At 44.1% G+C, this 71831-nt stretch overlaps 2 protein-coding genes across 2 annotated transcripts; one reads left to right on the top strand and one right to left on the bottom strand.

Annotated features, from left to right (window-relative positions):
• The first annotated feature begins 30010 nt into the window (after positions 1–30010).
• Positions 30011–34866, top strand: OTX2 (orthodenticle homeobox 2). Its single transcript, XM_007089030.3, has 3 exons — positions 30011–30230; positions 31220–31371; positions 33284–34866. The coding sequence occupies exons 1-3, from the start codon at positions 30134–30136 to the stop codon at positions 33902–33904; spliced, it is 870 nt and encodes a 289-aa protein (XP_007089092.1). The 5' UTR covers positions 30011–30133; the 3' UTR covers positions 33905–34866.
• A 19317-nt stretch (positions 34867–54183) lies between these two features.
• Positions 54184–54546, bottom strand: LOC122239515 (60S acidic ribosomal protein P2-like). Its single transcript, XM_042989262.1, has one exon. The coding sequence runs from the start codon at positions 54544–54546 to the stop codon at positions 54184–54186; it is 363 nt and encodes a 120-aa protein (XP_042845196.1).
• Between the last annotated feature and the right edge of the window lie 17285 nt (positions 54547–71831).

Genomic DNA, 71831 nt, shown 5'->3' with positions numbered 1-71831 from the left:
ATCATAATTAATAAGCCAGTGGGGTTAAAACTAGCCTGGGGCGGGGAGAGGGGGGTGGCGTAAAAGCCACACTCCTTGTTGACTATGTGAGGCATGGGGGGAAGGTGCCTACCCCGATACCCTCTTCTCTAAAACATATGCCACTTCGATTACAAATAAAATAATAACCTATTCCACACAGGTAGATAATTTTTCTCGCGGCTGTACCTCTTATTTGGTGTTTATGGGAAGCACTTCAGAATGATTTAATATGATTTTAATGGCAGTAGGAAAAGAAGTTAGAGCTCTCAAAGGAAGGAACGATGGTAAAAGTACAAGTGGCATTGAGGCCAACCACAGGTATGCACACCTGGGCCCTGGCCAGAGACAGAAGCCCTGCATCCTCACGTGTTGCCCTCATGTGTTGCCTTTCAAAGGTGAAGCAGGACATGATTTTCTCCCTTTATATTCAGAGCTATTGAAACAACGGCACATCTGGAACTCGCAAGGAATTAAAGTGAGGAAAAGTTAAAAATGCATTTTCAAGAAGTACTCATTAACAATCTGAAGGAGTACTTAATGTGCTGTAATGGTAACTGCATCCCCCTAAGGATGCCCCCAAGGGACGCCACCACCCAAAGCGACCTCGCTGTAAAAATACTTGCTTCAAGAATGCATTCGTTTATTAATTTATCCCCACATTTATTCACTAGATATAGTCTGTGCTCCAGCTCCAGCTCCGTGCTGGGCTCCATGCTAGGAGCTGGGATCATTCCAGTAAACAAGACAGGCCAGGTCTCTGCCTTCATAGTGGGTCCGCGTTGTGATTAGATTTTGGACATCAGTATAAATGCCTAGTGTATGTGTTGTTTCAAAATATCATAGAAATTTATAACACTTCTTCATTATAATTACTTATTCACATGGTCAATGAATATTTAGTGAGCACCTATCGTGGATTTATTATGGTTTACTTTGGAGAAGTGTATTTCATTTCATTCTTGTCTAAATTAGATGAGGTTTGGTCTGAGCCAAACTCTCAGTTGTTGGCTGTTGGATCCAGATCAACCCAAGGGGCTGTGTCTTCAATGGCAGTGCCTGGCACATCCTGGTTGCTTCAAAAATGTTGGTTGGATGGATTTTTTTAAACGAATGAACACACATCAGGAATTACACATTCTGGACCCCACTTTTGAACCCCAAGTAACATTCACTTTGGTATTTTGTCTTTGTATGGTTAACCGGTTCACTGTTTCACGTGAATGTAGGTGAAAGTCAAAGGTCTCGGGGCCAGATCGCCTACCTTTGATGTCCTCTTTTGCCCAAAAGCTTTGTAGAGTACAAGGCGTACAGCAGGCATTCAGTAGAACTAAAAAGATTTTCATAAATGGAAGTGGTTCACCATTCTCACAGAAAGTCCCTGGCATTTTTATTATGGCTTCTACATACTCCATGCTTCAGCCAATTGAATATAATCTCAGTTATGTCATATTTATTTTTACTTCCATGCCTTTCTTCCCTTTATTCTATTCCAGCTAGACTATCCTCCACATTCCTCTGTGCTCACCTAATCCCAAATCATTCTTTTTTTTAAAATTTTATTTTTATATTTTTTAATGTTTATTTTTGAGAGACAGAGTGACTGAGTGTGAGCGGGGGAGGAGCAGAGAGAGGGAGACACAGAATCCGAAGCAGGCTCCAGGCTCCGAGCTGTCAGCACACAGCCAGATGCGGGGCTCGAACACACGGCCCGCGAGATCATGACCTGAGCCGAAGTCAGACGCCCAACCGACTGAGCCACCCAGGCGCTCCCCAAATCATTCTTAAAGGCTCAATCACAGAAGTGTTCCTTTTATTTCTAGGAGTCTTCCCTGAGTTACACCACACACCTTACCCAGGACCTACTGTCTATACCAGGTATCCTTTATCTTGGGATATCTTTTGTATTGTTTCCTTCTTTTGAGGTTAACTTTCTTTGTATGGATATCTCAAGATCACTGTGCTAGGTATGCTGCCTGCCCCTCTAGAACCATCATCCTCTACCCTTTTCCACTCTCTTCTATAAACCAGGATGCTGGCCTTTGTGGCTTTTGTCAATGGACTCTCTTGTTCACTGGTTTGGGGTTGAATTTAAGCAGTAACAATCACCAGAAGGAAATAAGAGGGTGGGAGGAGACAGTATGTGGTATCTGTTGCCCAATCCCCTCCCTATTGGGACACATGTATCAGCATTCTTCTCCTGAAGGCCACAGTTCCTACCGGGTGGCTCTCTCTACAGCTACAGCCTGCCCTGGGTTCCAGTAACTGCTTTCTCCTTACCCCTTCAGGTGGAGAGGTGGAGATGGCTCCCCAATATTCCTACTCCCATGGCACTTCACCATCTCTTGTGGGTTCCTTTACCCCTGCCCGACACTTTTGTAAATAGTCCCTCCATTAAACTCTCGTCAATTACTGTCTATTCTTTGCCCAAACCCCAACTGATAGGACAGCACTGTGGCTTTACTTTAGCCTCTATGAATTCCCATGGGTTACACCTCTATATAGCCCCCAACAGCTACTAGCTCACTGTGGGTACTTGGTAAGCATCTGCTAAAGGAAGAAAGAAAACAAAGCAAGAACTACCAGACTTAAATTAACATTTTATGACTTGCAGAAGAGAAAACAACTCTATGAACTATGGCTCTTCAATCAATAAGAAGATTCACCTTCAGCAAGTACTTATACCTAACTAAATATAGTGCTTGCTATTTCTTTTGTTCTTATAGTGTTTCAGGCTTCTATTGGATTTGTGTTTATAATATTAATCTTTATTAAATATAGTTCATATATTTAAGCCCACTTGTTCTTCTGGAGGAAAAATTAGTTGGGTTAATGAACTGAAATTTCTATTTTTTCCTTCCTTTTGTCTTTTTTACTTTTTTTTATTTTTAAAATTTTTTTAACGTTTATTTATTTTTGAGACAGAGAGAGACAGAGCATGAACGGGGGAGGGTCAGAGAGAGAGGGAGACACAGAATCTGAAACAGGCTCCAGGCTCTGAGCCATCAGCACAGAGCCTGACGTGGGGCTTGAACTCACGAACCGCGAGATCATGACCTGAGCCGAAGTCGGATGCTTAACCGACTGAGCCACCCAGGCGCCCCTACCTTTTTTTTTTAATTAGGACCCCCATTAGTGATGCCCCAGTCATACCAGACTCTACCCCTATCCACTCCCAGGCCTTTTTTTTTTTTTTTTTTTTAGAGAGAGAGAGAGCTTGAGCAGTGGAAAAGGGCACAGAGAGAAAGAGAGAGAGAGAGAGAGAGAGAGAGAGAGAGAATCTTAAGTGGGCTCCTTACTCAGCCCTGAGCCCAATATGGAGCTCGATCCCATGACCCTGGGATCATGCCCTGGGCCAAAATCAAGAGTTGGACGCTCAACCGACTAAGCCACCCAGGTGCCCCTTGAGGGATTTTTTAAAAAGGCAAAATCATGTCAGCCAAATGATTTACCATTTCAGTCACTGTAGAATCAAATGTATGGGGGAGATTTTGAGATCTGTGGTTTACATACCTAAAAATTCAGAGAGGAAGAAAAAAGAAATCACAAACTAACTCCAAATATTTATTTTATGAGAAGAAATGACTCATGATTAGTTAGCGACAAAGAACCACATACCTACTCTCTTCTGACAATGTATCCAATATCATTTCTACTTTTTCCCAGGATGAAATTGTGGGGTGAAGCTGGATGGGTTTTTGAAAGGTAAATATAACAATCACTATAAAATGTAGAGGGGTTAATCCTCTCTAGCTTCTGGCCTTTATTGCATTTTGAGTGTATTTAGAGTTCAGATAGTACTAGCTTACCCAGCCTCTGGAGATAATAAGTAAATAATCAAATGACCCAAATATGATTTACCCCAGAAATAAGGGAGTGGGAGGCGGAGATCAGTAAGAAGCAGTGGCATGGGTAGTACAGAGTCTGAACTTTAACATCATGGCTTTCTTCACGGGTACAGACGCCGACATTTCTCCCACAAGATGCTCATTTCTTCTCTATACTTAGACAAATGACAACCACTTATAATCCCCATGGTCACTCTTAAGGATTAAAAAAAAAAAATCTAAAACCATTTCTTCAGGACAAGTAAAATGGTTCTAAAAGATAAGCAAAATAGATAATGAAAACACTTTACAACCCAAGGAACCACAAACAGCTCAGGTTAACATCAGAAATGGGGAAGTACCAGGACAATTTTGCAGCTTTGAAGGCAGTCTTTGAGTTGAATAATTGAATTAGAGACAGCTAGCATAGCTTTATGAAAGTGATACTTCGTGTACCTTACTAGTTGGAGTGCTTTAGAAGGCATTTACTGACATAGAAAGAAAATGGAACACAATGGATGTCATGTAATTGTTAAAAAGCCATTGGATGTTGTTAACAATGAAGATTATTGGCTAAGACCACATCTATTGTGTAAGGTAAAATAGCTTGTTGGATTAAAAAATTGTTCAAAACCTGCAAAAAGTAGTGAATGTTAATGGTAATTTTTTTTTAACTGAAGAGAGGTTATCAGTAAGGGTGAAATAATAGCTTTGAAAGGAAATGACAAATTGGAAGAATATACGCAATCCAACCTCATTACATTTGACTATTGTATCTTCTCTGATACCACGTGCTAAATTTCCAGGTATTTTTAACCCCATTATGTTTACTGTCTCATAATAACCTTTTTTCTGAAGAGGAGATGGGAAGAAAGAGGCATGTTTAACAGCATTCTATTCAATGTGTTGACTGCTATTAGTGGAGTACAAATCCTTGAGTTTTTCAACTAAGCTATTTAAAAAAATTACAAACACATATTTTCATCAATCTACAGAAACAACATATCCAAAAATCAATGCTATGTTTATCCATATTATCATTTCTCTATTTATATAAAAACTGGGCTTATGACAAATTATTATCATGCTGTACATCTACAAACGGATAAGCAAATTTGGCATTGCTAACAGATCTGACTCATCATGCCTATCAGAAAGACTCAGGTTGGGGCGCCTGGGTGGCCCAGTCAGGTGGGCATCTGACTTCGGCTCAGATCATGATCTCATGGCTCGTGGGTTCGAGCCCTGTGTTGGGCTCTGTGCTGACAGCTTGGAGCCTGCTTCAGATTCTGTGTCTCCATCTCTCTCTCTGCCCCTCCCCTGCTCACGCTCTGTCTCTCTGTCTCCTTCAAAAATAAATAAACATCAAAAAAAATTAAAAAAAAAAAAAAGATTCTGGGGTTGCCTGGCTCACTCAGTCCATAGAGTGTGTGTGTGACTCTTGATCTCAGAATGGTGAGTTTGAGCCCTATGTGTGATGTAGAGTGTACTTAAAATAAAAATAAAATAAAACACTCTGCATGTAGTATTAATTCCTCTTAGGTAGTTTACACAAGTCAGAATGACCAAAAATTTTTGTTGTATCCAATTCAACCATAAAAATATGGGTAGAATCTTCAAATGAATTTCTTTTCATACTGAGGATAGTATTTTTAGTATCTATAAATCTGGCATGGTAAGGAGTTTGTTTGGTTTTGATGTCTTATGGTAAAAGTCACATGTTCTGCAATCTCTTCTAAGCAACTTTTATAAAAAGAATAAATTAGGGGCGCCCGGGGTGGCTCAGTCGGTTAAGCGGCCAACTTCGGCTCAGGTCATGATTTCGCGGTCCGTGAGTTCGAGCCCCGCGTCGGGCTCTGTGCTGACAGCTCGGAGCCTGGAGCCTGTTTCGGATTCTGTGTCTCCCTCTCTCTGACCCTCCCCTGTTCATGCTCTGTCTCTCTCTGTCTCAAAAATAAATAAACATTAAAAAAAAAGAATAAGTTAAAATATAATCAAGATAGATTCTATAGCAGGCAAATGATTGAAAATATTCTAAGTTATAATCTGATTGTAAGTTCATGTCATAGTTTAAGTTAGATTAAAAAAAAAAAACTAAAAACCTTGTGAGATACAATTAAGGCCTCAAAATTATGGAATATTGATATTATATTGACATGTATTATTTCTGTTAATGATGATAGCTATTGTGACAATAAGGAATTGTATAAAATGAATTTGGACACAATGAGTTGAATTCAGAAACTTGGATTTTTTAAAAGAGTATCTTGAGTAGGGGCACCTGGGTGGCTCAGTTTGTTGAATATCTGACTCTAGATTTGAGCTCAGGTCATGATCCCAGGATTGCAGGATCAAGCCCTACATCAGGCTCTGCGCTGAGCATGGAGCCTGCTTAAGAGTCTGTCTCTCTTTAAAAAAAAAAAAAAAAAAAAAAAAAGAGTATCTTGAGTAAAGCACTTTCTTGTGGATAAACATTTACCCCTTTACAATTTTAGTACTATATTCTACTAAGTGTTTGCTGGATATAAACTCATGCAGCAATTTCATTAGAAAACTGATTTCAGTGGCAAAATTATTAAAAGATGGAGGATGTCTGATGTTAAAAGAGTTCAGGGTATCCCAATTAGGATGGTGGTTACATGAATCTATATAAAGGTTTAAAAATTTACAGAACTATATACCAAAAAAGGTCAGATTTACTGTATGATAATTCAAACAAAATTAACTAAAAAAATTGTATAGTTGTTTAAAATTTTTAAAGCATTTTATAAACCATAAGACAAGTGGTTTATATATATATATTTTTAAGTTTGTGCTGGCCTCTGAAGGATAAAACATAACCTATGGCAAGGAATAAAAATTTATAAATAAATAGTAATAGTGCTAAGACTATATGGAAAAAAGCAAAAAAAAAAAAATTATTTTTTTTAGCAATTTCTGCATCCACTGTGGGGCTTGATCTCATGACCCTGAGATCAAGAGTCACACGTTCTTCCAACTGAGCCAGCCAGGTGCCTCACAAGGAAAAATGCTTTAAAGCACATACCCAAAAATATGAAAGAACTATGCAATCTGGGATATGAGCTTTCTTAAGAGAGAATTTCAAAGCTACTAAAACTTTTCCAAGCATAAACTTTTTATAGCCTCAAAACACAAGAAGACCCTCCTAGGATGTACTAGTTGGAAATAAATATTTTTCTCAGCTATTAATAAAAATAATTTTAAAATTATGTTTGTATCAAAGAATAAGAACTAGAAAGAAATTTAAGACTGATTATCTCAGGCTATTTAACCAAAACTTTCAAATCTTTTCTCAGAGATCTCCAAACATAGAGATTCCACAATGGCCAACAGTAAACATATTCCTGTGTTTTACTATTGGGCTGGGTAAGTTGGGGATATCAGTCTGTATGTTTAGATGAAATACCTCCTACATTAAATTTTTTCATCATCTCGAATGGATAAAGAAGATGCAGTGTATATATACAATGGAGTATTACTCGGTGACCAAAAAGAATGAAATCTTGCCATTTGCAACATGTGGATGGAACTAGAGGATATCATGCTAAGCGAAATTAGTCAGATAAAGACAAATATCATATGACTTCACTCATACGAGGACTTTAAGATACAAAACAGATGAACATAAGGGAAGGGAAGCAAAAATAATATAAAAACAGGGAGAGGACAAAACACAAAAGACTCTTAAATACAGAGAAGAAACTGAGGGTTGTTGGAGAGGTTGTGGGTGGGGGGATGGGATAAAGGGGCAAGGGTCATTAAGGAGGGCACTTGTTGGGATGAGCACTGGGTGTTATATGTAGGGATATAAATCACTGGATTCTACTCCTGAAATCATTATTGCACTATACACTAACTAACTTGGATGTAAATTTAAAAAATTAAAAATTAAAAATAAACATTCGAAAACAATTCTTTTCATCATCTCTGATCTCAGAAAGAAGACATAGAGAATGTCCTTCAAAATTCCTCCTCTAATCTCTATAGATGCTCTTCATGATATTAATTGGGTCATCACTTTAGCCATTCTCAGTCAAGTTCAACAAACCTAACCCTTTAACTATGTGCTATGCTCATAGAGGTACCCATAAGATACTTCTTTTTTTTTTAATTTTTAATGTTTATTTATTTTTGAGGGAGAGATGGAGGCAGAGCATGAGCAGGGGAGAGGCAGAGAGAGAGGGAGACACAGAATCTGAAACAGGCTCCAGGCTTTGAACTGTCAACGTGGGGCTCAAACTCACGAACTGTGAGATCATGACCTGAGCCCAAGTCGGACGCTTAACCAACTGAGCCACCCAGGTGCCCCAAGATACTTCTATCATAACATATTCACTAGGGGTTCAACACGTCCAGTGTATTTTATTTTATTTTAAAAGTTCTTTTTACTGTTTTTGAGCGAGAGAAAGAGCAGGGGAGGGGCAGAGAGAGAGGGAGACAGAATCTGAAGCAGGCTCCAGGCTCCGAGCTGTCAGCAAAGAACCCGATGTGGGGCTCGAGCCCATGAACAGTGACATCATGACCTGAGCCAAAGTCAGATGTCTAACCGAAGTCGGATGCTTAACCCACTCAGCCACCCAGGCACTCCCGACACACCCTGTGTATTTTAAAGAACAGTGACTAAAGTAGGGGTTGTATTCTTGTTAATGATACTCAGCCGCTGTCCTGAGGGTTGAGTGCTTCCCAGGCCATGCATGCTCTGTTCCATTTTTTTCTCTGTTCTTTTTTAAAACAGTCTGGGAAGAAGTTAGGTGTTGTGTATACAAACCACATACAAATGGGCATCACGTAAGTGCAAAAGCCTAATAAAGAATCTGCACCTGGTTCTTTAGTTTGTTTTTTGGGTTTTTTTTAGTTGTTTTTTTTTTTAATGTTTATTTATTTATTTTCAGAGACAGAGACAGAGCACAAGCAGGGGAGGAGCAGAGAGAGAGGAAGACACAGAATCCGAAACAGGCTCCAGGCTCTGAGCTCTCAGCACACAACTCACAAACCGTGAGATCATGACCTGAGCCGAAGCCAGACGCTTAACCAACTGAGCCACCCAGGCGCCCCTGTTTTTTAGTTAATGATGAAAGTGCAGCGAGAATATGCAACATAGCCTTAAGCCAAGGACATGTAAGTGGTAAAGAAGGAAACTTCTAGTTGGGCCCAGAGGAGTTAACATTCTCTTCCCATCAACATTGGGGTGGATGTATAAGGCCCCATTCTCTATAGCAGCAGAACAAAATAAAATGAGTTTTATAATTAACAGCCAAAAAATTTTAAGACATAATTAAATGAGTAGGCTATTCTGGCATTTGCACATATAAATAGGGACAGAAATAACTAGAGGTGTACAAATAAAGTTCACAAAGACACTCCACATTGGATTTCAAATTTCAAGTTTGAAACACCCAGAGACTGAAATTTCTCTGTAATTCATAGAAATGGCGAGGCTAGCATGGGCCAACTTTCAATGTGGCCAGGACAGCACCCACAGGAGGCCCAACAGACACCTACTATCATTTGATGAGAAAGGAGACCCCAGAGGGAACCAGAACAAGTCACTCCACCGTCTTAGTGGCAAAAGGGTTCATCCATTCCTTACTGTAGAAAGGATCCCTACTTTAGTTATATGTTTATATTATTTTCTTACTAACTGAAATATTATTCATTCCATAGTATGTTTTATTCCTCCTGAAATAATTCTTTTGCAACCTTTTGAAAGTCCTGTATTATGTTTCTTTTCATGTGCCTTAACTTGGTGGACACAAGAGACCGGACTTATTCTAAACCCTGTTGTTCAGAGTCTGTCAAAAAAATAACAAACACACCCTAGACAGGCCTGTTACTGTTGAGTATGATACCTGTTACCCAGGAACAGGAATGAGACCTACTCTATGAAGAAGAAAAGTGGTTCTACTCTAGAAACTATTCAGGGACACCTGACTGGCTCAGTCACTAGAGCATGTGACTCTTGATCTTGGGGTTGTAAGTTCAGGCCCCACGTTGGGTAGAGAGATTACTTTTAAGTGAATGAATGAATGAAAAGAAAGAAATAAACTATTCACTGAAATTCTTGTGTTGTATTGAGGGGGCTCCATAAAATTGCCATTATCAACTGCGTAAGACAAAACTGGTGGTAGCTGAGGGAACTGTCCCTATTTTATTAAAAAAAAATTTTTTTTAACGTTTACTTATTTTTGAGACAGAGGGAGACAGAGCATGAACGGGGGGAGGGCCAGAGAGAGAGGGAGACACAGAATCTGAAGCAGGGTCCAGGCTCTGAGCCCAAGGCGGGGCTCGAGCTCTCAGAGCGTGAGATCATGACCTGAGCCGAAGTCGGACGCTTAACCGACTGAGCCACCCAGTCCCCCCCCCCCATTTTAAAATCCTAGAAAAGATAAACCCTGGAAATTAAGGGCCATTTGCACTCTCCCCTCTGCTTTCCTGACAAGAAGTAATTGGGTCTGAGGAGGAAACCAAGTATCAATGGCTTAAATAAAGAAGTCCTGTTAAGGATTTAATTGCCTAAATGATAATACAAACTCATTGCTGTTCAGTTTGTTATTTAAAAGCTGTGCTGGGGACACCTGGGTGGCTCAGTCGGTTGAGCGGTTGAGCGTCCGACTTCGGCTCAGGTCATGATCTCACAGTTTGTGAGCTCGAGCCCCGCATCAGGCTCTGTGCTGACTGCTTACTCAGAGTCTGGAGACTGCTTCAGATTCTGTGCCTCCTTCTCTCTCTGCCCCTCCTCTGCTCATGCTTTGTCTCACTCGGTTTCTCAAAAATAAATAAAGGTAAAAAAAATAAAAGCTGTGCTTTATTCCATTAACTTCGATTTGTCCTCTTTGCTTCTGTCATTTTTCTACACCAGGCCAGTCCGCCATTCCGGCAATCTTCCCTACGCTACTGTCTAGGTTTCATCCCCTGACAAGAACCCTGTGCCTGTGTCTCCCTACCAGGACCCTTAATACCCATTAGTAACTAACTACCTACCACCTGAATCTTGGTGGTATCTTCACCCATAGATCTCACTGAGACAAAAGTATTAACCTATGAACAGCAGTTCAAAGTTGAAAAACAACTTTAGCATAAACATCTGAGTCAAGAAAAAATTATTAGAAGACAAATCATATATAAGGTTACATAAAAACAGATAAGGCAGGGGGCGCCTGGGTGGCTCAGTCGGCTAAGCGTCCGACTTCGGCTCAGGTTGTGATCTCGCGGTCCGTGAGTTTGAGCCCCGCATCGGGCTCTGTGCTGACTGCTCAGAGCCTGGAGCCTGTTTCAGATTCTGTGTCTCCCTCTCTCTCTGGCCCTCCCCCATTCATTCTCTGTCTCTCTCTGTCTCAAAAATAAATAAACATTAAAAAAAAAGTAAAAAAAAAAAAAAAAACTTAAAAAAATTCATGCTCCAAAGCAGGGAGATAAACTAGTATTGACAACAATTACGAAAATGACTAAAAATTTCACTTTCCATCTCCCTTATTAACAGGGGAGTTCATATCATGAAATATTTAACCATAGTGAAATATTTGTCAAACAATTATGAAAATGACTAAAAATTTCACTTTTCATCTCCCCTGTTAACAGGGGAGTTAGTATCATGAAAATTTAACCACGGTGAAATACTGGTCAAACGATATTTGTTGCTGTAGTGAAAAATCAATGACCATAGGCATACCTTTGAGTTTACAGAAACTAAAAACCTAAAGTAGTAAAATTAAAGATTCTTTCCATTTTCCTCTTGATAGTTTTATGTGTTTTCCAAATTTTTTGGAAAGAAATTTTAGAAAGAGAAAAAAGAGTAAAAACTAAAAACTCTTTAATATATTTCTTCCTGCTGAATATATTCTATTCAAGAAGCAGAGCTTAATAACGCAAAGTCACTAATTGATTCAATCAACATGTGGCTAGTTTGCGCTTTAATAATAACTGAAGTGAGGGCGAGAAATACATTTTACAGAAAGTAAGAATAATATTATGTCTGTATGCCTTGTCTATATAACCCCAAACCTAAAGGTATTTGAAAATATTTGAGTGACTAAGACTTTTTGTTGTTGTTTTGTGTTTTTGTTTTGTTTTGTTTTGTTCAGTTTTTTTACTTTTCATCTGGGTTAGTGATACTATATCGCTACCCAAATTTTTAAATGCCAACATTATTATACATGTTATCTATTTCTCTACATCAGAATTTCTCAACCTTGGTACCTTTTGACATGTTAGGCCAGATAGCTTGTTGTGGGAGTGGGAAGGGCTGCTCTTTGCATCGCAGGATGTTTAGCAGTATTTGTGGTCTCTATCCACTAGATAACAGTTGTGACAACCAAAAATGTCTGAAGAACATTGCCAAATGTCCCCTGGGGGGAGAAGCCATCCCTGGTTAAGAACCACTGCTCTACAGTAAGTTATTACTCTCCAAATATTTTGATTATCTTTTTAACCATTACCTATTACCATGGCTGCATTAATCATGCCATGATTCGCATTGATCACAATGATTAAAGAAATTACAGATTTACTCTGGCACTCCAGCACTTACTATCAGGCTATTAGACAAAGCCTGGTAATATTAAAGGGAAAAAATTCCTATAATTACAAAAATAAGAGATTACACAAAAAGAGCAAAGATTTTGGTTGTACTCTGGAATCAAATTACATTCATTTGTTGAAGTGGTCTGAATGACTCCAAAGACATACAGCAGCTGTTATTCACTCAGCTACAACACAGCAGATATTAACACATATTTTGAAAAGGAGAGATGTTGCTTCATGTGACAATACTGCTGACATTTAAGAAGAGATGTTAGTGCCTCATCAGAAACTCAGGCATAATTTTTTCCCTTAGATGTCACCTATCACTTTTTTATTGCCCTTTTAAGCACGTGTTCAGTGGCACCCACAATCAAAATTCTGTTGCAAAACTAACACTAAAATTGAGTATCTTATTTCACGCAAATAAATATTGTAAGTGACCATCGTTAATAACATAAATAGTTAAAATTCTCTGCATCACCACTCATCTATATTATAGTGATTTTTATTTCATCACTGTGAATAGTAGATGGTCTTTTGTCTTTTCTAAATGTCCCGATCCTCAAGGGATAATTAAATATGACTTATAAGCAAAATAAAGTTTAAGAGGATTTTTTTTTCAAATATACAGCCTTGATTTGTACTACTGTCCTCCTCCAATTTCCTTTTTACATTAAAAAAAAAAAATAACATGTGGGTTTTAAAACTTATTTAATTTAAAATGACTCTTTTTAAAAAGAAAGCACTGTAGTGGGATGCCGGGATTGCATTCATCCCAGCATGCCCCACCACTGTTCTTTGGATGGCAATCACAGGACCCAGACATCAAGCTGTGGAGGAGATTCTTCCAAGCAACAGCATCTGGCTCTTTGGCAAACTGAACAGGCAGTTGCCCTGGTGGCTTTGGAGTTGCCTCTGGGTCTGTCACAGGGTAAGGCTGCTGATAGAGTGTCTGGATCCTCATCTCCTTTCATTTCACCATCTTTCTCATATACCTTGCCGGCATCAAGAGACCTACTTTCTTCTGTAAAGGAAATACTGCCCTCCTTAAGTCTTGTGGATGTCTACATAAACCCTGTTGTACTTCAGTAAGTATCTGTTTCCATTGCCCACATCCTTGACAAAAGTATAAAAACAGGCAAGCATTCTGGCAGCAGCAACACTAGCATTCTATTTCATACCCCACCTGCAGAGAGAATCAGAAATTAAATGTTCTATTTTCAGTCCTGGATATTTTAAGCCCGTGTTTTCACTTTCTTTACTTGCAATAGATCACTTTGCCAGTTAAATTTAATAAAGCCATATTTATAATCTGAATAGCTACCTAATCTCATGGAAACTTTTTTTCATTCTCAAGATCACACAGTCGAAGCTCGTAAGGTGTTATAAAAAGTAGAGGGGCTTAGTTTGAAGAATTTATGGCACTTTAAAATCATAAGTGCAGTCCCTGGAACAAACACCTTGAACACTAGAATCGGCAGTTCCAGAACAAAGGGGCTCTCATACCATCTTAGCTGTGAAGGAAATTAAAAAGATCAAATTGGGAAAGTAAAGAATTAGTGTTTGGATGTTTTTAGGATAAAACAACAACAACAACAATAACCTTCTGAATAATTTGCACCAAAGGCATTAATCAATATGGCCTCTCTACAGACCCCAGGCTATGCACGGGTGCCATGACCCACAAATCATATTCAAAAGGTAAAATAACTACTAGCAAAGTGAGGACTCAAAGACTAGTGGGCCCAAACAGACATAGATCAGTAAGATTGCTTTATAAGAGGTAGCATCTAATTCCTCCTGGTAGAGTTCACCAGCAAAAAAAGGGGCTTTCTATACTGGCCACCTCTATGAAGACTCAGTTCTAATCTATCATTTCATCACCGCATCCAATAACTCCATCAAGGATCTATGGAAAAACTCATGGTCATGTTTCTTTGATGAATGAGAAACAAATTTAAAAACAGGAGGAGAGAATCTTTATAGAAAAGACTATATTTGAGTATAAGTTGTTACTTTGTAAATCCTAAATTCAAAAAGAAAGAAAACCTGTCAACTTTGAGGACCGGCAAGGAGTTGAAGCTAAAAAGGCCAACAAACAAACAAACTATAACAACTATTTCTAGCCCAGGAAAAGGGATTCAAAAAATAAGTAGTATTAGACTTACAAATACTTCTTTTTGCATTCTCTCCCTTTTCAAAATTAATTAATTTTTAAATTTTAACTAAATACGACGCACATGGGGCTGAAACTCAAGACCCCGAGATCAAGCAAGAGTCGTATGCTCTGTTGACTGAGCCAGCCAGGCATCCGACTCTTTGCATTCTCTTAAAAATAAGGTAAGAATGTAATGACGGTATACACACCATCTCTACGTCTTTTAGATATTGGCTAAAAGAAGGTTAAATATCAAATTTGTTTTTATTCCTATGAAAAAGTTATCTGTTACTGAAGAGCACATAATTTATCTAAACATGCAATAAATTATACACTCAGTTGCCTTCTGATTTTATTTTTTAGAAACAAACCAAATTTGAACATTAAAGTCATCTACTTGTGTCTGTTAATACAAACAACTCCTACAGCTTTCTCTAGGAGCACTGCTGTGAATGACCAACAAGGTCTTACAACTTTGAGCAACTCACAAATCTCTCCAGGCTTAATTTTTGTCTCCAATAATCTATACTCTGGAAAACAGAAAAATCAAGACGACTTCTGTCCTCAGATTTGGGATGGTGAATTTCCCAGAAGAGAGTAGATAATGTATACCTTTAGACCAAACGTTTACTATATAACCATCTGCCTTCTGCTTTAAGTGAGAAAAAACAACAACTTAGCTCCTGGTCCTGAGCATAATCGATGCCTGACAATCGCATAGTATACAGTGGGATCCCAAATATGTTTGCTAAGTGAAGAAATGAAGGAAGGAAGCAATGCGAGTTCATGTTACAGTCCACTTAAAAAAAAATACATGTCCTCTGGAGACTTCTTACATCGCAAATCACAAACCTTTAGAGAAATCAGAGACTTCAATGAAAAATTCTGCACATGAAAAAGAAATAGATTTATCCATCCTGCCATGTATGAATAAATTGGTTAATCAACCAAATTGATCCAAATGTGCAATCAGATTTAAGACGCTATAGCAGTCTCCCCTTAACTGCAGGGGGATATGTTCCAAGACCCCCACAGGATGCCTGAAACCACAGCCAGAACCGAACCCTATATACACTATGTTTTTTCCTATACCTACATACCTATGAAAAATTCGTAAGCTAGGCACAGCATGAGATTAACAATAATTAATAATAAAAGAACAATTATGACAATATACTGTAATAAAAATTACACAAATGTGGTCTCTCTCAAAATATCTTATTGTACTGTATTCATTCTTCCTCTCCTTGTGATGATGCAAGATGATAAAATGCCTTGGAATTGAGATGAATTGAGGTGAATGACATAAGCATTGTGACGTAGCTTTAGGCTACTGTTGACTCTCTGATGATGGGCCAGCAGGAAGATCATCTGCTTCCACATCGCAGTTGACCTTGGGTAACTGAAACCGTGTAAAGTGAAACCACAGATAAGGGGCTACTATTGTGTGGTCTAGGGTAATTTTTTTTTTTCTTTTACTGGAATATCTTCATTAGGATTCTAGAATTGACTGGGATTGTATCCACCCAAAGTCAACAACAAGGACATTTAAAAATATTTCTTAAAAATAATGGAATTGTTTAATTTCCTTCCAGGTGTTTTGACACAGACACAGGCTGACTCGAGGTGACCTACTCCTTGGTGAATACATAGTGTCTACAGAATGTTTCTGTTAGAAAAAGTCTTCACCAAGGTCTTTGCGACTTCTGCTTTTTCCCAAAACAGCAGGGAAAGGTCAGGATACACTTGGGGCCATGATTCTGTTGATACCCAATATCTATAAACCATGCCTGGTTCTTCTGTTTCTTTGACATAATTTTGTGCATTATATACAAGAGAGCACAATCAGAAAGAAACTGCTTTTCCAATAATAACTTAGACCACACCATCTACTTTGGTGTGGTCTGTGTGTCCCTTAAGTGGTGACTGTTACATTCAGAAGTTAAGTATTGGAAGCGATTATATCTTTCGTTTTTTGCTTGTTTGCTCATTGAATAAGCTGTCAGAAACCTGCCATTTAGGCTAAGAGCTACGGTCTTTTGCTGAACTAGCTTAAATAATTTTCAATAAATGATTAGGAATGTCATTATTGGTTGGCTATCCAAAGTCCATACATGCTAATAAAGATGTCTCCAGCATCCGGAGCACCTGGGTGGCTCAGTCGGTTAAGAGTCCAACTCTTTCTTAGTTTCAGCTCAGGTCATGATCTCACGGTGTATGAGTTCGAGCCCCGTATTGTACTCTGTGCCGACAGTGCAGAGCCTGCTTGGGATTCTCTCTCTCCCTCTCTCTCTGCCCCTCCCCCACTCCGTCTGTCTCTCAAAAATAAATAAATAAAACTTAAGAAAAAAAAAAAGATGTCTCCAGCATCCATAGGTCATATGTCAAGAAACAGATCCATAAATACAAGTTAGTTTGTTGTTGCTCTTATGTTCTTGGGCAAGTATGACATCTAAGGTTCATGCTCTCCCAAGAAGAAAATCACTTCTCTCTGGTCTAAGAGACCTGGTCTCCCCCTTGATACTCAGCTGACACATTTAGCCTCAGCACCAGCAGAAGCTGAGACTTGCTGATAAATAATAACTGGAGTACTTCAACCTTTGCAATGTGAAAAAGGTAGTCGAAAGGAACAGGAAAAGCTCTAGATACATCATAGAGATGTAGGGCAGACCATGCCAAGTAGCCCATGGCTGGCTTTCACCAAAGGGAGGTTTCAATGTCCCAGAGATCACCTATCCTGAGGGAGGGAGCGGAGGAGCCTGGGCTTCAGGGAAACTCCCGGTCCTCTTGTCTTCAGGTTTGAGAGGATCCCTGACCAGTGGGCAGAAACAAAAAAATGGCAAATCTGCAGGACGTCTGTAGATGAAAAGGTGGAAACCAGAGGGAAAGTGGGGTAGGACAAGGTGGGCCCAGGGACTCTGAGGGCTGTGGAGGGAAGTGTGGCATTTGTGGAAGGAACTTCCCTGTGAAGCTATCCCTCAAGGGGAAGAGATGTAGCCTGTCGGGACTTAGAGAATGGGGTCCCTCACTCTTCTTCTGCAGGATGCGTGTGTGTAGTTCCCACCCAGCACACTCTCTCTCCCAGTCGCTGCACATGGCTGGCCAATGCGAGAAGCCTCCAGAATTTCCCGAAGGAGCATGCCCTCCCCACCCCCCACCAGCCCTTTGGTGAAGGCAGGCGACCACCTCGCGTGAAAGCTCCTGTTAGCCTGCAGCCTGGCCCTGGTTCACACTGGAAGAAGGGAGTAATACCGATTGAGGGGCGCTCCCTCCCCCCCGCTGCTCTGAGCCTATTTGGGGAAACTGAGCTGGGGAATGGCCAGGGGCAGAGCTGGTTCGGAGGGCTGCAGTACGCCACGCAGCAGGCGCCTAGCCCTCCTCGGGCACCAAAGCCCCTCGTAGAGACCCAAATTGAGATCTGCCCCATCCTCAACCTGCACGCCTCCCTGGGGCCTGGCGGCTGCAGGGCCGACCAAGGGCAGATCGCACCCTCGAGTCCTCGAGCCCAGGAGCGCCGCGCCGGGCCGCGCCGCGCCTGGCACAAGGCGCCGCCGCTACCACCAGCGCCAAGGCCTGGGAGCCCCGGGTCCCCCCACCCCCCTTCCCGCGCTGTCTCCTGCAGCTCGCCGGCCCGGGTTCGAGGCAGCCGGCTGGAGGCCTGAATTGGCCGCGCCTCGCAGAAGAAAGAAAAAGCAGAGAGGTGGCTGCCGCCTCCTCCCTATCTCCCAGCCTGGAGCAGCCTGGCGTGCTCGAACCCAGGAAAGGTCGGGATCTCCCCTTCAACGCACACGCACGCGCAAGCACACACGCGCACACACACACACACACGGAGACACAGGAGCGCGCGCACACGCACACACGCACGCTCTGCTCTCCGGGCCCGAGTTGGAGAGGGGGCGCTTTGGAAACTTGATGGATCCGCCGGATGACCACTTGCGCCCAGACGTCCCCACCACACTCTCAATTTTAAAAGATTTCCCCCCCCCCCCACGACCTTTCCGTAAGCGAATCAAAGCAGAACCCAGACTCCGAGGCCGCCCGGTCCCTTTTGGTAAACTTCTTAACATGTACCAGGTAGCCCTGGGTCTCCAAACCCTCCGGCGCGCGGGGGCCGCGGCTGCCCTGGCCAGGCTCCGCGCACAGGCGGGAGGGCGCGAGATGTGCGCGGAGCCTCCCGCAGCCGGGCGGCCTCCCGCAGCCGGGAAGCCTCCGGCCGGGCGGCGCTGTCCCGGACCGCGCGACCCGCGGGAAGAAGGGGCGCCTGGCCCCGCGCCGCATTTGCATGACACTAGCCCGCCGGATCACAGCCGGTCCAGGCGCTTGCTTAAGAAACCCAAATTAAGGAGTGGGTGAATTGGGGAAGGAGGGAGCCGGGGGAGTTTGCACCATGTATCTCAGGTATGAGCACTTCTCACTGACATTGATGCAACTGCATTAGAGTTAATGGCAGCAGCCTGCTTCTCATCATTAATTGTCTTTGTGTTTGGATAAAGTATGTAATCTTCTTCTCAACCACACCATTAAAATAGGTTGCCTTTTCAATTAAGAACTGTCGTGAGCACAGCAGTCAATTTTCCTAATGAAGATGCATTATTTTTTCACATTTTTTTAATAATGGAAAATCCCAGGTTTTCATTAGACGCGATTACAGAGAAATGCAAGAGAGTTTCTCTAAAATTTATGCGGTCATGTAGTGCATTAAACGCCAAGCTTTTAAATAAATTGAAATTTCTGCAGATAAAAGAAAAGCATGAGCAGCAACTATGTTCAAACCGCTCCATTCAGATTTTAAAAAGCAAATACCATGAGTTCTTTTTTTGAAATGCACTTAACAGATATAACAATAAAAACAAGTCAGTGAATGTCTGAAAATGCGCCTATAAACTTTAGGGGGGAATCTCCTCTAGTTTAGAGATGATTTGCAGATCTTACAGAATAGTGGTGTGTTTGCAGAAAATGCACTGTGCCCATTTAGATAATGAGCAGTTTTTGAACAAATGCCTCAGCTTGATCATTAAAAAGCAAAAAAATGTCTGGGCTGTGCACCTACAATTAGTTTTTGTTTATTTACTTCCTTCCTTGCTATCATTTTTCTTCCTTAAAAAAAAAAAAAGACAAATTCAAAGCTAGTGAATCTGGTACAACTGTTTACAATTCTATGCTTTTGTGATAGGCAACTTTTCAATTGTAAGAAAATTAAAATTGCAAAATTCTAATGTAGAAGTTTAAAAATCTGTTGGAAATATTCATTCCTAGATGTGAAAGTGGAAAGTTTGCATCCATTGAACAAAAATGAAAAATGTGTGTTATTCATTTTCTAATCTTGGGAATTTTTGAGGTTGTAGTGAAAAAGATCTATCAAAATCTATGTTTTCTTTGTTAATAAAAAATTTAAGTTACTGTCTTTTGCATATGAAATACTGTTTTAGACAAACAATTCCTCTTTTTTTTCTCTCCCCATTCAATGTGAATACCCTCATAGGAGCCACAGTAGAGAGTAGTGTTTGAGCGAAAAATAAGTCAAATTCTTCTAAATAGAAAAAAAAAAAAGTTCCCAACAACAGCCAGACTTTTTTTCTTTGTAAGAAAACATCAGTTGCTTTTTCTGCAGACATGATCTTTCCAGGTTTTAGGTGTTATGTCTTTTAAAAATTGAACTCTTTTTTAATCAACCAGCCCCTCAAAATGATCTGCAAAGAGTGGGAAATTAGATTTTCGATTAAAACCTTATCCCATCTCGAAGGATTACTTTATATTGATTCTTAAATATGGCTACAATTGATGGGCTCTAATTAAAAATCCAAAGGAAAAGTCTGTCGTGCCCATATAAAAGAAGCTTTTCATATACGGGAAATAAAGCTTGTAAAAGGTTACAAATAAAAGATTAGAGATTTATCCAAACTAGTTTAAAGCTTCACTGCGGTTTTCTTTTCTTCTTTTTTCCCTTTCTTACAAAACCATTCCTGGGTCTTTTTTCCCCCAGTTTTAAATGAAGTTTGCAAACAGGCAAGATATTGGACTGTAATGGTTGTTTTATATCAGCTCTGTAAGCTCAAGGCTACTGCCTGCAGTAGGATTGATTTCAAGGAAAGTTCGGGACCAGAAGATGAAAATTATATAAACTGACAGCTACCACCCCTCATCAATCCATCCACATTCCCGTCCACACCCTCCTAACGCACACCCACACCCACACTCACACCCTCATATTGCACTCTGTCTCTCACACACCAACCCTTCCTATCCCCCACCCTAACCTTGCTCTGCACACACCCTGGGTCCCCACATGCTCAGGGACAGACGCACAGCTCCCAGCTCACACTCAGCTCATAAATGTCTCCCAGCCCCACATCTCGCACTTGTCACACAATCTTAATCCGTTTCATTCCGGAACAACATGGTCCTCTTTTCCTCTTTTCTGCATTTGGAATTTGCCTCCTACTCTTTTATCAAGACAGCACAATCCTATCTTTGAAGTTGTTTCTTTCTCCCTTACCCTCTTTTCTGAGGCAATCGTAAATGCAGGGAATAAGCAACTCAAGCTTAATTCACAAGTGATCTACTGCTTTCTATTTCCCTCCAAATTCTGCCTGCATTGCCAATCTTTAACCCTCGTTAAAAAATTAATTAAAGTTAATCTTGTCAAAGTTTTTAATAAAGACATATCTAAAAACCTAATGAAAAATGACTTCTTTCTAAATATCGTGGCAGTTCTAAGGCAAGATGTGGTCCCCTACTGTCCACTGAATCGCTGAAAAGATTGGAAATTAATCTTCATATTTCTGAAGTAAGTGTTCAGGGAGTCTAACTGGCTCCTTTCCCCCTGAGAGGCGGTGTTCTCACGAAATATGGGTTTTGTTCTTCTTCTTTTTTAATTAGCCTGGAAGAATCCTGAAATCTTTCTCCTTTCTCTTCCCACTCCTCTACTCCTCCCCACCCCCCCCCACCCCCCCACACAGCACCATAGTTAATAAACTTGGAGGAAAGTTTGGAATATTTTAAACTGGCCTGGCAAGTGGGGTGGAGAAAGTAAATCCAGCTAGCGTGAGACATTAATCTAGATTTCAAAATATGAATATCAGCCATATTTTGGAAATTGTATGCAAGCTCTGACAAACAATTTGATTTCCTATCTACTGGTTTTCTTAATTTCACTTCTGAATACTGATATCTCATATTGATAGCAAGATAGTTGTACTCATGGCAATTAAAAACCATCCACTTGTTAATGAAAATTACTTAACAAACACAAAGCATGCTACCTACCACAAATCAGATTCATAGAAAAAGAAATCTAAAGACAGAAGATGTAGGGGGAAAAAAAAGTTAAACATGAACAGAGAAAATACAATGACCACATAGTAAGTATATTGGAAGTTCAAGGACTTACTGGAAATCAAGAGTTAGACTTTTCATCCAAGGAGTCTTTTTCTCCCACCAAGCCTCTGCGGTTTTCAGTACAACAGCCCAACCCCCCCTGCCACCAAAGCCAGTGGCTTTTGTCCTGACCTACAGTATGGTTTGTGGGGACTGTACCTGAGCCGGGCTGTCTGCAATTTCCAAATTGACAAGAAGAGACTGGAAGATAAAGAGCATGTTCTTACAGGTGAAGAGCAATTTTGCAACTTTTCCAGGAGACACCCAGGAGAAAGCTTTCTTGCTACCAACTGCTGCAGAGTCTGGGCAGAATTCCTCTAGAAAGAAAAAGAAAGTCTTTTTTCCCCCCGTCTGCCTGTGTCTCTAGTTCTCTTTCTCTTCTCTGTCTCTCTCTGTCTCTCTCTCTCTGTCTCTCTCTCAGATCCAATCTTTTAAGAGCTTCAGCACATTGCTAAGCTAAAGGGAAATTCTCTTTGATAAAGCGGCGTTTCCAGCTTCTGGGTTTTAAAACCTAAATCTATATTCAAATCTGGCTGAAGGTGTGTTCTGGGATTTATGAAAGCCTCTTAAAGGGGTAAATTTACCAAACCGTGACAAAATCATCACAATCTTACTTTAGACATCTGAAGTGGATGGGAATTTTAAAGAGACCCTTGTTTATTTAACACTGTCCATTTCCAACTCGTGGTTTATTGGTCCTGCATTTCTGCGAAGTTATTAGACTAAAGGGCAAAGGAGAAGCGAGAGCTGTCTGCTCCCAGCCGCAGTAAAGGGAAAAGCCCTCCCACGCCCCACCGCTCAGAAATGTGCCCTTGTCCAACAGAACCCGGGAATTTTCAGGGAGATTTAGCTGCCCCCGCCAACTGAGAGGACACCGCAAACCTCTCCGTAGGGTTCGACGGGTTTCCCACACCAATGGACCCCCCACGGCACATAGATCTGTGGGCCTAAAACGCTCCCCGTACTTCGTGGAGAACACAAGCGCATATTCTGGTATTTCCCCACACACACACCCCCCTCCACTGTCCCCAAGGCCTCCCTTCGGCCCTTCCCCTCCGCCAGACGCACAACGTCCATTTTTCTTTTTCGTTCTTTGATGCTTTACACATCATTGCGATCAAACTGGGAGAATCCCTGTCTTTTCTCGGGGTAGGAAGGAGGCTCTGGCTCAGGGGAGCTGGGTGGATTTGCCCTTCCTTCACCGAAAGTATCCCGACTCTGGCTAAGTGCTCCCAACCAATGGGCCAGACCGCCTGGGGCATTTGTGGCTCTTCTCTCCCCCCCCCCCCCCCCATTAAAGGCCCGGGGTGGGGGAGCAGTCGCCAGGTGTTTTAGTACAGTGGGGGCGGGGTGAGAAAAAAAAGGTCCGTACTCACCCTCCCCCCTCAGCCCGGGACCCCACAATGTCGCGACTCCTGGGAACGCAACAGCCAGCGGGTCTCTTCGGACTGGAGCTGCTGGGCAGACCCCGGGCCGCTCGGGGGCTCGCTGGTACGCCGGGGCCCAAAGCTCTAGAGACACCTGCGAGGCTGGCCGCGGCCGCCGAATGCCCAGCCCCAGGCCGAGCCGCAGCCGGAGCCGGAGCCGGAGTCCAGCCGGGCTGCCGTGCGCTTGCTGCCTCGTGCGCACTCCCGTAATTCGTTAATTGCTGTAAATCCCAAGGACGGCCACATTTGATTACACATACAGTATAAGAACCGACAACAAAGCGACGAATTAATTACCAACTTCATTAACATAGGTCCCCAAATTAAAGGCAGCGAGCTGTTTCTTTGGGCCCACTTGCCGTGGTGGTGGTGGTGGTGGTTGAAGGGGGAGGGTGTTTAGAAAGAGATTTTATTTTTCTTTTCCGGCACTGGGAGTTGTGAGGGAAGAAATGTCTTCTGCTCCCCCCACCTACCACTCACACCCTCAGCCGGTCCCCTTGTTCACCCCCCCCCCCCCCGCGACTCCTCCGCCCAATCTGTTTCTGCTTTTCTAGGGACTCAGACCGGTTTGAAGGCTGTCAGGTCCCGCTCTCTGTGCCAGCATTAAAGTTAGGCTGGGGTGCGCTCTCTGGCTCGGGTCCCCTGGTGCTGCCGCTCTCCCGCCTCCGGGCTCTCAGCCCCCGGCTCGGGCCGCGCGGGCTGTTTGCTCCAGGCCGCGCCGGCGGGCATTGAGTAGCGTTTGTATTAACGTGGAAACTCTTGTTTCCAGCGTGGGCCTCCTGCGTTCGCTCCCTCCCCCGGTGTCCGGCCGACCCCTCTTCCATCCCCGAGTCCTGACCTGGCTCCCGTTGTCTCCCCAAACCGGCCCTGGGCTTGGATTCCCCGGTTGGTGTTCTTTGCAGCCTGCCTTGGGTTTCTTTCAAACTCTAAAAGCCCTGCGCGGATCCCACGAGTCCAGTCTCTCCTCCGGGGACCGTGGAGTATTTAGAAGGGCGCAACGAGTGGGAGAGACACGAGTTTTTGAAAATAGTTTGTTCTTGGACTTGTGTATCTGTCTCTCTCTTGCCTACACGCCCACACTTCACTCCCAGGCCTCCTTCTTTTACCCTTTCTGGCCCTCAGCTTGGTCTGATCCTGGTTAAGACAGCACAGTGGTGGCTTTAGGCTTCAGCCTGACTTGCTTTCTGCGTTTGATCTACACCCTTACTGCTGGCGTTGAATGCGATAACCCACCCCCACCCTCACTCTTCTCCAGCATTTACCTAAATATTTTTATCTTTCCATCGTGTTGTATGGGTTTCCTTTCTGCCCTTCCCTAAAATCAAAACAAAACAAAAAGGGGGGGGGGAGGAAGGGAGGAAAAGAAGGAAAAGAAGAAAAGGAGAAGGAAGGTAAGGGAGGCCTCCCTGTCCATCATTTTAATTATACAATTAGTTCACATGCTCCAGCCCATAATGTATATTTTAAGCGGAGCCCAGTGTCTTTCAAGAACATTCTGGTAATGTCGGAGGCCTGGATTTGTTGCCTGCTCGTCCCCCCGTGCAGCAGCGGCCTGTTTTCCTCCCCCTGTTGTGTGTTTTTATTATTTTCCCTCTGGCTTAGATGTGTCAATCATTCTCTCCCTGCCATTGGTTGGAGAGTTTGCGTCAAAAAGTTGCCAGAGAGGCGCTTTCTCAGCAAATCTCCCTGAGAGCGGGACCGACCTCAGCTCCAACTCAGCCTCCACTGTTATTAAAAATAAAAATCGCTAGAGCAGCCCTCACCACGTCTACTTTGTATGTATCACAGAGGGACCCACGCGTGTTTCCAACTCGAGCTACTTTCCTCATTTTCGATTCTTAAAAATATTTTTTTCCCGTTGTTTGACTTTTTACGGAGGGGTGAAGACAGCAAGATTTCTAACTCAATACTCTTGATTTCTTTTAGGATAGCTGGCTATTTGGAATTTTGAAGGATAATTTAATTTTTTTTCTAACTTCCCATGCGGCTGTAAGGTAAGTGTCCGTCTGTCTTGCCTGCCTATGTCCATGTGTCCTTCTGTCTACCATCGCCCCGATACCTCCAATAGACCGACTGATGCACACTTCTGCGAACGTGGAGTTCTTCTGAAGCATGCCGTGTTTTTCTCCCTTGTAAATTTTTTAGGTGTAGTAACGAGCATTGCGAAAAATTTCTGATCTGGAGGTGAGGGCGGGAGTGGGAGGAGGGGAGACAGCGCGCTCCTGGGGTCGCCGCTTCCGCCCAACGTCGTGGAAACCCTGTGAGGGTAATGTGGGGTGTTTTGGAGGGCTTCTGTTTCTGGTTTTGTTTTATGTCAACGCCCATTCTGGGCTTCTCCCTGCTAGTTTGCGTTTTGGCCCTCAGCTGTGGTTGGGTCATTTGGACTGATCTCAAGGACATCTTCAGAGTCCGAGACAAAAAGATACAGATGTAGCTAGATGGATGGATAATGATGATGACGATGATGATGATGATGATGATGATGATAAGATAGGCGTCTTCTAGGGCCAGCGTGCCCGAAGCCCGGCTCGCTCGCGGATCAGCGGGTGAGGATGGTCGCAGCTCGAGCCACCCCCCCCCCCCCCCGCCCTTAACGAACGTGAGAGGAAACCCGAGCGAATAACCTAGGAGGCGTGGAGCGCCGGCAGCTCGTCCGCCCCGCGCTCGCCGCTCCCTCTGTCCCGTCCCTTTTCCCGAGAGCCAAGAGCAGCTCACCAAGATTCGCCCTCCGTTCTCAGCCTCTTTCAAAGGCCTCCAGGTCCCCTTTTCCTTTTTGATCGCCACATTCCTCCCCTCAAAATAACCTGGGAGTGCAGTAAACCCCCCATCCCCATCCCCGGTTGTCTCGGTCCCAGACCAGGGTCTCCAGACCGAGCGAGAGCGGGAGAGTCGTTTTGCTACGTGACTTTGTCCGGAACGGCTCCGGGCCCGCCCGGTGCAGCCCTCCGCACGCACCTGGGGCTGGCAGAAGTGTTGGTGAGTGGCCCCGGCTCTGCCTGAGGCCGCGGCGGGGCCGGGGACGGAAACCTTACACTGGGGAAGGCGGCCCTCCGCCGTTCCGGACCTGGGGCAGCGCCGGGGCCTGCGTGCGCGCTCGCGCGCTCCCCTCCCAGGCTCGGGGACACCAGGGTGTCGTGGGCAGGGGCCGGGCCGGGATCGAGGGGTGCCCTGAGGCCCAGCCTCCGCTCTGGGTCCACGCAGGTTGAACCATCAGGTTCCGCGGGCAGCCGGCCTCGGCGACGTGTCACGCCGCCAACTCCAAAGAAGTCTTCGTGTTGATGTGTTCAAGTGGCTCTTGAAATCACAGTCCGATTTCAGAACACATTTTTTGAGATCAAGTCCCTCGTCAGAACTCCCCCGAGTTGGCTTTTTCCTCCTTCACAGACAGAAGTGGGATGCGGGGACAGAAGGCCGAGCTGCGTTGACCCTGGAGCGGTGGATGACTTGGGGAGGGGGTGGGGAAGTCGTTCCTGGAAATGCTCTCTTCCGTCCGAGAGCCTGGGGGGGGGTCAGGATTTTTCCCGCTCAGTTCGGGACTTTTTCCAGGCACCGAAAGTTATTAGCACAGGAGACCAGTTGGAGAGGAAACTCCTCCCCCCAAAGGAAGGTAGACACCAGACCTCTCCTCACTCCCCGAGCTAACACTGGAGCTTTCTCCTCACCATAATTAATAGTCAAGGCCAACCCTTTTGGCACGTTTCTTCCTCCCTCCCTTGCGGGTGGCAGCGTTGTTTGATTCCCTGAGGCCAGAAACTTTCACTCGAGTTCGCCGGAGAGGGAGGCCCGCGCCGGCTGGTTCCGCGGTGCCCACTTCTCTCCTCTTTCTTTCTCTCCTCTTGCTCTTCGCGGTCCTCCGAGCCACAGGCCAGTCGCCAGTCCGCGTAGTTTTGTTTCTTTTCCATCATGCAGAAAATTAATCAGCCCGGACGAGAAGCGGAGCTGAGCACGGCGGCCTGTAATTAAGGGACGTGTGCCCCTCGGATTATCTCGTTAGTTTATCAAGAAAACATTTATTATAATTAATTCTTGCACGAGGTAATTATTATTGAGCGAGGACACACAGCAACTGGTAGATGGGCTCCTTGGAAGAAACACACACACACACACACACACACACACACACACACACACACAACAACGGGGGGAGATGTGGGGGAGGGAGGGAAGAGCGACAGATTGCACGAATTGACCGTTAGATATAAGGCGGCGCGGGCCCGGGCGGGCAGTGGAGCCGGACCCGGGGCGCCAGGACTGCGGGGCTGCCGGGCAGGGACGCCGGACCGAGGCACTCGCGCCCGGACGTGCGGGCGCCCAGCGGCTGCGGAGACTCGCCCAGCGACCGTCGCCCGCTCCCGTGGGTAGGACTTCTCCAGTGGCTACCTCACGAGCAGTCATATTGACGCTTATATTTTTGAAAGGGTATTTCAGTTTCCCCTTCTGGGCTCGCTTTAGAGAGGAAGGGAGAAAGGCGTCCTTGCAGGGCTTTGAAAGTTAATGGAAGAGCCAATGGCCTCTTCTTTGGAGAGTGCATGGCTCTTTCATAGCCTAGGCCGGCTGCTCAAAGTATTGAGTAGTTTTATTTGGGGGTGCTTTTCTTTTTCTTTTAAAGATGCATAGAGTAGCTAAAGCGAAAACAGTTTATCCCTAGAATTTTAGTGATTTTGCGATGGCAAGGGCAAAGCTGTTCCGAGAAGCATCTTTGCCTAGTGCTTTCCGTCTGTTACTGCTTTTTATGTTGGAATGTGCATTTCTAATTGGGTGAGAGCTCTACATGTAAGAACAATTCCGTATTTCTCATGTGTACATCTGCTAGGATTTTGTTTTTTTCTGTGGTAGTTCAGAACTGTACAACATAGTAAGACTGCATTAAACAAGAAAGAACTCCAGCTTAGAAGCTACATAAACAAATAAATGACTGTATTTTAAAGCAACATTGTTTTCACAGGCTCTAAATAACTGTCTTGGAAAGAGAGTAGAAAATATCAAGGCTTTGTTATAGGGGGCAACTAAATTAATTTTATTGATGAGATTTTTCAAACTCCTCCAAGAAGGGTATTTATAAAATTACATTAAATTAGACCCGAGGGTAGAAAAGCATGATTTTTGTGCTATGACTTTAAATCGGGAAGAAGTTGCAGTAACTGACTTCCATTTGTAGAATTTTGTGCCTTGATCTCTAAAGCAATGGAAATATGAAAATCCAGTCCTAAAAACTCAGTAGGACCTTTGTCAAAGTAAGAGGGAACTTCTCCTAATCTTGTATCCGCCATTTTGAAGCAATCTCTCATAGTGTCAAAGTTGCAAAGTAGAGGTCTTTGCAGGATAAGTGCCAATTTTTAGTCAAATAAAAGCTAGACTTGAAAACTGTCAGCCCGTATTAACATCCATTTGGGATCCCTTTGCTTGGGGCAGTGAGAGACACACAGCTGAAGAAAGTAAATAACTTTTCTTTTTCTGCCTGCCTTTTCCCTCCCTGAGCTTTTTCTTATAGGATTGTAGAAAACTTGAAAGGTAGGGAGAAATTCTACTAGTTTCACAACTTTGGGTGTTTGTGGATCTACTTTCTTCAAAACTAAAATGTGCAAAAGGCAGGCAGCTAGAATTAACAGGAAGCTCTGCTGTAGCTGCTGAGGACCCCAATGTCTGAAAATTTGCCTCCCGCAGGATCTGCTGCCTCTACAACACCAAAACCAACATGGAAGCGGCTTGCACTACAAATGCTCACCCTTTCTGCTTGCAAATGTGGGGGCCTGTCATTATCTGATTGGTGGGATTCTAACTTCAGGATTTCTAGCAAACCTCATGCCAATCTCTAAGACTTTTTTTTTTTTTTTGCAGTGTGTTTAAATATTTGATGGGTGTCGATTAAAAGTTAAATACTTGTTTGTTTAGCTTTAGTTCTTTAGACACATAATCAAGGTCCTCCAAAACCTTAATAAATCTGTTACTTACCTCAAAATCTAATTACCCAGACTACTAATTAGGTGAAAATGATTACTGGAAATGACTTCAAATGTGGAGTCATAGCAGTTGAGCAGTTTTCTCAACTTTGTCGATTAGCAAGTTCGTATTTTAGATGTTAAATGCACTGACATTTTAGGTTCACAGCAGTTAAAAGTGGTAAAAAAGCGAAGATAATTAAAATTTGCCTTGGAAAGGCAACAGTCTGGGGAGAGGTAGATTTCTTGAATTGTTTCTTTGTTTCTCACCAATGGGCTTTGTTATCAGCATTATTTATTTAGCCAAAGAGTTCTTTGTCTCTGCAAATGGCCCCAATCAAGTTTTGTTTGAGACAATTAGCTAGTGCCAGCCAATGAGTCCTATGCAAATGTAGGGATAGGAATGCAATGTGTGCATTTGAAGGCGCGGGGTTTTGTTCTTGGGGGGGGGGGGGAGGCAGATTGTAATTGCTTTCTTCTGGTACTTTTTTTTTTTTTTCTTTAAGTTTAGTGTGGGGGTGGGGAAGACAGGTTTATCTGGTCTCTCTCCATCCCCTCTAGTTCCACAGCAGCTGGGGGCGGGGGTGAGGGGTGGGTTGCAAGTCCTTTAAAAGCCTCTACCTTGCACAGCCCAGGCTCTTTCTAAGTTAGTGGTGGAACGTGGGAGAGCTGCCGCCTGCGAAGCAGTAAACCAGCACCTCTGTTTGTTTGTTTGCTTTGCCCATAGTTCAACCGCTCCCAACCCACACACTAAGGACCCTGAATCTGTCCACCCCCAGCGAAGCGAGACCTTCTGGCTGGGTCCCCCCGATTTGGGCCGATTTTGCGCCTCCAAACAACCTTAGCATGATGTCTTATCTTAAGCAACCGCCTTACGCAGTCAATGGACTGAGTCTGACCACTTCGGGCATGGACTTGCTGCACCCCTCGGTGGGCTACCCGGGTAAGTGAGCCTCGCGGCACTCCTGCCTCACCTTTCTCCAGGCCCGCCCCTCGGATTGTGACGCCCTTTCCCCCCGGAGCCCTGGGGCCGGCGGTCGCGCTGCCCCCACCCCAGCTCCAGGCGAGGTCCCCACTGGGTTTTCCTTCGAAAAAGCAGCTCAGGGCCACAGGGCGTTTACCAGCCGGAGGGGAGGATAGGGGCTGGAGGGAGTAGGTGGATCCTGCAACACTGGAGGAAACCCACACCGCTTTATTCTTAATTGGAGTGATTGGGGGACACACTTCGGAGCCGGGTGAGGAAGGTTCCTGCCTCCGCCCGTATCTCGAATCCCAGTTCCTCGAAGGACCCTCTTCGAGAAGCTGGGTTTCTCCTCGTAAATTCTCCGGGCCAATCCTGGGGCCTCCCCTGTGACCTCCAGGCCCCATGCCTCTAAACCCTAAAGGTGTTACTTACCCTGGGTATGGGTGCTTTCCTTTCCGGTCAGATCTGTTTTTTAAAATCCTCGTAGAAGTAGGAAATATGCCCCCATTTTAAAGATGGAGGAACAAAGGCCCTCAAAACCAGAGTCTCGAGCAGGATCGAGATTTCACCCCATCAATCCGAACTGCGGGTCCTCGGGGATCCCTTGACTTCACGGAATGGATTTTTTGTTTGTGTTGTGGCTTAGGGGTTGCTTCTGTGGGAGTTTAGGATTTTGGGCTTCCTTTTATTTCATTTGTTACCTATGGAAGGGTCGCTCTGGCTGGAGCGATCTCCGACGTCAAAAGTGGGGGCTCCCTGGAAAGGACAGTGCTTGTCTGGGGACCGAGTGTCGGCTCCGGGTCCGGGGAGGGGGTGGGGAGAACACTGGTAGGCTCTGGGTTGAAGGGCTGGGAGGACAAGGGAAGTGCCGGGAGTGGGGGTCGGGGGAGTCGGAGCGCCCTCAGAGACCCCTATGACTGAGAAACTGCTCCCCCACCCTAAAGGGCCCTGGGCTTCTTGTCCCGCAGCCACTCCCCGGAAGCAACGCCGGGAGAGGACGACGTTCACACGGGCGCAGCTAGACGTGCTGGAAGCTCTATTTGCTAAGACCCGGTACCCAGACATCTTCATGCGGGAGGAGGTGGCGCTGAAAATCAACTTGCCCGAGTCCAGGGTGCAGGTAGGGCAGATGTAGATAGAACCGTCCTTCCTGACCGTGCCACTCCTCCCCTGAGCTCGGTGTATGTTGAGGACCCGGCAGAGTCCCAGGTCTTAGAAAGTGTGAAAGGAAGGCTGGAAATTCAGCCCTCCATTGGAGGCCAGTACAGTCTTCTTCTAAGGCTCCTTGGGCCTGATTACTCCTCTTGCCCCTTTCTGCACCCCCACCCCACACTAGGGGTGAGTCTCTGCATGAGTCTCCCGACCTAGGTTGTAAGGGAAGACTGGAGATTTTGCTGCAGTGATAAAGCACAGTCCTAGAGCTTTCGGGTCCCCAGCCAACAGAGGCCTAGTCTTGGCAGATTTCAAGGGCAGTCACTTAATATTTTAATACTTCCCTTTCCCCGTGTGGAAACCCTACCCCATTCTCATCTACTTTTAGAGGTGAAAGGAGCTTAGCTCCTGTATAGCCCCAATATTTTTACAGGTGAAGAAATGGAGTAAATGACTTGCTCAAGGTCACATGTCAGTTTGGCGATAGAGCCAAGCCGCAGAAGCACTGGTGCTCTTAACAAAGAAATTACACAGTAATAGTGTTTTCTTTAACTTCTTAGGGTGTAGACAGAATTTGCTAGCTCTGAGCCATCTCGCAGATAAAATATGAAGGCAACATCCTCAGTGACATCCCCCCCTCCCCTTAACTTGACCTTAAGCTGGAGAGGGAAAGTAAACTCCAAATTTCCTCAAACGCAAGCCCCATATAGAGTTCTCTGGAAATAATGTTTAGCACCTAAACACACACACACACACACACACACACACACACACACACACACCCCTGGGACTCCCCTTTAGCCAGGACATATCAATGTGACCTGCAGATCAGACAAGAGACTTTCCAAAGTAGGACGGAGGAATTTAGCACTTGGGGGGCTTGAACTCAAGTCTTCACTGCAAGAAAGTAAGTGGCTCTGAGTGGTTGGTGGTGATATGCTCAGCTTTGGTGGCACAGTTAACACACCCATATGTAGAGCTCATTCGAGAAAACCACGGAGGACGTGTTGCTCAGAAAATGCCTGTAGTTTTCTCTCAAAGGGTGGTAATTTCTTTGATAGGCCCCCTCCCACAGCAAATACTGTTCCTTCATTGCAGAACATGAACAGGGCTGGTAAAGACAGTCTTCACAGTTGCAGGCAGACCCTTAAATTGACAAGCCAGTGAACATAGCCCAGGACACTGAATCTGTGTGCTGAGTGGCACCACCCTGAAGGTAAAGACTCCAGTATCAGACCTGAGACTAGCAGAGAAGTCTGTGCTTAAGCTCAAAGCTGAGTACGTACAAAACATTCCACTTACCATAAAGACAGTTTCAGCAAACAGTGGCTTTCAGACCTCCTTCAACAGGAACGCTTCTCCTTGGAGTTCTCTTTTGTAAGTGAGCCTTTTTAGGAGAGAAGGAAAAAAAAATAGAGTGATGGAACCACCTCCATATTAAAAGTTATTCCCCCAGAAGATGGACTGTAAACTTTGAATTTAGGCTGTTCTTGTTGTTAAGTAACAACAGAATTGTTATCCCTCGCTTTGCTTGTGTTTTGCTCCAAAAGACATAGAAACATGGAATTCCACTGTAAGAGTGTTCCACAATACTGCTGGGTCTATGTGCATGTGTGTATTTAAGGTGAAATACGAGATAGGAAAATGAGAGGGAGAATTTTTAGCCATATGATTTATGATTCTGGGCTGAGAGTCCAGGCTTTAAGACAGCCTCCCCACTTTCTTAATTCCAGGGGTATATATGAAAGCACCACAAAATGGGTTTTCAGTGGCAGGAGAGATTGTCTGCTTAGCTCATCTGTCCATGGAGAGCATATTTATAATCTGGAAGCCACTCTTGTCCTTGAAACCACGTTAAAGAAATTTCTTTCCCTTTCAAGGTATGGTTTAAGAATCGAAGAGCTAAGTGCCGCCAACAGCAGCAGCAGCAACAGAATGGAGGTCAAAACAAAGTGAGACCTGCCAAAAAGAAGACCTCTCCAGCCCGGGAAGTGAGTTCAGAGAGTGGAACGAGTGGCCAATTCACTCCCCCCTCTAGCACCTCAGTCCCGGCCATTTCCAGCAGCAGTGCTCCCGTGTCTATCTGGAGCCCAGCTTCCATCTCCCCACTGTCAGATCCCTTGTCCACCTCCTCTTCCTGCATGCAGAGGTCCTATCCCATGACCTATACTCAGGCTTCAGGTTATAGTCAAGGATATGCTGGCTCAACTTCCTACTTTGGGGGCATGGACTGTGGATCTTATTTGACCCCTATGCATCACCAGCTTCCTGGACCAGGGGCCACACTCAGCCCCATGGGTACCAATGCAGTCACCAGCCATCTCAATCAGTCCCCAGCTTCTCTTTCCACCCAGGGATATGGAGCTTCAAGCTTGGGTTTTAACTCAACCACTGATTGTTTGGATTATAAGGACCAAACTGCCTCCTGGAAGCTTAACTTCAATGCTGACTGCTTGGATTATAAAGATCAGACATCCTCGTGGAAATTCCAGGTTTTGTGAAGATCCGTAGAACCTTTTTGTGGGTGATTTTTAAATATACTGGGCTGGACATTCCAGTTTTAGCCAGGCATTGGTTAAAAGAGTTAGATGGGATGATGCTCAGACTCATCTTCTGATCAATGATCCGAGAGGCATAGAAGGAAAAATGAAGGGCCTTACAGGGGCCCACCAACCAGCAACCTGAAATGGACAGACCAGTCTACTTAAGATCCTGTCATAGTTTTAGGTCATTGGTTTTCCTGATCTGCAAAGTGATCAAAAGCATTCTAGCCATGTGCAACCAAACACCACCAAAAATAAAACTAAATTGTGAGGGAAAGGAGGGAAGGACATAGCCTTCTTAAGCAGAGGTGTTCCAATGTTTTAGCCAATCCGTGGTTGAATCTTAGGAATGGACAGTGTCTCAAGCTCACTCACGTTTCATGACCAACTGGTAGTTGGCACTGAAAAACTTTTCAGGGCTGTGTGAATTGTGCGACTGATTGTCCTAGATGCACTACTTTATTTAAAAAATAATGTTCATAAGGAGTCAATATGTAGTTTAAGAGACAATCAGTGTGTGTCTTATATAAATGGTACATCTGTGGTTTTTAATCTGTGCTAGACTTCAAAACTGTGATCTCCTGTTATTGTATGCAACCTTGAACTCCACCTCTGCAGGGGTTCTTCTGTGATTAAATAGGTTATAATTATAAGCAAATTCAGAGCAACTGAGTACTTATCTAAAAAGATTACCTTTGGCTGGAGGTGAGCTGCACTGAAACTTTACAACAAAATGTCTCTGGACAAGGAGAGTGAGAGAAGAGAAACAGAAGGACACTAATTCATCTGTAATTTACTGTTGGTAAGCCTAGCAGTAAAGAGACATTGGTCAATTGCTCTGACCCTGATGAATTTATAGACTGAGATCATTGTCGTTTATGCTTGCAGATGTTAACTGGAAAAGTTATATATGCATAAACCTTTTCTTCCTGGATTTGGCAGATATGTATAATTATATTAAAATGGTTCTAGCACAATATTGGGTCCAGTTTAATTTTATGCCACTATTTATGGATGAGAAGCCCATATTCAGCCTCTCCTTCCCTAAACATATTTTATTGAGGTCAGAGAGGAAATCCATAAACTCTATTTAAAAAGCATTTTTGGCTTTATCAATGGATGAACTAGATACGAGTGACTGTGGCATGTCAACTTTGTGTGACTTCCATCAGGACTGCTCTGGAATAGAATATAGGGAGCCTAACAATCATTAGGATCTTGCTCTCCTTGCCGCATACCATAGTGATTTCTTAGGCACTTTATTGGTACCTTTTAACATAGCTCATTTCTTTTTTAGCGAGAAAGGGAGAACTGTAGTACCTCGGAGAAAATGGGAATGACAAGAATTCCTTGTTTTTATTCTCTCATTTAAGGGGATTTTTTATTTTTTAACTTCCAAAAAAATCTGAGGTGAACATGAGAGGGAATGTAATCAGAATCTGAAAGCAGTTCAGGCAGAAATGATTTCTGAACAAAAGAGTTCCAGAAAAGTTTTAAAACCTATAATTTCAGTGGTTGAACATAAGGCACCCTGGTCAGTTTTGTTTTTGTTTTGTTTAAAAGAAAGTGCTGAGGAAAAGAAAATAGGTCCCTTCTGAGTTCTACTTGCATTTTGTGAACCAATCACCAGAAAAGACAAATGGGCCAATGGTCATGGTGCTCCTCAGGTAAAAGCAGGATTTAATTTTAAACTCTTTATGTTCTTAAATTTGACCCAAATTAAGTGACTCTTGACTAACTTTTTAAATGACTTTAGTAGTTGCAACCATTTTGTTTTCTAGCTAATTTTTCTGTCCCTGGCCGTGCATGCTCTCTTGAACCCTACGTAATCTTGCCTAATAAGTAAATTGGTTTTGTTTTACTGCTAAAGGAAATGCAATAGTTAACCAGAAGCAACGGAGGCAAAACTTCATGGCAAGATTTTCCAGTACCCATTGATAATATTTACCCTACAGAGTTTACACCGAAGTGAAATTGAGGCCCAAGAGAGAATCTTTGCTTTATAATTTTCCAGCTTCTGGATCTAACTCTCCCAGCTTTTCTCATGCAACAGTAAAGCAGATCGAAAGTAATTTCTCTCCCTGCTTCCAGTTTTCAGGATGCCCCACAAAGGATCAGGAAAAGACCCCCTCTCATTAAAAATAATAATGGTATAATTATAAAATGGCATAATAATAATTGCTCAGCAAATAACGCGGTTAGATTTCTCCCCCAATACTATAAACACGGAGGAGGTCAGAAAAAGGCGTTGAGCATCTTCTGAAACTAATTTTTCCATCACCTTTGCACAACTTCGTTTAACAGACCACGGAGTTAAATCCCTTTGGATTGACGGCAAAGTAGAAATGAATTCCCCCTGACCGCAGGCAACGAAGGGAGGGAAAGGGGGGCGGGGAGCAAGCGGGGGCTTAAAGACGTCCGGAGAGTTCTGATCACCCCTCCTACTCAAGACCGGGCTTAACAAAATTAAGCCCAGTCATGGTGATACTTGTACTGAAATGACGTCACCCTCCAAAGGCGTCAGGGAGCTAGTTCAACTGCATATTGGCAACTGGGGCGGGGGGCAGAGGTCGGTGGGGTGGTCCGCTTCACAAAAATCTGCTGCCCCAATCCTTTATCTTCCCCACAAAGATTCTTGGCCGTTTGTATTTCACCTTGGGAGTGTTTCTAGCCTTCCCAGATAAGAAGAGCAATGCAAGCAAGTCAATTAATTTCCGGCTGCCGAAATCTCCGAGTTTTAGATAATGGTCAGTTTCCTCAACTCCCATCCGGTTCCTTAGTCTCACCTTTCCTCTAAACGTCCCTTCGCCCCCAGCCCCGCACAGTCTGGGCGGGAGGCGTGGGGCCCCGGGAGGCCCTGGGCGGGACTGCGGGAACTGAGCCCCAAGGTGTGCACAGGGGCGGCGCAGGAGCGCGGCCCGGGTTCTCGGCCGAACTCACCGCGATCTTTCAGGGCTGGAGGCCCGTCGGAGTTGGCCGGGGAAAGGACTCGCATCCCTGCCCCTGGGAGCCCCAGTTGGGGCAGAGGCCCAAGTCAGTTCCCCGGGCCGATGCCGCCCTCTGGGCCCTACTCACAGCCCTGCGGGCCTGGCGGAGGCGACAGGAGACCGTCTCTCGTCCTTTGAGTTCCCCTCCCTCCCTGTGCCCTGCCTCCGGCTCGGTCCGAACCCAGGACCTCCGCCAGGCCGCAGCCCACCCCGCTCGGCTAAGTGTTCAGGCCCCGCGGGATCCGGCCGCGCCCAAGCCCAGGGGGCTGGGGCCGCGGGCAGAGCTGAGGAGCCGCCGCGAGGCCTGCGCGCCTTCAGCGCACGGAGAGCGCGGCCTCCTCGAGCCCTGAAGTCGCCTTTGGGTCAGCCTCGGGCTTGGGGGGCGCCTGGCTGACAGCACGGCCCGGTCCGAGTTGCGGAGGGAGGGAGGAGAGTGTGTGTGTGGTCCGGACAGGAGGAGAGCACCTTGCGCTGGAAAAGGAACGAAAACTGAGACCCAAGGAGAGGCCGGGCCCAGGAGAGGGGGCCAGGGAGGTGAAAGCGGGCCTGGCGGGGCCTACGGCCTCTGGCTCTCCTCGTCTCCCGGGAGGAAGCGCCGCAGACCGCTGGGTCTCCTCCCGGCAGCGAGGGGGAGGCCGCCGCCGCCGCCGCCACAGCGGGGGCTCCCGCCGAGGGGCGTCCGTGGCGCCGACAGGGAGTCCAGCTGGGCCTGCTCTGGGCCCTCAGAGATCTCCCTGGAGAGCCAGGTGCACCGGCTGGTGGGTCTGGGGAAGTCGTGCTTGTGTGTTCCGGCCTCCCTCGGGGTCCTGGGCTCTGGGCTGAGGCTTTCAGAGGGGAGCCTCATCCCTTTTCTCCTACCCCTCTACATTTCTTTTTTTAACCGAGTGCCCTGTCTTTTCCTTTTTGGACCTGGGCGCAGCACTGAACAGCCCCGAAGGCTGGAAGCCGGGTCTGGAATGGGGAAGCGGTGCCTTAGGCGTCCTGGAAGGCGCCAGGAAGCCCATTCCGGTCACCTGCAGGGCAGCGGCCGCAGAACTGTGCCCGCCCGCACTTAGCCAGAAGCGGGTGGTCGGGCAGCCAGACCTGGCACGTACAGCACAAGTTTGAACCCGCATCTAACACCCGGTGAAAACCTCGCTGTTGTTACCGGGACAAAGCTGTAACCCAAAACCAGGCGTGCCAGTGTTAGGTGGTGGTTTACTGCACACAGAGACATGTTTTAATCAGGCAAGAGAGAAAAACAAAGGAGTCAGGCAGGCGTCGGGCGCATCCCACACAACTGAAGCGGACGTCGTAGAAAACAACCCAAACGGGATGATACAGGGTCGGACTCAGCCATGACCTCAGCCTGCTTCTTGCCTTCCTTGGAAACCTTTAGGAAGGACAGCTCTTTCCCTTTCCTACCACAAAAGGGTCCAAGCCCCAGTCGCGTATCTGTATGCCCAGATCTGTGACCAGTGCCTTCAACACACCTCTGTTTTTCTCTCAACGGGTAGCACCCAGTAAGCGCAGCGTGCCCGGATAAAACCTGATCCCCCAGCCGCCCCATTTCCGCCCGTGGGTTAGCACGATAGTAAAGACAGGGAGCCCCTGGGATGGAGAGAGCAAAACCCCCAACAAAACCCACCCCGATGTCTTTCACTATTAGGCTCTGAAACTGCACAGATTATGGGATTTGTCTCGGACAGAATTAACATTACATGTGAAACCATAGTGCTCCGGTGTATTGAGACACATTGTATAGAGTTGCTTGGAGCATCTCTTCCAAACTGCCTGTTAATAGCAATATGAGGCCTTGAAAGCATTTGTGGGTTTTTGTTTTTAACCCGATTAAAACAAAATTTAGGCACTATTTGGAAAGGGCAGTTTTTCCAAGGGAGGCAATTCGAAGGACACGGAACCCATTCCGCCAGCTGGAGGAAGCTTCTGTCTGCAGAAGCGGCTGAGAGAAGTGAGCAGGCGTGCGTTTGCAAGACCTTCTACTATGCAGCAACTCCCAGAAGCAAGGCAGGCATCCCCCCCCCGCCCCCCAATTCTAAAGGGAATCTGTCAGACTTCCTCTCTTGCAAGCAGTGTGTTTTATATTTAAAAATCAACCTGCTGTCGACTGCAAACAAACAATAAGCAAATTCGAATAAAGGAGCCCTACCAAGCCCAACTCATTCGGTCAAAGATAACTGCAGGTGCCAGAGAGGCCAGGCTATCACTGGGGGGAGGGTCGACTCCGAATTTTGTTTTTCTCCTAAAGGGAAAGTCGAACAGCATGAGGTCCATGAGTCACTTTTATTCCTTAATCTCCCCAACTCTTTACCTTCCATTCTTAGTGGAAGGAAACATGGTATTTGGGGGTGGAAAAAAAACAAAACAAAACAAAACAAAGAAAACAAAAAAGAATCCCACAGCAAATATATAATGGTAAGTGACCAAAGTTTGAACTGACTTGTTTCAGCTCCAGAAGGAAAAAAAAAAAAAAAAAGCTGTCCAAGAATCAGAATCCTCTGCCACCCTCTCCCGGTGTCCTCGCCTTGGTTTGCCTACTGTGGAGGTGGGAAGGGGGCCTTTGGATTAGATGTTTCTTACTAGGAGACACTTGCAGCCGAGGGTGTCTTTAAAAATAAGATGCCGGTTTCTAGCAGCTATACCCATGCTGATTTCTACCCCTCTGAACGGCCCAGGACGAGCCCAGCAAATGCGGCCTCCGGGAAACACAGGAGCAGCACTTGACTGCACCCTGCAGGTCTGCTGCCCTCCACCCTCGGTTCCCCAGGTAAAGGCCTGAAAGCGCCCCTTAGAGTCAGCTTTTGGGTGAAGACTCTCCCTGAGGCCCTGCCCCCAATCTGCCCACTGGAGTCTCCAGAGGCCTGCGGCCACACTGCCACCTGAAAATCACTCATCCCGGCCCCTAGTTGTTAAAATCTGTTCCAAGAATCAATAGTCACATTTTAGGCTCATGGGCCATTAATAAAAATCTCCTTAACATTCAAATGGCTCTAAAATGCGTTGATGGCGGATTACTGGGGCCTAATGGACGTCGTGTGTGACAACATGGTCCCTGAATAGCGATGTTCTGGAGTGGGTGTCTGACCACAGCTACTTGATTATCAGCTTACAGCCAAACCACATTTTAGCTGCGATGCTCTTAAGTAGAGGCGTTTCTCCCGACAGCAGAGCGGGAGACTTCTGTGTTCTTCATTTAACCGGATTTAACAAACGCGTTGAGTTCTGGAAAGGGGAGGGGGAAAACTTGCCTGTCGGCATAAGGTCACCTCCAGACGAAAGAGGGGCGGGTCGCGGGCCACTGCCCCTCCTCCCCGCTTCTAAGGGAGCTTTGCCCGAAAGGCGGCTAAGGCCGACGGAGGCCCGCGCCCGGGACGTCTGCGTTGCCCTAAGTCCGGGGCTTCCCCGCGGGACCCCCGCGCTTCTCAGCGCCGGCTCAGAGTCCCTAAAGCCCCTGCCCTCCCGCCCCGACAAGGCCCGCCGAGTCTGGAACACTCGCGGGGCGCTCCTGCCGGCGGCGCGGAAGCCTACAGGCCTGGCTGCTCGCAGTCGACGGCGCCGTGGACGCCCCTGCAGCGGCTGCGGCGCCAGGGAGGGAGCGGGGTCCCGGGTTTCCAGCAAAAGTGGTGCAGGCGCGTGTTCCCGTCCTCCACCCTCCCCACCCGCACCCCAATTCAGCAAACTAAGCGGAGGGTTCCGCATGCTGGGCCTCCCCAGCCCCAGCGGCGCCCACCCCCCTCCGCCCCCGCTATGGTGACTTGGAGACCAGAGAGAGTGCCAGGGACCGCAGAGAGTCTCACTCTCCTGGCGGAGAGGCAGCTTCCGGCCAGCTGCTGGGGACAGCGAGACCAAGACCCCTAACCCGTACCTCCGACGGCTGCGGACCTCGAACCCGCGGTGGTTGGGGCTCCCGTGGAGACTGAGAAGGCTCGGGCCCCAGGCACAGTGCCACCTCTCTCGAAAAAGCGGGAAGTGGGGTGGGGGTGGAGGTGCCGTGGTCTTCGTGCCCCACCTTTATCCGCTTCCGCCGTCTCCCAGAGGTTCAGGGTGGTGCGTGGGGGCGTAATGACGCAGGAGGCCAAAACGCCCCGCGGTCCGGCCCCACGTGGGCGCCCCACTCTGGGCGGGCGCAGAAGTCCACATTTCCACCTTCGAGCACCTCATGGCGGCGAAAAGACGGGGGAACTGCGACATGCTTGTCCCTAGAGCTGGCGACCTGGAGTAAACGCTGCCACCCGGGCCGGGCCTGGGCTCGGACCCCAGTGCCCAGGGTCTGGACCCCGTCCTGGGTCCTGGCGGTAGTGCGCCCATGCGGGCCCCCGAGGCCTGGACGCCGGCCGGCAGGTGGCAGCTTCCGGTTCCACGTGGAGGCCCGGCCTGGCCTGACCCGGCCCGCGGGAGCTGCCAGGGCAGGTTCAGAAGACTGGTAAGGAGTGTCCCAAAATGAACGCTGCGTTCGAGTTTTGAACACTGACGGTGCACATATAAAGCTTTTCCCGAGTCCTTCTTGCCCATGGACCCATGCGAGTGTGACAACCTTTGAGTTACGTTTGGCTCGAAATGTCCAGCTATTCATTCTTATTGCTAGACAGTGCTAAGGAATTTTTTCATAGGGAGGCAGATACTTTGGAGAGTTTTACACACATACGCACACATCCAAAAATGAAATTAGGTAATTGTGGAATGAAGAGTCACATTAATATTATACATTTTAAATTGATGCAAGTCTCTAATTGAAATGTCTTTCTCAATAGTTCTTCTTGCGGATTAAGTTGACGCTATTTTTAATTTTAGTGTAAATTGGCCACTTTGAAGCTTTAGAAGGCTAACGAGAACTCAGTCTATTTATTAATCTCTACCAAAAAGCATAGCCTTTATTTAGTCTTAAAACTGACCACAGATAAGGCCCTCTGATCTTGAGATGAGGGGAAGGGTGGGAGGGGGATGGTATAAACATACATTCCCTATTTTCAAGAGCAAGTAATTGAGTTGGTTAAACCAATAATCTCGATTCCTGACTATTGTAAATGAACACATCACTTCCTCTTTTCCTTTTTCTTCCTTCTTTTATTCCCCTTTTCCTTCATATGTATAGCTAAAGGTATGGAATGTATGATACACACTTTTATTAAGAGGTGCCTGAGCTGATATCTTTTTCAGGAATTCTTTTTTTTTTTTTTTAATATTTATTTATTTTTGAGAGAGAACTTGCACGTGAGCAGAGGAGGGGCAGAAAGAGGGAGGCAGAGGATCCAAAGTATGCTCTGTGTGCTGAGAACAGAGAGCCTGATACGGGGCTCCAACTCCAGAAGAGGGAGATGATGATCTGAGCCCAAGTCTGTCACTTAACCTACTGAGTGACCCAGGTGCTTCTTCAGGAGTTCTTAACAGTGGTTCATCCTTCCCTTTGGGGATGGTTGTCTATGGATAGATTTTAGAGGATGGATAAATTCTCTCAATTGTATAGAAAAATACATTTTTTTGGTGTGTGTTCAGTGTAATTTTTCTGGACAGATCTACAGCTTTTGTTAAATTCACACACACACACACACACACACACACACACACAGGCTGTAACCACCCCGAATTAAGAGCCATTGGTTTTTATGATTCATATGTTGTGAAAGAAGAGTGAACTTGGGGATAGATACTTGTAGTTCTCATATAACCTGGACAAAATGGCAGCCCAGTGAAATTTAGATCTACCCCTAACATTTTGAAACTTTGTTTTTTTTTTCAAGCAAAGTAATCTAAAAAATCCCTTTTATTTTTAAATTTTATCTAGTTAAGCCCAATTTGAATTATTGCCCATGAGGCTATTTATGTACAACACATTGTAAAATAACAAATGAATTAAATAAGACTTATTTTTAATATTATCTACATATGAAATGTGAAGTAGAGAATTTAAGCAAACATTTTAATGATTCAGACCAAAAAACTTCTTTTAAAAAAATGTTTATTTAATTTTTGAGAGAAAGAGAGCATGTGTGGGGAAGGGGCAGAGAGAAAGGGAGACAGAGAATCCCAAGCAGGCTCTGTGTTATCAGCCCAGAGCCCAGTGCAGGACTTGAACTCAAGAACCATGAGATCATGACCTGAGCCAAAACAAAATGCTTAAGCAATTGGGCCACCCAGGCACCCCAAGTCTCTTTACCCAAAACAAGACAATCAACAGTAATAACAACAAAATATTATCTGGCTCTAATTTAAAACTTTAGAAAATTTAGTATGAATTGGATCTCCCTTTCTCTTTGTGCACATATATAGATTTAGTAATTATGCCTAGGTTCCCAAATTTTTCTGTTGAAAGGTTTTTCATTTTCCTTAAAGTCTAATGATTGTCAAGGTGGATGAAATAATAGATAAGGAAGGTGGGACCTTCCAACCGAATCAGAAGGAGGGCATGATTATACCATCCAGGTAAGGAATTCAAGGTCAGATGGTATAATCACCTGTAGGGGACCCAGGGTAGAATTTAAATTAAATACTTAGAGGCCTGTCTTCAGAATAGCTGATCTAGCCCATCCCCCCATAACTCCCAGCTTACTTCCAACCTTGTCTAAGGGGATATCTTCCATTAGTGCAAGAGGAAGCATAATCTATGGGTTTATTTAGCATTTGATCTTTGCGCAGAGGCTTCCATTTAGAGTAACCATTGCAGCTAAGATTTGGATCTGGTCCCTAAAATAGCCTGAACTGAGCGACCTCAGGCAAGTAGACGCAAGATACTAGCAATTTATTTCATATCAGCTCCCAGGCCATCACCAGATGATAACAACCCTTGGACACCGTTAATCTCTGCTTGACTCAAACTGGTGACCGCAAGGTGAAAGGCAGGGCGTTATCTCTGAGCAATTCATGTGGCCTTCCACAGATTGCCAGTTGGGCCAATACAATTGAAGCCTCTTCTCCAGTGGTTACTTTAAAATTTCATATCCAAAGTCTTTGGTCTTTGTTGGACTGGAAGGTAGGAGGGCTTTATCAAGGAAAATGCCCGAGGGCCAAGATGTGGGAGCTTAGAATCCAATACAAATTAGAAAGGTTGAAAAGGTAACTGTGTGTTTTCCCTGCCCAATAAACTTTAAACAACATCACTGTGACCATGACTAGAAAAAGACCTCTGGAAATGAATGTTTTTTTGCCAAACAGTAGAGGGAAAATGCACATATAAAAAATAAAAGGCAAAGTACTATCTAGAATTGCTTTTATTGTTTTGAAAATGGCTTTATTTTTGCCATCTGGAAGGTCAGTACAGATGACCATGTTCTCATTCCGTATCATTTCAGGGATAGAAGGGGCAGCAGAAAGTCGGGGGGGGGGGGGCGGGGGGAGGGGTTACAGTGGAGAATAAAGGAAAGCAGTGTAGTGGTGAAGGAAAGCTGTTGATGCCCAGAGGGAGACCAGGCTAAGTGACCTGCAGGGCAATTGCTAACTATTTGCACTTTTCAAATACCCAGAGGGAACAGTTTTAGGCTCATATCCCAGGGTACTCAGCTCTAGTCTCAAGTCACAGAAATACGCCTTTACTGCTTGGTAGAAGTATTCTGCCTCTGCGACTCCAGTATTCTAGTTATAATCATTCTATTTGATTTTTGTTAAATGGCTCTGGAAAGGATTGACAGATAAAAAAAAATCGAGAGGTTTTGAAAATACTGTAGCTATTTTAATCATATGTTGTTTAAGGTCCCTGTGTTGGAAGTGGGTCATTGATGAAGTAGACACAAATTCTTTTGGGTATTTTTAGCAATAAGCTCCTTTGGACAAGATCAAAAATCAACTTGACATATGCAGAATTTCAGTCGGTCAGCAAACAGTGTCACACAGACATCCCGCTATGCTGTTCTAGAACTTCATTCCTAGACCCTTTGTTTGCTGACCTAGCTTTTTAATTAACTGGTATCTGCAAACCCTACCCCATTGTTTGGTATCTTCTCCCCCAAATGATACACTAAATAAACAAACTCAAGTCATAATTACTAATCTCAGGATGAGAGAGCTGTATACAATTGGTAAAAGGACACCCCTTAGGGTAAAAAGTCACTGATTGATAACAGTGGTGTGTTTTGTAACATTTGAAGATTTTTTTTTTAAGGACTGTGGGGAAATAGGGCATGGAATAAAGAGTGAAGTCTTGTTACTGCTTAAGACTGGCCTTGGCTCTAGTGTCTTGATGATACAATGTTCAAAAAAACATGGACAGCGTTTGCCTAGTCAGACAAGAGGCAAAGCAAAATGTTTACGTATTTGGAGGAGATTACAGTGTCAGGACTATCTCTCCTTAGTATGTGTCTGCTCCATGAGAAGTGGGCTGGGATAGAGTCTAGAGCCTGGACAGAGGAGACCAGGCCTGTGTTCTCCTGGTCTAGTCTTGCCACGTCTTCATGATGGCAGTGATGAAGGTGGGATCAATCTCCCATATTGAAATGATTTGCATGTATCATAGACCAATCAGCAGGACATGGGACCAGGTGATTTGCTCAGCCTTTCAAAGATCTATCCCAACTGACAAATTTGCTGCTTTCCAGAGGTCAGTTTTTTTTACTGTAGGTCTAGAACTTTTATATTTGTGCATTTCATGGATAACTGGAGCGGATTTAGTGCGAGCAGAAACGGATAGCTTCCCTCGTGGAAGTGCAGTCTGGTCTCCGCCCGCTTATCTTTTTCTGAATATCTTGAGCTTTCTCTGAGCTTTGGTTAATTTTACCTCAAATTCATACACAAATTGGGCTGTGGTAGGGGTGGTGTGAGTGAGAGGTATTTGGTTTTTGCCTGTGTCTCTGGCTCTCATAGTATTGTAGAAACCCTCATACGACAGTATTTAAATAAGCAAATGTGACTTCCAGGGGTCTTAGGAAACATAAGTCAGTCCATATTTTTTTTTGTTATTTGAGAAGCTGACCCCTAGTTCCAGGAGGGGAGTAGTTAAAGGCAGTGGGGGAGCATTCAGGCTTTAAAGTTCGATTGTCTGGTGTTACACTCCTCTATAATGAAGTAGATATTTTTCCTCATGAAGATTTTCTAACCCTTCTGTGCCTTAGTGTCCTCATCTGTAAAACAGGAAAACATGGTAGTTTCGACTTCCCTGATTGTCGTGAAGACAAAGCACTTAGCTCAGTGTCTGGTAGGTAATAGGTGCTCAATCCTTGGTCCCAGTTACTATTGCCACCCTTATGGTCACTGTCATGGTAGTCAGTCTCTGGCCGGCAAAACTGAGAGTCAGAAGCCTCGATGAACTAACGTTGACTGTTTTCACTCCACCAATAGGACAAGAACACAGTTATAGGAAGAATGCAAGAGTAACCGTGTACTGTTGTATAATATGTATCAAATTATAGATGTAGCATAACCACATGGTTAAATTCATTTTGTGTTGGGTCTGCCTTTGTCCCAAAGAGCCTCTGATTTTGTTCAACAGTCCAAGAAACCGTAAGGATTTTGAAATCTGCAAAGGTATTTGGCAAAAAGGAAGGAAGAGCAAAGACAAATTTGACAAGAGGGTCAAAGTGTAACAAAACAAACCACGCTGCTATCTTTATTTTATTTAAAAAAAAAATCTTTTTTAGTATTTATTTATTTTTGAAGGAGAGAGGGAGAGCACAAGCAGGGAGGGGCAGAGAGAAAGAGAGGGAGACAGAGGAATCGAGGTGGGCTCCACGCTGAGAGCAGAGAGCCCGCCACTGGGGCTCCAACTCACTAGGCATGAGATCATGACCTGAGCTGAAGTCAGCCGCTTAACCAACTGAGCCACATGCACAAGCTGGGGAGGGGCAGAAAGAGGGGGACAGAGGTTCCAAATATGGCTCCACGCTGACGGCAGAGAGCCTGATGTGGCGCTCGAATTCACGAACCAGGAGACCAAGACCTGAGCCGAAGTCAGATGTTTAACTGCTTAACCGGCTGAGGCACCCAGGTGCTGCCACACTGCTATCTTTAAATCATACTTCCAGTCCTCTCCATGTAAGATTTAAAATGTTTATCCATTATTGCACGTAGTTTTTTCCCAGCTCCAAATGCTCTGAACCCCAACCTGCTCTCAGTGTTGTTGAGAATGATACTAGCAACTTTATTCCCACATACTGCAGGTTAATTCAGTCTGTGGGCAATGTTTATTGCCTCCTCCTCATCTCTAAAAATGCTGTCAAAACATGGTTTTAATTTCCTTTTAAATGTGGCTTAAACAGGGCTGCCAACACATTTCACAATTTTCCCCCTAAACATCAGCCTTTAACAAGAAAAGTGTGGTAACGTTGTTTAGTAATAAAATAATAAAGACCTTGTAAATTGGGCCCTTGGTTTAAAAAAAGGAGAGAATAATTGGGAATAAAAAAAAGCTTTATGCAAATCAACTAGTAAGGATGATGGCAGAAGGAGAAGAGAACAGGGTAATGAATTTGTTCAAATGAATTTACTGAAGACGGCAATTCAACTCTCTAAGGAATTACAGAGAAAACGAGTAAGTGGCTAGAGGGGCTGATATCTCAAGAAAGCCTGAATAGGCAAAATGGACCACATTTGCAAAGAGCAAAGCTTTAGTCATCAGCTTCCACAGTTCTTCAGCACACAGGTCTGTGCAAGCAATTTGTTTAAGACTGCAAACTCAAAACATGTCTCTGAGGGCACGCACAGGGAGACAGGACCTCCTTTGTGACGTCTGTGATGGAGCAGGGACCTGACAACCACCTGCAAGAGTCTGAAAAGACATCACCCATCAGAATTGACCAGGGGCATCCGAGGGGCTAATTTGGAATAAAAATATGAAACTGCAAGATGTCTCAGTGATGACCTCTCAATGGCCGGGGAAGAGTCGCTCAAGGGAAGTGACAGAATCACCAGTCTGGAACATTTAAAGCCAGGGAAGGAAGAACCCTTGGAATTAAGCCTCAGGAACTGTCCAGCATCAGCCGACAGCTCGACTCATGACTAGGTGACCTGTTAGGTGAGAATTCCCACCTATCATGTACTTAACCATATGCTTATTGAATACCACTCTTGTTTTTCAATTCCTTTTGACAGTTGTGACACTAATGGTATTATTGCCAAAGGGACTTTTGTAGGTTCATATAGATTTGCATTTGTTCCACGAGGAGACGTAGTTATATTAATAAGAGTCCGTGTTTGCCTTGAAGACACTTCAGCTTTGACCTCTTCAGGAGATTGAAAGGATAACCAAGCACACTGTAGCTTCTCATGCCTGCTGTAAATTTCTCTGAAGAGCAGACACTAACTGCATTACTAACAATTATATGAATGATAAAATTATAATATTTTTCTGGCCCCGGAGACATTAAAATGGATATTACAGGGGCGCCTGGGTGGCTCAGTCGGTTAAGGGTCCAACTTTGGCTCAGGTTGTGATCTCACAGTTCATGGGTTCGAGCCCTGCGTCGGTCTCTGCACAGAGACAGCTCAGAGCCTGGAGCCTGCTTCGGATTCTGTGTCTCCCTCTCTCTCTGCCCTACCCCACTCACTGTCTGTCTCTCTGTCTCTCTCTCAAAAATAAATAAACATTAAAATGGATATTATTTTTTTAATGTTTAATTTATTTTTGAGACAGAGCATGAGCAGGGGAGGGGCAGAGAGAGAGGGAGACACAGAATCTGAAGCACGCTCCAGGCTCTGAGCTGGCAGCACAGAGCCTGACGTGGGGCTCGAACTCACGGACTGTGAGATCATGACCTGAGCCGAAGTCGGACGCTTAACCGACGGAGCCACCCAGGCACCCCTAAAGTGGATATTAGATTGGCTGTAGGAAAAGATTCTCAGGTGTCAAGCTTACAAAATCAAGCTTCCACTTAAACCTTCATTAGGATTTAGGAAAACTAGGGCCCTCGTAAGATGTATCTATTCATTCAGTAACTATTTGAGGGTCTTCCCTCTACCAGGCACACAAAGTTTCAGCTTGCATGGAACTCACATTCATGGTTATGGGAGACCATTCTGCTGGGTGGTCACAACGGAAGCCAAGGCTTCTGAGTCTAAAGGAAAATGCTGGTGCATTTAAGGATGTATGGAAATGCAAGTGACGCTAGAAGCTTAATGTTTGCTGATACTCGAATGGATGGGAACACGTATTTTTAACACATTTGAATACGATCCAGATGTCCCGATGAACGGTTATAGTTTGTGATGCTCCAAACTCAGGCCCCTCTGGGAGTCCTGGGTGTGTGGAGGGAGGTCGGAGCACAGGAGATGCTCTGCACTGAGAACCTACGTAGGTCCCAGGGTCCGTGGCTGCAGAAGCTCCATATGGTGTTCTGTGTCCTGGCCTTGTTGTGTGACAGTTGCTGCTAACAAGCTTGGCTTAGGCTTGGACGTCTTTGAAACTCACCCCTCCTTTCCCCCCTCCAATTGCCTCCATCAGACTGACTCCTTAAAAAACAGGGCTGTGAATGGAATGGCCAAAGTGTCCCTGGGACAGGCAAAAGCAACCATCTAGTGTTTTCTACAGACATACTGACTGTAAATTAAAGAAAGGCCTTTTTGGAAAAGACAGCCTATCAAGAGACCACTTAATGTTTAATTACATGCAGTTGGAAACTCCGCAGCAGCCCAGCCAAACAGGGCATCAAAATCTAAGACAGCAGTGGCTGGTGCAGAGTTTCCTTTTGGGCTACAGGTACAAAAATTCAAACCCAGAGTGGTGTATACTCACACCCCAAGGCGACTAGAATTGTTAATTATTACTGTCCCTGTGGTGTAATATGATCTTGGAAAATGTCACACAAGAATTCCTCCAAATTGTTTGTTTCATTACTCTTCCTCCTCCTCCCCAGTTTCTATTTCTTGGCTCTGTTCTTTTCTGTAGTTGCCTTTCTTTCTCTTTCCTCCCTCCCAATGGCATTGTGATGTTGAATTCACCAGGTGCGCAAACTTCCTCCCTCATCTGACACTTCTTTGGCAGAAAGCACAGGTAGCCCAGCAGGTATTGTCAGGGTCAAGTTAAAAAATAACAAAACCTGCCAATGCAGATTCTCTTCTCCTGGCATCAATGGGTTCTCGAAAAGGCTGCCGTGGCTTTCATATTTCCCTTTTTACAGCTGGCATGAACTTGGCAGTCCATCTGTGGCTCACCACCTTTCTCCCACTTTGTCCTTGTCCGCACTGGGGGATGGCCAGCATTTGCCCCGGTCCTGGGTCCTGAGGTGGGGGGTGGGGTGGTAGGGACAGGAGCAGAATGACGAAGGAGCAGAACGATCTTCTGTTTAGAAAACGTTGACTGGAACAAGTACCGTTGTTAGGTCTCAACTTACACCTCAGGGGTCTCCGTTAGATCCTCGATGCATCAGAAATGAGCTGACTTAGTAAAAATATTGGAGATGTTGAATCTCTGTGGTGGGCTTTTAAAATCTAAAACCACAAGTAAACACCGTTTTGTAAGTCGCGAGTTATATGCCAGGTGAGCGCCCAGAGTTCTGACAGGCTGGGTAAACTCGGAAACTAGCTGATTGTGGGGCGCCTGGGTGGCTCACTCAGTCGGTTAAGCATCTGATTTCCGCTCAGGTCATGATCTCACGGGTTCGTGAGTTCAAGCCCCTCATTGAGCTCTCTGCTGTCAGCACAGAGCTCACTTCGGAGCCTCTGTACCCCCCTCTCTCTGCCCCTCCCCTGCTCATGCCGTCTCTCTCAAAATAAGTAATAAACTTAGAAGAAAAAAAGAAACTAGTTGACTGTGAGAGAAACAGTACTAGGGTTTTGTTTCTGTTTTCTTTTTGGATGTATTTTTTTTATAAGTGTTTATTTGTTTATTTAAGTGATCTCTACACCCATCGTGGGGGCTTGAGTTCATGACCCCGAGATCAAGAGTCACATGCTCTTCTGACTGAGCCAGTCAGGTGCCCCTGTTTTCTTTCTTATGGTCTGGTATTAATCCTACAAGAAATAATCCTCCTAGGGGGGAAAAAAGTGAATATATGTGTCTTCAAGCAACCAGACTTGCTGCAGGCATTAGAAAGCTTTGTCTGCAGTACATGTAGCTTCCACAGCTCTTTCTGAGAGGGAGTCCCCACACTGTTCTCAACTCTTTCTCAGAGTGGTGTGATATGTGCTGACATTCTTGAACCTTGTCTACGTCCAGGGCTCCCAACACCTTGTTCTATCGCAATGAAATTGAATGATCAGTTTGTTACAAAATGGCTTTCTATACACACATCCATATTTCCTTTGATAATACAGTGAGATTAGGGGCACCTGGGTGGCTCAGTCAATACAGCATCTGACTTCACTCAGGTCATGAGTTCGAGCCTCACGTCGGGCTCTGTGCTGACAGCTCAGAGCCTGGAGCCTGCTTCGGCTTCTGTGTCTCCCTCTCTCTCTGCCTCTCCCCTGCTCATGCTTTGTCTCTCTCAGAAATAAACATTAAAAAAATAATAGAGTGAGATTATGTTTATTCTTTAATTTAGTGTGAAAGTCCTTACTGCTGCTGTGTCAACTATGGGGCTGGCCTTGTTTACAGTTGACTCCTGTGAGGAAATTCCTGAAGGAGGTGTGTGTGGGTGTGTGTGGGTGTGTGTGAACCAGAGAGAGAGAGAGAAGCAGAGAGACCGTGAGAGAGAGGTGCGAGGGTCGGGGAGAAACAGAGAGGTGATGGTGGTATATCTAGAGATTGTTAGATATGTAGCCAAGTTCTGGTTCCTCCATCCTCCTACCCCTTCTGGGTCAGGAAGGAAGAGTAGATAACGTTTCCTCAGGCTGAATGGCTGTGGAGCTCCTTCTGATAACTTTTCTGCTGTAAAACACTTGAAGTTGTGGCTACTCTAAGACATCATTTCTGTTGCCTACACCAGTAGGAAAGAAAATCCCAGTGTACTTTATGATACAATATTGATCAAGATGGGGGGGTTTTCCTGCAGGTAATGCTCTTTCATTTGACAAGCACAGATAGGCATTCTGCAAAGAGATAAAATGGTTAATATATTTGGAATAATCACTAATGCTTATGAGATAGTTTTAAGTGTGTCTGATCCACGAAGCCATTAAATTTACACCAAACATCTAACAAACTAATTGTAATATTAATGGGGAGAGAAAAAATTGCGTTGCATAACTATTTATTATTTTAATTTTTACAAAGATAACATCGCTAGATACAAAATATTATCTATGTTTAAACATTCCAAGCACGAGGCAAGTGATTGCGTTGTCAGGGAAAAAATGCCTCCCCTCAAGTTAATGGCTGATATAATGATACTCTAAGCCCCCATTAGCTATCCATTCCAATCTCAGATTAATCGGGCACAGCCATGAACCTGGGATTGGTTCCTATCTCCATATGACCAGTTTCACCTCCAGAAGATGACCAGTAATCACTTTATCATAGGTTACAGCAGGAGTCAGGGAGAGGTGGCAATTAGCCAACATCATGTTCACATACGTGCATGTGTACATGTATGTGTGACACATATACAGCCCCCTGTGTATTTGTTGACTTTTCGTGTGTCTGTCATCTCATTATATAGGGTGAAATTTTCAGGGGATTTCACTTTACACTTATTTCTGTCCTCCCAGTGCCCAGTCCAGGACTTGGAATACAGCGGGTGCTTAATACAGAGAAATTATTGACAGGTTATGATGACTCTAGCAACCAAAGGCAAGGCCAGGGGGTATTTATCTGTCTCTTTTGTTCCCTCTATACCTTGACAGAGCCCTTACTTTGGTCTCTTATCTACCCATCCTGCTTTCTCTTCTCTACCTTCCAATCTGTTCATGCTGCTATTAAATTTAGTTTCTACAAACCAGATCTATAACGTATAAGGGCCACAGGATAAAGGCTTAACATGTTAGCCTAGCATTTACGGTTCTACAACAGCGCTTTTCGAACTTTAATGCACATACAAATCATCTGGGGCTTTCAGAATGCAGATTCTGTTCTGGTCAGTCTGGGGGTGAGGCCCAAGAATTTGCATTTTTAACAACATCTCAGGCAGATGCTGCAGGTCCTGGGACCACAATTTGAACGGCAAGTCTCTACAACACTTGGCCTGGCCCAGGTGGTAAATGCCCTTTTAGCTTCATCTCAATTCACTCCTCACCCCGCGCCCTACATTCTAGCAAAACTTTTGTTCTTGGCATTCCTTCGCAATTCTCTGACTTGGGCTTTGACTCACATTATACCTTTTCTGCCTCCTAAACCATTACTCATCCTTCCAGACAGCTCAAATATCACCATCTCTGTGAAGACTTCCAGCTCAGCTGCTGCCTCCTTGGTCAGCTAATCCCTCTGTCTACCAGGTTCTCACAGCACTTTGCTAGGACTAATGTTTAGCACTTATTATAAGTTATCATAACTGTTTGTTTACATGATTGTCTTTCCAGCTAGACCACGAGCTACCCAGGGCAGGGGGCCAGCCAAGCCTTAGCCATCTTACAACCTCATCACCCAGTATAGAGCACAGCACACACAATCGTACCTTAATATTAGTTGAATTGAATGGGCTTTTCATTATCACTCTTTTGCAGAAGACTTTTAATGATGAACATTTTGAGACAAAGACATGTCGTGGCGGAATTGAGGGGATCATAGTCGCTGATGTTAAATGGTAATTAAAATGCTTTAGCAAGGGATCATAGTCATTGTACTAAACCATGACTATATTAGTAATTAATGCTAATAATCAATAATAGTACTAATATTGCTATCATCTATGATAATAATTGACTATAATTGTTATTAACGATAGCTATTTTTTATCTACTGAATGCTACGTACCAGGTACTTGCTAATCACTTAGATATAAAATTTCACTTAAACTTTACAACCTATATTTTATCTTAGGTAAGTACATAGACACAGAGTTTTGAGGATAGATCCAGTGCTGCAACCCCAGGAAATGATAGAGTTGGAATTCGAAACCTGACTCTTGGATTCAGTCCATGCTCTTAGCCATTTTTCCCTTGCTGGAAGAATAGCCGGGTAAGTGTGTCTTCTTTCTAGAGCATTCACCAATTATATGTACTCTAGTTTTAAAAAGTTTTTATTTATTTAAGTCATCTCTGCACCCAGTGTGGGGCTCAAACTCAAAACCCCAAGATCAAGAGTTGCATGCTCTTCTGACTGAGCCAGCCAAGCGCCCCCAGTCACACGTACTATAAAACAAAAATATATGTACTCTAAATGCAGTGGGGTTTCTCTCCAGGGCAGGGATCCTAATCCTTTTCTGTGCTTTGGAGTCCTTTGGCAGTCTGGTAATGTTCGTAGACTGCTCAGAACACTTTTTTAAAGTATGTATGTATGTATGTAAAAAAGGGATTTGTTTACAGGACAGCGGGACTATAATGGAACAAGTCAAATCCCGTGTCATTGTCCAACTCCTCTAACTCTTCCTTCTCATCCTTCTTCTCCTCTGCTGCAGCTGGGATGGAACCAGCAGCAGGAGCTGCAGATCCTGGGGAGGCACGGATAGCCACAGCCCCACCAGCGGTCACACTGGCCAACTTGCCAATACCCTGGGCCATGATGTCTTCAATGCTTTTTCCGGTCAACTCACAGATGACCTTGTCAAGCAGGTCGTCATCCACCTCAATGCCCATGCTGTACAGAATCTTCTTGATGTCCTTGGCACTGGGGGGAGGCATTGCCCTAGAGGACGTCAGCAGGTAAGAGGCAATGTAACACATCTCCTGCGGTGTCAGAGACTGAAGGGTTTTTTTTTGTTTGTTTTTAAGCAGGCTCTAGGCCCAACCTGGGGCTTGACCTCACAACCCTGAGATCAAGAGTCACAGACTCTTCTGACTGAGCCAGCTAGACACTCCAGAACATTTTTAATGCATTAAAAATAACAGAATTGCAAAGGAAACCAATTAGCTGAAATATGGTTTATCAAAATAGTAAAAAAAAAAAAAAAAAAGTTGTGATATAGTAATAGGTGCCTTTCTAAATAAATAAATAAATAAATAAAGTTTTATTTATTTAAGTAATCTCTACATCCAAGGTGGGACTAGAACTCAGACCCCGACATTGAGTGGCATGCTCTATCGACAGAGTCAGCCAGGAGGCCCTGTGCCTTTCTTTTTTAATGCCTTAAAAATAAGATCTAGCAGTGAGACTAATAATGACTTTAATTCTGAAGTTTTTATGGGCCTAGACAATATTTTGAGATATCTGCAACTGAAATATGATGAAAATATCTGTGATCTCTCTCTACTCAAGACAAAGTCACAGGTGTTGCTTAAGATACTGAAGTTTGTTGCCTATGTTCATAATGGAAGAAAATGCTAAATTTCTCTAAGAGGTGAGTGCAATTAAAGGTGTGATTTTTTTCCTTCCATCTAAGTTCATGGCCCCTTCCCCCAGAATTCTATGCACAAACACCTTGTATATGTGCATGTGGGGATTGGTCCTTTGAACTTCAGATTAGGAATCCATGTTCTAGAAAGGACAGATTTTCTGCCTTTTGAAGAGGTTGGAGTGCTCAGAGATAGAAGTCAGCCAGATGGAAAAAATTGTCCCATGCACAGAAATGGCACAAAATCAGTGGCAAGAGGCACATGGTGAAGGAGTATAATTAAAGGGAGAGAGGAGGAGGAAGAGGAGAAACTTAGCAGCATTCGAGCCTTGCAGCAGGTAAGAAGTTCTTCCTTTGTGGAGTGGACCCAGAGATGTTCAGAAGAGGATGGGGAAAGAATACTTGGAAGAATGCAAAAATGTACATGCAAGTTTTAGCAATTGGAAGAAATTCTGTAGCTGTCCCCAACAGAAAGAACCACATTGTGATGTTACCATACTGAGGAGCACGAAGGGATCTGTGCCTGCGACTGTCAAGTGATAGCACAGTGGGCAGCGTCCCCATCTTCCCGAATCGGTGATACATGGCAAGGGTCATAAAACCCACTACCCTCCATCTACTTCAACTGATTCAAATGAGAACAAACAACACAGTGTAAACCTAACCTAGTATATATCTTTATCAATTTTGAAGAGATAGGGAATCCAAAGTTTGGAGGCACAGGTAGAATTTTGACCACTGTAAATTATAAATGTGTCATTCCAATGGTATCAGATGCCACCATTTGGCATTCAAGCACACTAAGATCCAATCCCTTTTTTTCTCTTAGGGTCTATGTATCCTTTTCTCATGCACTTTATATTCTTGGCAATTAGACCTATCAAAATTCTGTGCCCGCTTCCATTTTATTCTTTGCAAATCCTGACACCAATAATGCCTTTTATTCTATCGCAATCCCTGAGTCCTACCCATCCTTTAAGGCTCAACTCAAATTCTGCCTCTTTTATAGCACTGTATCTTTCTTTCTCTTATGGTCAGTAACTCTCTTTGTTGATTCTATGGACAACAAAAGTTGTGGCCTTTGGAGAAAAATTATACTAGAAAAGGTGCCCAGTGATGGAAGGAAAAGCAGAATAGAAAGTTAAAAAACCCCAATTCTTAGGGCCCTTGATAGTTCGATATCAATAGACTACATGAGTAATAAAGTGAACGTGGAGTATTAACCAAGGTTGTAAATATAACTGCACAGTTATCACCCTAATGGTAGTGATAGGAGTACAAATAAAATGTGGCAAGTAAAAATATGTATATTTGGTTAAGAAATTTAAACATTTCCAACAGAAGTGGAGGGGAAGTATAAAAAGATGCATAGTTTACATCAGCTTGGACTGAAATGATCAGAGGTACCTCCTTACAAAGATGACTGTGGTAGTAGCTGAAGGATGGATTGTAGCTCAGATAGATTTAAGGCAGAAAGACCGGTTGGCAGCCATTTACATAGCCCAAACTAGGGACACGTGGCTGGCTCGGTCGGTAGAGCACGAGACTCTTGATCTTGGGCTCATGAGTTTGAGCCCCACATTGGATGTAGAGTTTACTCAAAAGCAAAATTTAAAAAAAATAAGTAAATAGTCCAAGTGAGATATAATAAATACCCACTTAAGACTTCAAGGTTTGGGGCACCTGGGTGGCTCAGTCGGTTGAGTGCCCGACTCTTGATTTTGGCTCAGGTCATGATATCTCAGTTCATGAGTTGGAGCACCGAGTAGGGCTCTGCGTCGACAGCACAGAGCCTGCTTGAGATTCTCCCTCTCTCTCTCTGCCCCTCCCCTACTAGGACTCTCTCTGTCTCTCTCAAAATAAATAAATAAACTTAAAAAAAAAAAGACTTCAAGGTTTCACCTCTAGGTGCCTGGGAGTACAATGACATCCCTAAAAGGTAGAAAGAATTTGGGGGGGCAGTTGCCAGGTAAGAATGGTTTGGGCTCTAAAAACTCCTGGGGTGCAGGAAAAGTGAGAGACTTCCGATCAAGAAATATACATGAAATGCCTCTGTAGACTGAATTAGTAGAAGTAGAGTCTTCCGCTCATAACTGCAGAGCTGCACCCAGGTCTGGGTTCACACTTTATGAAGGACTTTGAAAAACACGGTGACTTGCAAATTCTCTCCGTTGAAGAACATTGGAAGAAATTTGGAATACTTAATAAGTAGGGAAGATATAATCACTGTCTGTAAATATGTGATACACAGAAAAAATAAAGAAGGAATTAATTATATTCTAGAGTGAAAGGTAGTGGGGTGATGGTAGATGGAGTTACAGTGAGAAGAATCGGGGCTTATGCTACGAAATAATTCAGTAACACAGAGAGTGACCAAATAGTGGGAAAGTGTTGACTTGCAGAGGTGTCAGCTCTCCATCTGTGAACTAGTCAAGCAGAAACAGGCTGAGACTTTGGTCATGTGTTTTGTAGAAGGAATTCCTGTAGTTTAAAGAAGGGAGGTTGAATTACCGATGTTTAAGATACCTTGCGACTTTGAAGCCATTGGTTTCTGTTCACCAAAGGAACCTCCTATCCTGGAGGGAGCGAGCCTCACTTTGAGGACATGGTTGTTCTTTATCTACATATATCCACTGTCTAGTGCTGTGTTCAGCACAGAGCACTGACGTTCAGTGAATGATTGTCAAATGCTGAATGAATAAATGGAGGTAATTTCAATTCAACTATGAACTGTGAAACATGAGTCAAGGCAGTTAAGCTGGGACACTCCGGTTTGCAGTTATCTTCAACAGGAAAGTCTCATTCTCCTAAGTTATGTGCTTTCTTTCCCTCTTCTTCCCTGATGCAGACTCACTTATCAGAAATACGAGAAAGTTTGATCATAATGGAATGTAATCATCTTATCTGGAAAGTCAGAACATGCTTTCAGGGTAGCAGAAAATTAAGAGACTTCAAAGTTGCATTTGATTTTTATTTAATTAGTGAGATTTAATTAATTAATTTAATGAAAATTTGAAGGCATAAAAACACCAGTGGCTATTAAAAGTTCTATAGCTAGAAATATACTAAGGTGCCTACGGAAAAAAACAGTATAGAGTCAGCTTTCACAGCTCTGAGGCAGTTGAGCATCATGTGATTGCCCTCACATTCTTGGGAATCATTTGACATCGCAGGTGGTTCTCCCAAAAGATCCAGTTTCTCACCTATCCTTTGATATTACTTGCACACTGATTATAATGCCCATAGTTGTCAGTCTACGTTAATGCAGACTTTCGGTGCAATTGACGTGGGGCTGAAATTTATGGTTCCCAAGGCGGAGAACGGTCCAAACATAGATAGTGCCTGGGATGCAGGGAGATGTCTCTTCTCACTGGGTTACCTTCACAAACATTGTGTGGAAGAGGTACAGATCAGATTCTGGAACATGTCGTCCTATGTGCAGCCATCATCCAGATATGAAATTTAAGGCTACCTTCTCTCCTTAGGTTTATTCTGGAGCCAATGAGAACTTCTATGTGCTTACAGAGAAAAGAGGGGCCTAAGTATTCCTTATGTGGAGAGGAGGCAGGACGTTGCTTTCTAGCACATTTTGGGCGGCAGAGTTATCTGCTGACCCCTGACTGCTAAGCAGCCCTGGACACTTCTTGGTGCATAGCACACACTGAGGTCAGCGTGGTGCATGTTAATGAATGTTGTCTTAGAGATTGCACGGCTGCAAAGAGAATTATTACATCAGACATGGGTAGTTGTGACTGTAATGGGAGTGATTATAAAGGAAGTAAATGAGGGAGCTGCTGCAAAAGTAAAGGTTTCTTATCTGAACAACGTAATAATTGCAACCACACAACTGAGTGCGAAGATAAACAGATTCCGACATTAATGTTAACACTGTCTCACTGGCCTGAATGGAAACACATTCAGTTGTCATTTGATTACTTTTCATTAATAATAAAAGAAAAACCTACGTGCCTAAAATCCTCTACTGTATTTGCATTATCAGTGTTGACATTACGGATGGACCAATCTGCTTATTCATATAATTCACCTTAAATTGCCCTATCAGAAGAGGCTGAAGGAAGGATTTCTGTGAAACGTAGGACTATACATGTGCTTGTGTACGTGTGTGTGTATTTATGTTTGAGGGATGGCATTAATCATATGAGACATGGTTTTAAAAGCTCAAATTGCAATGTGCTGAAGGTTGCATAAACTGAAGAGTATAAATATTCTAGTAGAAACTAAAGCCTATAGCACACCTGTCCTTGGTAGTTTCCACCTGAATACCCAAAACAAGCACACAAGTTGAATGTACTTACGGATCCTCTTCTATCTTTTTTCTTCTCCCACCCCCAACCCCATTCACTTTGAATCAAAGTGTATACAGATGGTTAAAGGGAGAACTTGATCTAGTAAAGGATTTTTTTTTTTTCTCTCCACGAATGTTGTCTTTACACTTTAGGGAGTTTCAGAAAGCAGGAGCTGGAGTACTTCTCATTGGCCGTTGGGGATGGGCAATTCAGTGAACTGATAATGGCAAATTCTAAGAAGAGATTTAATTCATATGGTCAGGGGATTTAAGCACAATGGGCTTCTTTCTCGGACAAAATTCCCGAGATAGTCACTGACATCCAAATTTGACCTCTAATTAATTTTAAGTTCATTGAAAATTTGGCCTGAGGGGATGCCAGAAGGGACCCAAGTGTTCATTCCCGCTCAGCTACAGACCTGAGGAAGCTGTGAAGCCGCTAGCTTTACCCCTGGAGGACGGAGTGCAATGGAGAGTAGAACAGAAGCCCATTTAAGAGTGTTCCAGTAAATGTTTACCTTAGATGCACGTAGTTGTCTCGTTCTGTCTTTATAGGTGTAAGATCAGCATGCTCCAAGTAAGCTTGCAGATCACCCGGAGGGCTTGAGGAGCCACCACGAACATTCCTTTATGAGTAAGGATATTGTAGAAATGACCAGCTTAAACACAGCTCACCGTGATGCATCACATTTAAAAAAAATTTCTTGGCAGAGGTTTTAAGTCAACACTCAAGAACTTAGAAATGATGAAAAAGAAAAAGCTACCCTGATGATCTCCAAAGCAGAGATAACCAGAAAAAACCATGATGGAGATTACTTTCCTGACATTTGCACTGATATTCAAGAGGCCTAAAGGGAGATTAGGACTCTCTATTCGATGGTCACAACCCTAATCTCAAGAGTTGACTCAAGCCCCACTCAGGGCAAACTCTCTGAAAGAGCAGGAGACAGGAAGGCAAAAGTGGAAACACCTGTTGGTAATTTTCCCCAAGCAACAATTTTTGTCTTTCAAAAGACCAAAGCTAAGCTGAATTTTAGTGTCGAGGTTTCCCTTGTTGGAAATAGAGCAGGCCAGTAGCACCTTTAAACACTTCCCTGTTTTTCCAGCAGCCGAGGGAGGTGAAACCTGCAGAGAGCATGGAGAGGGCGGCACTAGGAAGGGCCTGCAGAGGTGCTTCATTAACCCGATTAAGCAGGTGGATGGAGAGGGCCTCGCTGATAATTTACACCTTGCTAATGAAGCGTGTGACTCTTAATCTCCTCCAAACAAGATACACTCATGAAACTCTGGTGTAAGGAAAGGGGAAATTAATTAGGTGAAAAAACTATGAGATTATAGCAGAGGGATCCCTGCAAGGCAACTGTAACCTGGGTGGTTATTCATTTTAGCCTTTCTGAAATTAATGGCTGAGCTGTCAAGTAAACAAGGTGCAGTACCTTTTGGGCTTATAAGAAGTTCAAAAGCAGTGCCTCATTATGTGTCTGATTTTATATTTTGTGGGATGGCTTAGGAAATCACTGTGATGGAAATGGTGGCTCTGGTTTCTAGTGAGTAATTTTAATATATTTGACTGTAGCACAGCCATTTATGTAGTAAGAGTGTATAAAGAAGATTCACCTGTATATTGCCTATAATTTCAAAATATTAACTTGCAAAGTAATTCTTGTATGTAATGCAAGATGTGAAGGTTTTGTATCCTGAAGAGAAACATTTTATTTCATGTTTATTTTATTTTATTACTTTTTTTATTCTCCAGCTTTATTGAAATACAATTTACACGCAACATTGTGTAAGTTTAAGGTGCACAACAGTGTTGATATTACACTCGTATATTGTAAAATGTATCATGTCACAGAACTGCCATTTCTTTTTTTGTGGTGAGGACATTTAAGACCTATTCTCTTAGCTTGTTTCGTAAAACATTTAAAGGATTAAACTTATTACATGAATGGTATTATTAAGTTAGTAAAACAAACATAATGACGGTAGCTAATATTTATCAAGTATTGGGATGTATCAAATACTAGCTAAGCACTTTAAATTCACTAACTCATTAGCCCCCCTGTAGCAACTCTATGAGGTAATCATTTGTTTATAGATGAGTAAACTAAGGCCGAAGAAATTATGTGATTGTTTACATCATACCAAGTGTTTTCTTGCTTGCTTGTAAATAAAATACACCAGACCTTAAAGCCGGAAATTAATTTAAATGGTGTTTACTTCAGCGGAGTTGTCACATTTTTGGTCAAGTATGGAAATGACCTAGATTTCTATATCAATCAGAGTTATTGAATACAATTAGAATACAGAGTTCAAAGAATACAGTATTTGTGGTGAGCTAGATCTGGATTCAAGTTTACTGGCATTTGCTGTGGTCTTTGGCAAGCTCCTTAACTTCTTCAAGTCTCAGTTCCTTCGTGTCCAGAATGGGGGTAATGATTCCTGCCTCATGAGAAGGAAATGAGTCTTACCTAAGATATTCCGCATGATACATCGTGTACACACTCAGGGTTCACACATGTTGCTCTTTACACATTTCACTTTTGGGGGGGTCTACACCAGGCTTCACGACAGATTCATTGGACTAACTCAAACCTGTAGTTACTCAAAGACCTGCAAACCATTTTAACAACAGATTCTATGCTCTGCCATATCTAAACCAAACTCCTGTTCCGAGGCTTCACGGACTCTCCTCTGCCTAGCTCCCATCCTGTGTTCTAGGCTGGGTAGTGTTTTCACCGTGCCTGTCCCTGCTTCCACCTGAACACTCATTACATTCTCCCGCTTTGGAATGCCTTCCTTTTTTCTTTCTGCCAGTCCAGATTCTATTCACCCCATAAGACACAGCTCGGTTCCTAAATTCATCCACCCACCTACCTGTCTAGTCTAAGAACATCACTCTACCAGGTGTCGAGCACTGGGCAAGGTCTCGAGGATCCAAATGAGGCAAAGTCCCGAGCCTTGAGGGACAACAGACGTGGAACCAACATTTCCATGACAGGGAAGAGCACAAAGTCCTTGGTACAGTGACAGTGAGCAGAGCATGTTCAGTGCTACCTGGTGTTAGGGTGACATGAGAGGAGTTGTCTCTCAATGTGGACGAGTTAAGGAAGGTGATTTCAGGCAGAAGGATCTCAAAGACACGAAGCTGGGAAATGTCAGCACGTTTAGGGGAATGTCAAGTGCTTTAGTACTGCCGAGTTGGGGGCTGTGTGTGCAGAGCTAAGGTTTCTGGGCTCTTTTCTCTGAGCAGTGGAAATGCCATAGATCCTGGGAGTTTACCTTCTAAATGTAAATGGTGGATTATAGGAGAGCAAGACTAGAGACAGGGAAATGAATTGCAAGTCAATTGCTAACGTTAGGCTGAGAAGTGATAAGCATGCCTCCAGGGCTGTGGCTGTGGGGGTGGCAGGAGGGCAGAAAATAGGAAGTGATCACTGAAACAGGGTGATATATATAGTACATGCTAAATAAACGTTAAATACGTGAGTGGCATATATGCTTTTGTGGTTGTTTTTCTTCTCTGGTTGCAATTTCTTTACTTAGCCCTCTAAAGATATTAATTCTATAATTGGAAGTCTTTTTTTTTTTTTTTTAACCCCCTGTTCCCTGCCTCATGTCTGTTTCCTCTGAGTTCTGTATTTCCTTTGTTTGGTCTCCATCTTTAATGGCACGGGCTTCCTTCAAAAGTGGAATGGTCCGGCGTGTCCATTCCTATTTAAACTGGAGGTACTCGAAGCCAGTTGGAAGCTCTGTGTGCATGGGCAGTTTTGTTGACTACTGGGGTTCACTGTCAGATGATTGGGCGTGACCTGGCTTTTATATTTAGGGACTCTAAGTTTTCAGATTTTCATCAGAGAAGAATTCAGTTTCACCAGAGAAGAATTTCTTGCCTCTAGGTATGAACAAGGCTGATGTTCAGCTGGGACACACTAGTGCAGACACACTTGTTGTTAAAATAATGAAACTCTTATTACTGGGGTATAGAGCCACTGTCCTGAGCTCTCAGACTGCCCTTTACTTTACCACCCTGACCCTTCTGAAACCCCACTTCCCACAACTAGCAACTATAGGGTTAACGCCTACAAGATCTAACCTCAGTGCTAAAGCCAGCGTTCATTCCAGTTGGTTGGTGTCTGTGCTATACTGGCTGTATTTGACATATGAAGAATAAGGCATAAACGTCTTATAATGCATTTACTTGCATAAGCATTTACTTGCATTCTGGGAGAGCAGGAGAGGGAGGCTGGGTGGTCCTGATTCAGCATGCAAACTGTCAATCATCTTCTCTATCTTTCAGTGGAACGTTTCCCCCTTGTCCTCCTCTTTGTCTTATGAGCCCATGTCCATGGCCAGAGCCCCCCGTGGTCCTTTTTCTTCAGAGAGGCACTATCCTAACTTCTGCTGGTCTGAGGGAGAACTGGTCACTCAGCTCCTGTATGAGCAACCACATATAGGATGGCATTCTTCGTGTAAAATCCCCACCCCAATCTACTCTTCAATTATATCTGGTGCTTCTAAATCCTGACCCCTTCTTGGATTCTACGGCAAGTATCTACTTGCTTTTGTTTTGTTTTGACCTTTCCCTTCTGCAGGTGCTGATGACTGTACTTTCTCTGCTTTGCTGAGTCAATTACTGCCTGGCCATCTGCTTTCCATCTTCCAAACTTTGTGGACACCTTGGCACTAGCTTCTCATGGATATTGATGAATCCTGGGCTCTCTTTCAGTCACTTTGAGCCTCTTGAAAGAAAAATGTTATATTAATTAGTCAAGACCTAATAGTTTCGTGGAAAAGAAACTAAGCAAAAGTGGGAAGAATATTTCAGGACCCAGGGATTTTCTTTTGGATTCAAGGGCATGCATGCCAAAGGCGTTTTTGAATCTGAAGTGCAAAGTCTCTAGGTTTTCTTCTCCTCTCCTCTCCTCTCCTCTCCTCTCCTCTCCTCTCCTCTCCTCTGGCTTTTTTTACTCAATTCCTTCTAGCTTGCTTTCTCTCTGACCACCTCTATCTTTGTGGTCCATGTGGTAGAATATGGCCTACCTGCTGTGATTCCAAGTACTAGTGGAATTTGCTGCCACTCTGACCTAGTTCCAGAATCTGAAGAAGGAGGTAACTGGCCCAGCTTGAGATAGGTGACTCCCCCATCCCCAATCCAATCAATGAAGGTCCAGGTGGGTCACGGAGTGCAAGCCATTAACCATGTTGGCAGGCAAAGTGGGCAAACGGTTTCCAGAACTGAGGGAGCCACCGCAAGCTAGTCAGACACACCAAAGGGTGTCAGCTACAACAGAGGGGAAAGTCAGTTCTTTTTCTTTTTTTTTTTAGGCTTGTTTATTTTGAGAGAGAGTGAGCACAAGTGGGGGAGGGACGGAGGGGGAGAGAGAGAATCCCAAGCAGGCTGCGCGCCATCAGTGCTAATGCGGGGTGGGGTGGGGGGGGCTCGAACCCATGAACCATGATGAGATCATGACCCAAGCGGAAGTCGGATGCTTAACCAACTGAGCCACCCAGGCGCCTCAGGAAGTCAATACTTTACTCCCCTCATTTCCCTTACACTGCCTTCCTCTAACTTTGGCGTGGGGGAGAGGTAGGGTCAGACAGGAGATGTTTACAGCTGCTTGGGAAAGTTGCTGCAGCTGCAGTGGGGCACCAGACCTGGAACCCAGACAGCTAGCTGCGGCAGGGGCCACGCTCGGTGAGGCCTTTTGCCGCTCGGCTGTGGGACTGTCTCCTGAGGGGAGCAGCCTATGTTCCTGGTGTCTCTGCCCTGGAGGGCTCTGATCTGTTGGCCAGGGGGCCCGGGGCAGCTGCTCTTCATGTCCTGGGGCCAAGACCTCACATCAGTTGCCTTTTTACTTCCCCTATTTTAAAAGCAAAGTATTGGCCAAGATCTGCTTGGGGAGTTTTTCAAATAAATACAGCAACACACCCCCCACGGACTGTATATCAAGTTCCTCTGAATATTACATGGCGAGTAAAAACTTTATGAGTTAGAGCCCCATTTCCCAAGTGACAGAATTCATTTTTCTAATGAAATGTTTATTGAATAGGGCAAGAGAAAGCAAGCACATGTGCTACTTATGCTAATCAGCATTTGATAAGTAGAATGCAATTTTCCCTTTAATCAACCTAGTGCCCATCATGTTCAATTAGTAATGCACTGGTGACAGTCCACGCAGGGCTGGAAGGAGAGGAGCCACAAATGCTGTTCAGGGATCTACAACTGCTGGTTCTACACCACCCAACGCCACGCAAATGACTTCAGAGTTAAAAGGGGCAGAACTCACAGCCCTGCAGTTCATTTCCAGTCCCTCCTACAGATAGAGGGGTCATATCGCATGTATTATGAAATTCCTTTGGAAACGAAGTCCTTTTGAGATGAAGTTATGTGAAGTTATTATGAAGTTATGCTTTTCTACTGAGCAGCTTTATAATAGCTTTGAATCACTGAAATAAAAAGTACATTTCGAATGACGCTCCATTTAAACATTGGGCGGATGCTAACAGCAAAATTGGAAATAAGGGAAACAGAGACGGATGCCCTTATTTTTTATTCTAACGTTTCAAGACTTTAGAATGGTCTCTGGTGCAAATCTGCACAATCTCCTAGAGTGGGTGCTCTCCCCGTGTGCAGGGAATGGCACTTAGTCACTTCTCCAAATGGTGGTGTCACTATCCTACTGGTTTTCTCTGAAATGAGCCCGGAATAAACGCAAGTGTTTATTTCAGCTGTTAATAAATAAAAACAATAAATAATAAATAAAACTTACTGCACATTGTTTTAGAGATGCCACATTCCCCTGTACCCGTTTCACAAGACAGACTCTGTAAAGAACTCCTTGACATTTGCGATCACTCCCTCAGTGATGCTGAATTTATGAGATAGTGTCTAGATAAAGTTTAGAGTGACCATTTTATTTAATGTTTAAACGTGTCTTTCCTTGTTGTTGGTCTTAGCATCTTAAAAAATAATGTTCATTAAGCTGTTCCACAGGTGGTTTTTTTTTTTTTTAACCTGAGGTGCAGAGAGTTGGATTAATCATACTCTCCAGTTGTCACACAGTCATCAACCCCACCTGTATCCCCGTATGTCCTCACCCTCCATAGGCACTGTCTCTAATGCAGATCATGTTTTTCCTTCGATATGCATGGATTCTTGGAAGATATACACTGTGAATTTTTTCTAAAAGATGTATGATTTAAAAATTTTTTAAATATTTATTTACTTTTGAGAGAGAGAAAGAGAGAGAGAGAGAATGGGGGAGGGGCAGAGAGAGAGGGAGACACAGAATCCGAAGCAGGCTCCAGGCTCTGAGCTGTCAGCACAGAGCCTGAACCCAGGAACGGTGAGATCATGACCTGAGTCGAAGGCAGGCACTCAACTGACTGAGCTACCCAGGTGCCCCAAAGGATGTATGACTGTAATATAAATAAGTGGTGTTGTGCTATGGATCCCAATCCAGTTCTCATTTTTCCCTCCGTGCAGTTTTCAAGTTCTGCTTGAAATGAACATTGTTAGATGTTTACGTTCTTCATGGCTTTTGACTGCCACATACTGTTAATGTTACAGGCATCTACTTTGAAATCTCCATTGTAATGAAAATGTGCCATGAATGGCCTTGTACAGGATCATTTCTCTCAGGTATATACTGTAAATAGTGTCAGATCATATTGTAGCTTAACTGTACTTAGGTCTATACTCCCACCAGCAATGTATGAGGATTCCTGATTCCCCAAATAGTCCAACACTTGACATTATCTAACTTTTCAGTTTTGGACCAATCTGATGAACATAAAGTTATTTTAGTGTTGCTTTAAAGTACACAGCTCTGGTTATTAGCACTGTTGTCTATTTTTTGGTGTATCTATTAGCTCTTTCTATTTCCTTCACTGTGAATGGAATATTTATATCTTTGGACCATTTTCCTATTTGAGTTCATGGTTTTTTCTTTCTGACATACAGGAGTACTTTGTGTCATCTAGAAATTAATATCTCATTGGTTTTACTTAGGACAAATATCTTTTTTTAATATATCTCCAATTCATTAACTTTGTGGTGTCATTTGTTGAATAAAAATTACTACCTCTATTATTTTTTGTCAAGTCCATCAGTTTTTCCTCTTAAAAAAAAAAAAATCCTTCCTCACCCTAAGCTCACAAAGATATTCTTCAACAGTTTTCCTGTATTAGTTTTGTAGTTTTATCTTTCACATTGATATCTCTAATTCTTTCTTGAAGTTCATCCTTTTAGGTTAGAGAGCAAGTTTTACTCTTCTTGATATAGTTAATCAGTTTTCCAACTCTGAATCAGTCTAAATGACCATGTTTTCTTACAAGTCAAAACCACGGTGAGATACCAACTCACACCTGTCAGAATGGCTAAAATTAACAACTCAGGAAGCAACAGAGGCTGGCAAGGATGTGGAGAAAGGGCAACACTTTTGCACTGCTGGTGGGAATGCAAACTGGTGCAGCCACTCTGGAAAACAGTATGGAGGTTCCTCAAAAAATTAAAAATAGAACTACCCTACCACCAGCAATTGCACTACTAGGTGTTTATCCAAGGGATACAGGTGTTCTGTTTCGAAGGGACACATGCACCCCAATGTTTATACCAGCACTATCGACAATAGTCAAAGTAGGGAAAGAGCCCAAATGTCCATCGACTGATGAATAGATAAAGATGTGGTATATATACACAAAGGAGTATTACTTGGCAACCAAAAAGAATGAAATCTTGTCGTTTGCAACAATATGAATGGAACTAGAGTGTATTATGCTAAGTGAAGCCAGAGAAAGACAAACCTAGTATGATTTCACTCATCTGTGAAATGAAACAAAACAAAAGAACGTAAGGGAAAGGAAGCAAATATAAGATCAAAACAGAAAGGGAGACAAACCATAAGAGACTCTTAAATACAGAGAACAATCTGAGGGTTGCTGGTGGGGTGTTGGGTTGGGGGGAATGGTCTAAATGGGTGATGGACATTAAGGAGGGCACTTGTTGGGATGAGGGCACTTGTTGGGATGTTATATGTAAGTGATGAATCACTAAATTCTACCCCTGAAGTCATTATTACACTATATGTTAACTAACTTGGGTTTAAATTAAAATAAGAATAATTAATTAGTTAATTAATGACCATCTTTTCTTCACTGAGTTTTGGTGACATTTTTCTTATATACAAAGTTCTTGTTGCTAAGAGAAATACCATATATTTATCCATACTTGCATTCCACAAATATTCATTCTGTTCTGGATCATGGGTCTATTTCAGTACCTGAACAACTTTTTTTTTAAAAAAAAAACAACAATTATTACCACCAAGGCTTTATTGCATTCCTGAATCTAGTAGAGTGAATCATGCTCTTCCCTCTTTGTTTTTCTTTTTCAAAAGTATCTTAGCTGTTTATGGCTCTTTATTCTCCGTATTCAAGTTACAGTAACTTTTCCATTTTTTTTTTAAGTCCTCTTGGAATTCTAATTGGAATTTCAAGAAATAGACTATGTTATCAGCTCCTCACTACAACTGGGCTTCTAGGCTGTTCTGATGTTACCTGCTGCCTCCAGCGAGTGCTGGGCTGGCATTGATAGTTCTTTGCCCTGAGGAGAGATTGTGTGTGTGGGGGGCCTCCTGGAGCACTTAGGCGGAGAAAAAGTGCACAACAGGAACGGGAACCCTCCCCATCCTGTCCTGTGTCTGGGACACCTGCCCCTGCCCCTGCCCTGTGACAGATCCTCTGTCCCCCTCTCTATGCCCTGTGTTGAGCAGGTCTTTAAGCTCTGGATTCATCGGTACCCCTCTCACTTCAGAGGATTTAAGGTTTTGTTTTTGTTTTTGTTTTTGTTTTTTAATGTTTTATTTATTTTTGAGAGAAAGAGAGAACGAACAGGGGAAGGGCAGAGAGGGGGGGACAGAGGATCTGCAGTGGGCTCTGTGCTGACAGCAGCTAGCCCAATGCAGAGCTCAAACTCAAGAACCGAACGGTGAGATCATGACCTGAGCCGAAGTCGGATGCTCAACTGACCCCACCCAGGCGCCCCCGGGATTTAAGGTTTAATGCTGGAAGCTAACACCCTGAGTTGTTCACCATCTTGTCAGGAACCAGGTATATTTTACTACAGTGTTTTGAATACATTTTCTTCTGCCCTCAAAAACAAACACACACCACAACGCCAACTCCTTAACATTTTTTAAAAAATCTTTTTAATGTTTTATTTTTGAGAGAGAGAGAAAGACAGAGCACGAGCAGGGGAGGGGCAGAGAGAGGGAGACACAGAATCTGAAGCAGGCTCCAGGCTCTGAGCTGTCAGCGCAGAGCCCCACACGGGGCTCCAACTCATGAACCTCGAGACCATGACCTGAGCCGATGTCGGCACTTAACTGACTGAGCCACTCAGGTGCACCTAGATTTTATTTTATTGTTATTATTTTTTTAAATATAATTTATTGTCACGTTGGTTTCCATAAAATACCTAGTGCTCCTCCCAGCAAGTGCCCTCCTCAGTGCCCATCACCCACTTTCCCCTCTCCCCCAACCCCCTAGATTTTATTTCTTTTAAGTCTATTTATTTATTTTGAGAGAAAAAGGGAGAGAGAGAGAATGCGCGAGAGCGTGAGTGGTGGAGGAGCAGAGAGAGGGAGAGAGAGAATCCTAGAAGCAGGCTCCCCACTGTCAGCGCAGAGCCTAATGCGGGGCTCGAACCCACAAACCATAAGATCATGACCTGAGCCGAAACCAGGAGTCAGAGGCTTACTCTACTGAGCCACCCAGGAGCCCCCCACTCCTTATAGATTTTAAAGTAACTTCCTGTACAGTAACTCTGTGCAATAGGTAAGGCAGGTATTAATCATCTGGGGTTTCAGAAAAGCTCTGTGGCTTCCCTGAAAGTACAATTCGAGGAGGACACAAAGATGGAACTAGAATTTCAAACTTCTACCTCCCGTTGTAAAAGAATCTACACTGCGGTAGAAGACACAGGAGTCTGCCGTGGAGGTTCTAATCTCCTCGCTGCCATTATGTCTCCCGTGTCCCTGGGAATCGCACGGGGCCCTGAGACTGTTTCCTCGTGTCTGGGATGGGCTAGGTGATCCCTAAGGCCCTTTCCAAAATTATGAGATCCCAAATACGCAGGGGAGGATCCAAGGCTGCTTTATGAGAATTTCAGCCTTCTGGTTGTTCTTGTTCTTTTTCTGCTGAAAGTGCTAATGAAAAGTGAAGTGGCCAAGAAGCCAACAGCCCGCAGGGTTGCTGTGGAGCTATGTAATTAACAGGCTGCAAATACAGCTTCTGGATAAACCGAGTGGGTTTTGTTGGGATAGTGGCTCTTTAGCAACTGAAGGGGAATGGTGTTCCTGACGTTCGAGTTTCTGTTCCTGAAAATTAAGCACTACTCTTGAGGGGGAAAGGTGCTAAGACTCACTGAGGAACTTCAGAAAACAAAGCCCAGAGACTGATGGGTGGTTACGGGAGCCGGGTGCTGAAAAGTGGATGGCAGGGAGAGGTCCCTACTTGGTGGACAAAGGAAAGGACACTGCCATTATACAAAAGCAGTATTTGCCTCAGGAAAACAACAACTACACTTTTATTTATTTATTTTTTTAATGGGGAGGGGTTGAGTGAAAGGCAAAAGAATATAGAGTAAGAAGCCAATTCATTTAAAATCCTGAATCTATCTCCATTACTAAGATAGAGTCAACAATGGGAGATAAGATCCCAGACTACAGAAAGAACCAGAAGCACTTCATTCTTCGGTGAGAATTCAATGCGTCGGAGGCTATTTATGAATTGAGAAATGGCAAAATATAATGCCGAATGTTGTCTTGTCTATCAATAATGTCCATATTTAATTAGGCTGAAAAAACAAAGATGTTTTCTTTAGACATGTTTGGGTCAAGTGTGATAGTCAACACATCCCTATTTATGATGCTCCCTTGCATTGCCTTTCATGGAGTCCACTTTCCAATGGCCTAAAACTATTTCTGTTGTGATTGTGTATCTACAATTAGTTCAAGTCTTTTGTCCACATTTGAAAAAGGTTTTAATCTCATAACAAGTCTGGCTGACATTTTGGGTTTGGCTGTCTGTTTTTTAGGACTTAGTTGTCTTTAATAGGGTAGTATCTCAGTGCTGGTATTTAACTTAAAATCTCTTGGACATTTTTTTTTTTCAAGTGAGCTCTAGGTCCAACATGAGGCTTGAACTCCCCACCACATGCTCTACCGATTGAGCTAGCCAGGCCCCCCATCTTGGATGGTGTTACAAGAAGACACTGAGGGACAAATTCTGAGCTATGATGGAATCAAAGTTTTAGCCATAAAAAAGCTAAAATTCTGTTGAATTTATCAATTATAAACATTATAAAA

This window comes from Panthera tigris, chromosome B3 (assembly GCF_018350195.1).
Source record: "Panthera tigris isolate Pti1 chromosome B3, P.tigris_Pti1_mat1.1, whole genome shotgun sequence".
In the NCBI taxonomy this organism is placed as follows: domain Eukaryota; kingdom Metazoa; phylum Chordata; class Mammalia; order Carnivora; family Felidae; genus Panthera; species Panthera tigris.
This window is presented reverse-complemented; position numbering and strand designations above follow the sequence as displayed.

Excerpts from the sequence above, each read along its gene's own strand:
- OTX2 (XM_007089030.3), top strand. The coding sequence starts at position 30,134 with ATGATGTCTTATCTTAAGCAACCGCCTTACGCAGTCAATGGACTGAGT. Across the intron at positions 30,231-31,219 it reads CCCCTCGGTGGGCTACCCGG|CCACTCCCCGGAAGCAACGC; the intron begins GTAAGTGAGCCT and ends CTTGTCCCGCAG. Across the intron at positions 31,372-33,283 it reads TGCCCGAGTCCAGGGTGCAG|GTATGGTTTAAGAATCGAAG; the intron begins GTAGGGCAGATG and ends TTCCCTTTCAAG.
- LOC122239515 (XM_042989262.1), bottom strand. The coding sequence starts at position 54,546 with ATGTGTTACATTGCCTCTTACCTGCTGACGTCCTCTAGGGCAATGCCT.